This window comes from Triturus cristatus, chromosome 1_1 (assembly GCF_964204655.1).
Source record: "Triturus cristatus chromosome 1_1, aTriCri1.1, whole genome shotgun sequence".
Classification (NCBI taxonomy): Eukaryota; Metazoa; Chordata; class Amphibia; order Caudata; family Salamandridae; genus Triturus; species Triturus cristatus.
Window position 1 is genome coordinate 1,048,938,263 of NC_140579.1, and position 72,089 is coordinate 1,049,010,351.

A 72,089-nucleotide genomic window follows, 5' to 3' on the forward strand; every position below is an offset into this window, starting at 1 on the left:
ACCCGCACACGTACAACAGTACCGGGGCGCGACCATAGACACTCTGGCAGCCACAGCTCAGCCAAATTTAGTGAGGATCAACAGCATGCAACTGCTGATCTCAAAGTTCAAACCGCAACACTCCCTTCCTGCGAGAGTGTTCATGCAGTTGATAGGCATGATGGCCTCCTGCGTGCGGGACTATGAAAATGCGAGACTACATATGCGCCCGCTTCAGGAGTGCTTAGCACGTCAATGGAATCAGGCTCACGGGCAATTAAAAGACCTAGTGTTGGTGAGCGGTCGGGCATACAACTCTCTGCATTGGTGGAATCCACAAAACCTTTGCAAGGGCCGACCGTTCCAAGAGCCTGTTCCACAAATAATACTGACGGCGGACGCGTCTCTCCAGGGATGGGGAGCTCATGTACTCAATTACACAGTGCAGGGACTATGGACAACACGGCAAAAGAAGATGCACATCAACCTTCTGGAACTAATGGCAATCTTCCTGGCAATGAAGGCATTCAAAGTACACTTGTGCAACAAAGTCTTGTTGATCCGGACGGACAACATGACTGCCATGTACTACATACAGAAGCAGGGAGGAACAAACTCTCCACAGTTGTCTCATCTGGCTCGGAGCATGTGGAAGTGGGCCATTCAGAGGAACATATTCCTCATGGCGGAACACCTCCCGTGCAAGGACAACCAGATGGCGGATCTGCTCAGCTGACACAGCCACCAGATGCACGAGTGGGAGCTACACCCATCAGTACTCCAACCGTACTTCCAACAGTGGGGTCATCCAGAGATAGACCTATTCGCCACAAACGAAAATGCAAAATGCCAAAGCTTTGCCGCCAGGTTCCCACATCCACAGTCGCAGGGCAATGCGATATGGATGAACTGGTCCGGCAGATTTGCGTACGCTTTTCCCCCAGTGCCATTAATACCGCTGGTGGCACGCAAACTGCGATAGCACTCACTGACGCTCCTCCTAGTTGCTCCAACATGGGCGCGCCAGCCATGGTACACCACTTTTCTGGAACTTTCCGTGGTGCCGCATCAAAGGCTGCGGATAAAACCTGCACTCCTAACGCAGAGCCATGGCGAAATTCAGCACCCAGATCCGCAACAGCTGAACCTGGCAATCTGGCTCCTGAAGTCTTAGAGTTTGGCTACCTAAACCTGCCACCTGACTGTATGGAGATCATCAAGGAGGCCAGGAGACCCACTACCAGAGCTTGCTATGCAGCTAAATGGAAGAGGTTTGTCATTTACTGCACCCACAATGACATCAACCCGCTAGACGCATCCATTCAAAACATAATCTGTTACCTCTTCCACCTATACCAATGCAATCTGGCATACACCTCAATACGCATCCATTTAACCGCAATAGCAGCCTATCTCCAGAACGGCAGCACCTCTCTTTATTCAGAGTGCCTGCCATCAAAGCTTTCTTGGAGGGACTTAAACGAGTAATTCCCCCAAGACACCCACCAGCACCAGTGTGGAACCTCAACTTGGTCCTCACCAGACTAATGGGTCCACCCTTCGAACCTCTCCACTCATGTGAGATTCAATTCCTCACCTGGAAAGTAGCTTTCCTAGTAGCAATCACTTCGTTAAGAAGAGTTAGTGAACTCCAGGCACTAACCATTCAAGAGCCATTCATACAGGTTCACGCAAACGGGGTCGTACTGCGTACCAACCCCAAATTCATGCCTAAAGTAATATCGCAGTTCCACATGAATCAAACTATTGAACTGCCTGTTTTCTTTCAGAATCCACAAAATGTCGCTGAAAGAATGCTCCATACACTAGATGTAAAAAGGGCCCTCATGTACTATATTGACAGAACTAAAGACTTTAGGAAGACAAAACAACTTTTCGTTGCCTTTTCTCCACAACACAAAGGCAACGCCATCTCCAAAGCAGGTATAGCCAGATGGATCGTTAAATGTATTCAAATTTGCTATCAAAAGGCTAAACGCACATTAACGATTCCCCCACGAGCCCACTCAACACGTAAGTTAGGGGCATCCATGGCTTTCCTGGGAAACATTCCTTTACAGGAAATATGTAGAGCAGCCACATGGTCCACTGTACATACATTTACCAAACACTACTGTGTAGATGTACACTCAAAACAGCAGGCAGCTGTAGGACAGGCTGTTCTCAAAACTCTTTTTCAGACTGCTGCAGCTGGCACTGGTAGCCGCCGCTAATAGGAGGTACTGCTATGTATTCTATGCACAGATATGAATTCAGCAGCCCACATGCCTCGAACTGAATATGCTACTTACCAGTATGCATCTGTTCTTGGCATGTAGGGCTGCTGACATTCATATCGCCCACCCTCCTCCCCGGCGCCTGTAGCAGCTGCAGCTCTCAGAATTACTGTATAGCATGGTCATCACTTCCTGTATCTACTCCATCACTGCCACAATGGCGAAAAACAATCTAAGGATGGAGAGGATGCCCATGCGCACTGTGGTCCAGGGGAGGAGTCACCTATCTCAGGATACTTCGAAGACTCTTCCAGGACAACAACGTGCAAACATCCGGACCCAACACTAGGCGGCGATCTATGCACAGATATGAATGTCAGCAGCCCTACATGCCAAGAACAGATGCATACTGGTAAGTAGCATATTCACTACACTCTCCTGAGCCACTGAACTGCCCCATGGGGAGCCCTTCTCCTCACCTGTGGACCCGTCTGTGCAGCATCTAACCTTAACTTGCTCACAGATGCATCCCAATGGGCATACAGTTCCACCATGGCCAACAAAGTGATGTAGTCCATTCCCCCTCTTCGTTCAGACTTCTGCCCCCAATGCAAGGAAATCTCTGCCCATAAGGACAGCAACCAACTGAGGCCACTGACACTCGTCAGTGTCCAGAGCCAGGCCCAAGGCTATCCAGGTTTCTCTGATATATAAGGTTTCTCAGAGTGGGGGACAACAGTCCCCTGTGTTGGGCATCCTTCTTCCACTCCTTCCCACCAGTCCAGAGGTGGTAGCCTGTGCTTTCTTGCCATCGAATTGTACAGTGCTTGGTAATTCTTTACTTCACTGCCTTTCATCCAACCATCCAGGGCCTCGAAAAAAGATTCCACACAAGCCACCAGGTACTGATGGGGCAGCTTCTAGCAGTTCCAAACTTCTGCCTGTACTTTTCTGGGGTGAGGCCATACTTTCTGGTAAGGGTGCTCTTCATGGGGCGTACCTCATCCCGTCTACCTGGGCCAGCAGGGTATCCCTCCCATCAGTAGGTATGTGCCTTCAGAGACTGCCCCCCCCCCAATCCTCTTCAGAGACCATATGCATCTCCAGAGCAACCTCATAAGCTTCAAACTACTTATCAGTGTCCTCCCTCGCAATAAAGTAAGGCCCTGGATCCTTGGAATGTGGACCATCTTGTCTCCCGAGGGAACTGTGGGTATGCTGCCACCATTATGGCCGGCCTCTGATGTCCAGCTCTCTGAAGCTTCTTTTATGAGCCAGTCGATCAAAAGCAAGTTTGTCCTCCATGGCCAGTTTCTTTTCAGCTGAGGCTATCTCAGACTCAGCCTTAGCCTTTTTCTCCCCTGTCTCCAATTTGAGCTTGACCAGCTGCAACTTGAGCTCTCTCTCATCCTTTCTGTCCCCCAGCTTCAATGAGGACAGACCGGTTGACAATATACGGCTTCCTGGCTTGGAAGGGTGCACCACGCTTGTGGTCATGTTATCCCCCTCTTCTGGGTGCTGCAACTCAAGATGTGACTAGGTTCTCCTCATGCCTCTCCCCATCATCCTCCCCCCCTCATGGTCCTCTGCTGTTGCCAGTGATTGATGAACTTCCTTCCGGGCCCTCAGAGCCTTCTGCATCTCAATCTTTCTGGAGTTCCTATTGGCTGGTAGTACCCGCTCCTTACACAGTGTAGTTCTCCAGATTGAGGAGCTCAAATTCCAACTTTGCTGGTGTAGCCACTGATACAGACAGCCAGGTAGATTGAGGGTGAATTCGGAAAAAAGCAAAAGAGCCAATCACGTAGAAGTTATTTTAAAAACTCTCATAATGGTACCAAATTATTTATCTGGGTGCTAGTGTTACACAAAATCACTATATGGCACTGAATAAGCACAAATACTGACTCTCACCAATGTAGGAGTGACTGGTTGATGGAGGGTGAACCCTACTCCAGCAGCAATCACAATTCTTGCATGGGTGAAATACAAGCAAACCCCAAATTACCCTGAGTGTAACCCTGTGGTAGCTTGGCACAAAAGCAGTGACCCTTAATTTAGAAGCAATGTGTAAAGTATTTATGTAGCACACAAACAGTAATAAAGAGAAAACACAACACAAGAAAAATACCACACCAATTTAGAAAAATAGAGTACAATGTAATAAATCATTTGACACCAAAATTACATAAATCCAATTAGGAAAACCAGAGATATGCAATTTTTGATACAGATAGTGCTTAAAAGCACAGAGTGCCAATTGAGGTTATCTGATCGTGCAGGTCTGGGGCAAAGCCCAATTTCAAGCCAACCACGATGGAGCGTGAGCCACGTATAGGGGCCAAGTTAGGCCCACTGGTGATTGTACCTTAAATTCGAGATGCAGAGCATTGTGCTTGCAGCTGCGGTTTCAAGGAGCAATGCAAGGTGCGTGTCGAGGATGCATCACACAGCAGCAGTGTCAATATGCTGTGAGGGTTGCGATGCAGGCTTGCGTTGAGGTTGAGTCACACTGCATCAGTTCCGATGAAAAGATGCGAAGGCTGCAGTGCGGGCTTGCATCAAGGCTGAGTCGCTTTCGATTGAGGAGCAGCGAGTCTGCATCAAGTTTGTGTAATGCTGCATCAGTTCTGGTGAAGTCCACAGCTGAGCTGGCAGAGCACCTTTAGTCCCTCTCCCAAGGATCTAGGACTGAAGGGGCACCACATGAGGGGATTAGGACTCACCGCAGAGAGAATCTAAGTGCAGAGTTTAGGATCATTGGAGTCTTTTCTGTCCCTGCGGCTCTGATCAGAAGGCCAGCCAACTAGCCTTTGGAGTTACTCTGGTGGCCCTGGGTTCACTGTGCAGGTCAAGTCCTCCTCACTCAGGCAGCAGGGCAGCAAAGGAGCAGGGCAGAGGAGCAGCAGGGTAATAGGCCGGTCATTCTTGCAGCAGAGCAGTCCTTTCTCTGAGTCTTCCACAGGTCCAGAAGTGATATGAAGAGTTGGGTCTTATACATGGTGCCAACTTTGAAGTGAGAGAAGCTTCTAGAGTCTTCTCCCTACAGAGGTGTCTGGAATTTCCTTCCTCCCTGCCATGGCCCCAGTTTGTCTAGGGGCACAAAAGACACTTTTATCCTATGGAAGGGGTAGGCATCACTGTAGAGAAAAAGGAATTTTAGAGTTTTTCACTACCAGAACATGTAAAACTTAAAAGTACATGTCCAACTTTTATAATGCAAAGCACCTTGCCCTAGGGGTTGTTTAGGGCCCTATCCTATGAGCGACTTATATGTATTGAAATGGAATGTTTAGGCCTGGTAAACGTTTTATTTTGCCAGGTTAAAACAGAAGTTTAAAACTGCATACACAGGCTGCCTTGGCATGCCTGAGACATGTTTAAAAGGCTACTTAAGTGGGTGGCTCAATTAGTGCAGGAGGCCCACTAGCAGCATTTAATTTGCAGACCTTTGGTATATGCAGTACCACTTACAAGAGACTTACAAGTCAATTAAGAGTGCCAATTGGGTGTGAGCCAATTTTACCATTCTTAAAGGAGAGAGCAAAAGCACTTTAGCACTGGTTAACAGTGGTGAAGTGCACAAGTCCTAAAAGCCAGCAAAAACAGGTTCATAAAACAGGAGGGTGTAGGCAAAATAGTTTGGGGAACTTTGCAGTGAGGGTCAGGTCCAACAGTGACCTTCAGCCACCCTTCATCATAGTCCTTTTTAGTGGATAATGAGATTGCATTGGCAACTTACCACAGAAAGTCATTCCTCTCTTTGTTATGTAAAAGACTTTCTAGTACAATCTGAGGGAATGCTTCTTCGGTAGATGGCCCACTGTGTAGAGGCATCAGCACTTTCCAGGGCAACCTCAGCTGATGGACTACAGGTAATATGTTGTGGACTGGCGGTCACAGAACACACTGTAATTGCTGAAGTAATATGGATCGCCAGCAGTGAGAAGCAGGGGGTAGCTGACATCAAGGGACCCTAAACAGGTGAGATTGCCAGTGCAGTAAATGGAAGGGAAGAATGAGACAAATGCAAAGAGAAGTTCACAGGCTGACTCCATATTGGAGATTAAGTTACACACTGTATTCCCCTTATCAAAGAAAGAATTAGAGGTTGGAGTATAGTTGAAATGGCAAACTACTTGATGCTCAGTGACAAAGACACTTCCCATCTTGGGATTGACTTATTGGTACAAGTCAATTTTCCATTTGCGGCTTTGCATTCATATTCATCCAGCTTCTTTGTTCCAAAGCTACTTCAATTAGCAATAATGACGCCGTCATTAATCTTTACCCAACTTTCACCATTGTTACTTTCTGATACTATTGTTGGGAGCTAACATAAAAGACTGTTTTGGCTTGTCTGATCTAACACCTTATGATTCTAGTACTGTCACAAATTGGGTAATGCTCAAATGATTCAATAATACCCGGAAACACAAGCTCATTAATGTTGAGGTGTGAAAGGGTGTTGGACTTGGCCCTTTTTCCCGAAAGTTTTCGCTTTTCGGGGAAACTAAATGATATATGAATGCTGTATGAATGTGTGCAGACTGAGTTTCCCCATTTTAAAAATATAACTTAAAATGGATGCCAAAGCTGTGTGGTTGCGCCGTTTGACTGAGCTAGGTTGACAGTCTAGGTGTTATTTCCCAGCAGCCCCAGCTTTTGGAGGGAAGCCTGGCACCCAGGGTGCTCTACCCCTCCCCCTAGGCCAGTTAGAGCCAGTTTCCCCAGACGCTTCTAGAAGCTTCTGGCACTGTCTGGAAGGTGGGGTGAGGGGCGTCTAAAGGGCGGAGCTGGGTTGCCATGCAGTCAGTCAGAGGGTGGACCAGGGAGAGAGGGGACCTGCTGCTAGGGGTTACCGCCCCATAGGCCTGTGTGCTGGGCCCTGACCCTACCTACCCCCCCCCTCCTCCCCCCCCCCCCCCCCCCCCCCCCCTACTGTCCACAGGGAGAGGGAAAGATATAGTTGTGGCAACACAGACCTGGAGAAGCCTTCGCAGGAGTTAAGGCGGTAGGATTAGTCAGGGACCTATGCCTCTGAAAGTGACGGGGCTTAGGTGCTGCCTTTCAAGTGAGTGAGGGATCCTGAACTACCCACTGATCTGGCCCGGTGAGAGGAGAATCCAGGGACGACAGGCAGAGACTAATTAGTCCGCCGTCAGCCACCAACGCAATTTCCCCCCCCCCCCCTCTCAAGAAACCCTCAGGCAAGGGGCAGGAACCAGAGAGCTCTATTTACAAGCTGCCCCTGGAAGGAGAGCGCTATTTACAAAGGAGAGCGCTATTTCCAAGCTATCCCTGGAAGGAGAGCGCTATTTACAAAGGAGAGTGCTATTTCCAAGCTGCCCCTGGAAGGACAGCGCTATTTACAAAGGAGAGCGCTATTTCCAAGCTGCCCCTGGAAGGAGAGCGCTATTTACAAAGGAGAGCGCTATTTCCAAACTGCCCCTGGAAGGAGAGCGCTATTTACAAAGGAGAGCGCTATTTACAAGCTGCCCCTGGAAGGAGAGCGCTAAATCTGGTGAGCGCTACACTGGAACTGACTGTGCTCTGCCGGTGAGCTGCCTGATGCCCCTGGAGCTGAGGAGGCTGCCTAGCGCCTGGGAAGCACCCTTTCTATGGCCCCAGTAGCACTGTTTTGAGGGAAGGATTGGTTCATGTGGAAGCGCCGCATGAGGGCCACCTCGGAGCGTCTACAAAGCCAGCGGGAGGCCACCCCGTGACTCGGGCACATTTGAACTTGTGTAAAGCGGAGCGGGAGCCCACCCCGCGTGTGTGCCGCCTGTGAACGTTGAAACTTACAGCGGGTGCCCACCCCGCATATTGCCGCCGTACAACGGAGAAAGAATCCCCGCCGTCGGACCCGGAGGGCTGCGCGGGCTCCCCCGTGACGTCAGGGGAGCCTCGCAGCGATTGGTGCTGGCTGGCGTGCCCCCAGGAAGTCCCGCCTCGTGTTTGGAGCGTCGCAGCCGCCGCGGTGCCAGGCGGGAGCCAGCAAATCTTGAAGAAGGGATCAAAGCAACATTCATTACCTGAGGACAAGGCCACCCTAAGCAGACGGGCACATGCATGGATGGTCTTGCAATCCTATGTAAAACTGCAAACGGCGGCATATTTGGATCAGCCATTTTCTTACCATCTAAAATATAAATTTATAGCGATACGATTTGGTAAATTGTTATCAAATGCAGACCAGCTAAGTTGCAAATATCAGGGCCCAAAATCTTGTCTCTGTGGAGCACCAACGCAGGATTTTATTCACTTAGTCTGTATTTGCCCAGTGTTAGGCGAGGATCGCCGGAAATTGTTAAGAGGACCACTCAATACAAGAAGCGTACTCTCTTGCAGAACTGCAATATTAAAATGCCTAGATCCGGAAGATCCACAGCTTAACTGTTGTTTAATCAAACTCCTAATTAAACATGAGGAAATATCAAATAAAGACTAGTGGCAAGGTTAAATGGTTATAAGATGTGACACTGGAGATTATGCTAAGTGAACCACTTACTTTTGAGGAACTGATTTATTAAAATGCTCCTGTGCAGCCTAGTCGACCCTTGATTAGCCTCCGAATCTAGTAAAAGGATCATTCAAAACAAGGCCAGCGGCCTGGTAAAATGGTTGTTTGATGTGATACTTGAGATTGTTTTAATTGGGTAATTTTATCAAATGTTTTGTTTACATTATACAGGAAGAAGTGTAAATATCATGATAAGAAATAGTTTTATGTTTAGAGAACACAAAAAAGGGATACACCCTGTTATTTTTATTTTTATATATATATATATATTTGTTTTAATGTTGCTATTGTTGTGGTTTTAATTAACTGAACAATAAATGTATTTTATATTTGTACTCCACATTGGTTATTGTTCCATAGTCTGAGGGATACTAATGCCTTTTCTACTCTTCTTTAAATTGTGTTGTTTTAATGACACAAAATTAAGTTTTCAGTGAAACCTCTTCCACCAATCAAAACTTGTGAGTTTATGTTGAGTGTATATGGACTTTTGGGTTGCAGAAGAATCTGCATTACCTTTTGTGGGGCAAATTTACATAGACTCTATGGAGTCAAAATTTTGTATTTGTTTTAATCTCATTTGTTGCCCAGCATAAACATTGTGTGAATGTTCATATTTTCTTTCTGTCTTAATAATAGAATGAACAAACCTTGTGGTGGTAGACCTCAGTAGTATTACCATAATCTGTCAACATTTCCTCCATATATGTTATTTAATTTTCGAGTGGCTTGCATCAACAAATTTCAGGTCATGACTTCCCATGGTGCCAGGCTAGGTGTTTCAGGACAAGATATTATCCAGTTATCAATTCATTATTTAATGTAGCTGCATAAATGTTGCCAAGGAACTGATTGATTCTCTTTGGCTTATTGATGTTTAATACATTTGAATGCCTTTAATCTCTCATTACGGTTTAGCACAATATCCATGCATAAGTAATTTAATGTAAGGGACTAATGTTTCTAATCTAAAGACCACTAGAATATTGTTTGTTAAAATCTCTGTGTTCACTCTAACGATGCTTGGCAGTGAATTCAAAGTGTCTTATATACAGTGTGAGTGCAGTTGTTCCACTAAAGATCTGCCTCTTGTTTCAATAATCCCTCAGCATTATTTTCACAAATCACCGACAATTCAAATCTATGTTATATGTGTAACCAGGCGCGTATAACAGGGCTGTGTGCTGGCTCCCACTTTATTTTGTTTGTACATTAATGGATTGGTGGATACTTTGACTGAGGTCAGTGATAACGATGCTCCTAAGATTTATTCCATGAAAATTCCAGACCTATTGTATGCCGATGGTACCCTCCTCTTATCAAAATCCCCTATGGGGATTCAAAGGATACTCGATGGGTTCAATTCCTTTTGTATCGGACGGAGCCTTGAGGTTGATGTTGCCAAGATTAAATATATGGTTTTTAATTCTGTGCATTCCACCAGAACCAACCCCATGTTGAATGAAATTCCACTGGAGAGGGTCGCTATTTTTGAGTACTTGGAGATCACTCTCAATGAGCACATGGATTGAGCCTTTCACATTGGGAAACAGAGGTTGAAATCAGCACAGAGTATAGGTGGCCTGGCTAAGGTTCATAGGTGTTCCGTTTCTAAGCCTCTTAGCCCCCTGATGGAAATATACAAGACCCAGTCCCTTGGAGCCATTACTTATGGGGCAGAGCTATGGGGACTGTTCAAGATAATATATTGGTAGAAAACAATTCATTAGGGATTTAGTAAATCTCTTTTAAGAAACAAAATGGACAAATTCTTTTGACAAGGAATCTTCAGGCACACCATGTTTTGCCGTTACCTTATGTGGAAGTGAGAAGTAGAGTAAACAACTGTTGTAAAAAAACCCTCACCCACCTACCTAGTAGGTGGCATGCTCCATCATTGGGGCCCAACTGGATTACCTAATGTAATCCAGCTGTGCTACAACGCCTGAGTTACAGCGGAGCAGGTTGTTTGGTGAGAGGGAAGTGGCGTGCTATGTGTAAAGTGATTATGAGTTAAAAATGTCTCTTAGGAATGCCCTTTTGAAAATTTATAATAGAAGGGTCCTAGGACATGAGTAAAAACAAGATCGGGATCATTACAAGGGTGGGATATGTACCCTAGTATCCCTGATATTTAGGTCTACTAGTTTCAGCCTTTAAGATGGTTCTTTAGGCTTTCTTCAGGACCAAAAGTAAATGCGTGGCCTAAAAATAGGTGGAGGCCACGTGGGGTGCAAGTATCGGCACACACCCTAAAGTGTGATGTGAGTGTAGTGGGTTGTGATTGTTACTCACAAGACCTCTGATCGGAGTACATTGACTCTGAGTAAGTTATGCCTCTGAGATCCGATCGGTCTGCAGTATCCCAAGCTGACCATTTGGCAGGGGAAAATAGGGCGTGTTCACCTATGCAGCCGATCGGGTCCGGCTGCATAGGTGAACACGCCCTATGCCAAACAGGTAGGTGGGTGAGGGTTTTTTTTACAACAGTTGTTTACTCTCCTTCTCACTTCCACATAAGGTAACGGCAAAAAATTGTGTGCCTGAAGATGCCTTGTCAAAAGAATTTGTCCATTTTGTTTCTTAAATACTTGCTGGGGAAGAGGACAAGTTACTCTTTTTTCCTCGCTCTCTTCTTGAATATATATATTTAGTAAATCTCCCCTCTAGTACCCCCCTGATTCCGCTCCGATCAGTCTAGGGCTGAGCCCCATTTCAGAGGTTATCGCTTAAGACCTCGCCTCTTTTAGAGGAGAATTTAGTCGACCCCCCCCCCCCCCGAGGTGATCTCATATAGACACGCACTAGAAGAACTTCTGGGGATACCAGGAGCCAAAAGCTTACCTTGGTTTTTTCTTCTCAGGGCCACTCAGACTGACCTCTTTATGGGAAGACCCTTTAGCAACCTCTCCGGTAACTTTCAGGAAGAAACTTGTGGATTGTTAAATAGCTTCTATACTTTCCTCTCTTGAGATGGGTCCAACTGTGGGTAACTTAACTGGGAATTTTACACAGATTAAAGACGTTTATAGATATGAGACTGTTTTAGACGATATCCAGCCAATATTAGCCAGGAAGTTGTACTTGCAGTTCAGGCACGGTTCGACCCCCCCCCCCCCCCCCCCCCCCCCCTGCACACCTTCATTAGTGCATGGTCGAGGGAAATTGATCGGAAATGTCCCTTCCGTGGAGCAGCAGAAGAAACTGAAGCACATGCACTCTGATTTTTTGTAGGAACCTAGGGATCCCTTGAGGCCCTCAGCATACTGGGATAAGTTTCCCATCACAAGATAGTGTTTGCAGTATCCAGATTTCTTTTTTCCATATGTTGTGGTAGAAAATGGTTCATAGGATAAGGGATGGATAAAATATATGGATTAGAAACTAGGATTTTTTGGTGATGAAAGCTAGGCTTTATGCTTTCATGGCACCTGATTCTGATGCAATGTGCAGGGGGCTAAGAAAGTAACATCTTATTCTAAGATTTTTTTTTTTTTAAATATATAATTTTTTTTATTTAATATTGTTCTTAATGGGCACATATCCGACATGTGTTTTTAATGTTTTAATCAGCTTTTATGGTTTTTAAAAGCCAAAATAAAGATTAAATGCTAATGATGATATATGTTTAGTAATTTATTAATAGGATCACCATCTTGTGAGAAGGAAAATAAAAGGAGGTGCAACAAATGGTTCTAATTAGTTCAGTGTAACTCCTAATTGCTGCATTTAGAATCTGGCTGATTAAATGAAATATGCGGGCCAGCATCATTAGCATTTAAAATTCATGCACTTTATTTGACTGATTACTGAGGGTCAGATCTTGCCAGTCTCAATGCACAACCTTGATGTGTTATTGTTGTAACATGAACCTGTACTATTGCAGACCCAGATTCCAATACCAGCATATGTTTTGACAAGCAGGGAGTGAGGTCTGCCACCCCAGTCTTCATCAGGACAAACATACAAATAGACAATTTGAAAAGTATAACAGTGTGGACTTCATGGCATCAGACTGATCTGGGAAGTATTCCTGAGAGTTTATGGGAGAACCTGAAAAGGCACATTAGACTTAATTAAGTATTTATTTTACCCACCCAAATTGTCTTTTGTATTCTGTTGACAATACCATAATGGTGTACTCACTTATTTCCCTACATCAAGAAAAATGAAGATAATCCCATCCTTGTATGTGCGGAGTTTCCGCCACAAGTGCAGAGACTTTGCAGTCATAAAGATACTACTCATAAAATTTGTTTGTGAATAGCAAAAAATCATGAACCTACCCAAAATCACCTCCATATACATCGACTCTCAACCGTCCCCCCTCATCCCAACTCAACTTCCCATCATGGCCAAAGAACAAACCCTGATCGTGTGGCCCGCCCTCACCACGGTCAAAATCGCTGCATCCACTTGAGGGCCCTATCTGACCCTTACCCTTACCACACATTCACCAAAGGACTCCTACCAATAAGTGAAGCAGTTAACACCCACCTTCGGTGTTTTCCTGGACCTCCCTGCAGCATGCAAGGCCTCCTTTTGCCTCTACCTCATTTTCCACCCTCCATGTCTTTTGTCATCTCCTAAGGCCTTCAGTATGAGCCATTCCTGTCCTATGCAGCATCTCAGGTCCCTGGCTCGTCCTGGCTCGGTCTTCCTCGCTGGCTATGAACCGGACTACTCCTTTCACTGCTTTTAGCTTTCCTTTGATTGATTAATCCAGTGCTGGTTGACCCAAGATTTACAACCCAACCCGGATCCACTATGATCAAAAGCCTAGCCTAAACCACAGTCAACTGTGGTTGACTGTGGAAAAATAATACTCTGTTTGTCAATGGCAAGAATGGGGCGCCTCATATCTCAGTGACTGTGTTGTGATCTCTAAGGTCCCCAAACCATGGCAAAGAGAATGCGCTCCTGAAGGGAGAACTTTGTGCTTCTGGTCTCCTGGTGAGCTTGTATATAATTTACTACATTGTTGCACTAACCGTTTTCTCGTCAAGTGGGTAGATTATCAATGTGGTTTCTTTTATTGCATGCATGATGTATTAGTTTGATTTGTCCTATATACCCAGTGCCGTTCGTTTTTTGCCAAGTGTGTACTACACCACACGCTCGTCTTTCCTTTCAGGCGCCTGTCCAATTTCTTCGCCCACATATTCATCCCTCTGTAAAAACATTATATTTGCCTATGAGACACTCTCTTCTCTCATTAAACTCCAGGAGATATTCTTTCTGTTTCTTCAAGAGTCCCCATTTCCCCAGTAGGAAAACGTGACTGAGACTCCTCTTTGCTTCTGAAAATGTAGAAGGAGATTGCTAGTATGACTCAACCTCTGCTGCAGTTATGGCACAGCTTTGTGACGTGGTGTGATATGGTGTTCAGTTGTTTCTTTCTACAGCTGCATTGTTGAGGTAAGTTTTCAGGTCGACATGCAGTCGGTTGATGCTGGTTTCTTGATACCACACATGAATGCACATTTGTCGGTACATCTGTGTCACCTCCGTACTTAGGGTGTGTACCGTTTGTATGTATTGCTCATTTCCCCTCTTTTCGTGTACGTATTGACCACTTGTTCCGTTTTCTCACTGCTTGTTCCATTATCTCTTACAGCTTCAGCCTTTGATACAAAAGTTGCTAATTCTGACCCCACAGCTGTTTCAGGAAGTGGTCAAGCAATATGCATTTATTACGGTGAGAAGTGTGTGCTTCCACAGCACCCAGGGATAGGGCCTTAACTGTAGCTGGGAGAGACAGTGAGAAAGCAGTCACTAATCAGGCCTGACTCGCCTCTCTCCTGTGACAGGAAGAGATGATGTGAGTAGGCCAGCCTCTGACCTGTGCTTCACCTGCTGAAGGGAGAGAAGGCCTTCCTCAGATCTGTGCTTCTCCTGCTGATGGGAGAGAAGTAGGGAGAGCAGGCTTACCTCAGAGCTGTACTTCACGTGTGTGGGAGCAAAACTGTACTCCAAATTTACCTGAGTTGGTTCTCCCAGAGTTTACTGGATTGGAGATGGTGTTAAACCTCAATTTCATGAGAGCTTTGTGTCCCCGTGTCAGGGCACCTCACCAAACATCAATTTAGCAGTAATGGTGTCCACTCAATAATTGAGTTCTAGATAAATGGAAATTTAAGGTGTTTTATTTTAAAAAGAAATAAGAGGTACAGTGTCAATGCAGGCTCTCAGATGCAAAGTTATACAAAGTATGTAAAATCTGAAATTATTCTAAGTCCCAAATGTGCAGCGAAATCTGAAAGAATTGGGCTGCATCCCTTGTAGAATATGAAAGTCTTCTGACTCGCCCCCAAATCAAGGGGCTCTTATACACAATTCTTGCATAGGAAATTAGAAATACTGCAAACTCATTGTGGTGTAGGCAAAAGTATAATATTTAGCAAATCATACCACAAGAATAATAATTGTCATTACCTTAACACTTAAGCACCATCCCAACTCTTCGAATAATTATTCTACACTATCAATGCTAATGTCATCCAGAGGTGTCTGAGCAAATATGAAACATTTAATAATAAGACTTTCTCTCAGTGAGTAGGTCAAAGTGAAGGGATGAAAGACATAGATACTCGTCGCATCTACAATCCACACCATATGGTGAGGGAGATAAGTAGGGAGAGAAGGCCTACCTCAGAGCTGTTTTCACCTGCTGAAGGGAGAGATGGCGGAGGAGTAGGTCTTCCTCAGGCCTGTGCATTATCAACTGCAGGGAGAGCAGCCACTTCTCCGCCATGTCCTCTCAGCACTGTGGTGTTTTCAAAATATTCTAACATTTCTCAAGAGCTAAAAATGTATTTAAAATGTGTGATTAGATACTTTATATATTTTTAAAAAACAGGTGTGCAGATAATGACTTGTAATTTTCTTTTTAAAGCATTAGAGACACAATATACATATCAATATTCTTAATTTTATAACCTGTGCTTAATGTTATTGTAATGTTTGCTTTTGTTTTTTATTAATGTCGCAAAGAATAAAAAATATAAACAGTTAACTCTTATTTCCTCCCTCCCCAACGGACTATATAGGAGAATGAGGTAATGAGAGGAACAGAGGAAAGGGATACACAGCAGAGTAACCTGTCACATTTGAATGTATGTCTGTATGAATGTGTGTCATATTTGTACAGTGCGAACCTTGACTAAAACTGTGATTTCGGAACAGAAAAGAAGTGTTCAATTGTTTCATTCATTATTAGTTGCTTGGAGGCTCACAGATAAACAGTTTAAAAGTATCTATGCTGTTATCAGGAAATTCACAATTTATGGTTAGAACCGCAATCCTTAACTATGCAAACCATGACTCATACACCACATGCAATGCTCATGACCACAAGTGGCCTCAGGGTTTGACTTTGAGTCATTCAATGTGCTGTGTGCTCTGCGTGATTCATTATTTTTAACGAACATTTGTGTCAGAACTAGAATCTTAAACTTTTTATTTTACTCGCTGCTATTCATGTGATTACTTGCTGCTATCTATGTGATCTTTTTCTCATACCCGCACCTTAAAAAGATTTTATGCTATTTTGCACATTTTCTCCTTACCTTATTTTATCTTTGGGACGCCGTCTTCGGCGAGGGTTGGAGGGACTTCCGGGTTCTGTGGGCGCCATCTTTACGACTGCTGGTCAGCGCTCTAGTCGTTCTTGACTTCAGGGGGCATTTAATGCGCACCGAGCGGACGCGCGCAGCGGGCGCGATGCTGGGGCACTGAAGGCGCGCCTAAGGCAAGTCTCTCCCGCCCGTGGCGCCGGTGTCATACTCCGGTGCGGCGCTTAGGGCTCTGGACCCGACTGCCTGTCGCAATCTTCACTCTCTAGATGCGGCTGAGAGGCACTTGGGATCCTGTAGCTTTTTTGTGGATTTCGTTTAGGGGCAGGGTCCCCCTCCACTATTTCCACGGGTCACACCGAGCGGTTTAAGCCCGCCACGTTTTCTGCTGCTCTGATCAACGTTCGTTCCTTGAAGAAACATCATACGTACGTCTTTGAGCTGCTTGAGGACGGCACCTTAGATTTGTTGTTCCTTACGGAGACGTGGCTGGATCCATTCTCCGCTCCCATTGTGGCGATGGCGACCCCGGTGGGTTATAAGATTCGGAGGGTTGATCGTCAGGGTTCCAGGAGAGGTGGCGTTGCTGTCATCTACAAGGACCGGTGGGACCTGCATTTAGGCGATTCAGGGGACTGGGTAGGCTGTGAAGTACTTGATTTTAGCGCCCGTTTGTCTGCCCACTTTACTCTTGGGGTTTCCCTGATTTACCGGCCCGCTGGCCCTTTTCTTCAGGCTTGTGGCGATGCTCTTACTTCTAGAGCAGCTAGGTTTTCTCACTATTTGGTCCTTGGCGATCTGAATTTTCATCTGGATATGTCAGGGGCCAGAGAGGCCTCTGCTTTGCTGGACATTCTGCATACTGCCCAACTGGCCCAACATGTCATCCTCCCCACCCATCGGGCTGGCCACTTATTGGACCCGATTTGCTCCAATTTTCCTATCATGGTTCAAGAGCCCCTCCCTGTGCCATGGTCTGATCATTTTCTTTCTTACTTCTCCTGGTCTGTCTCTAGGGCTGAGGTTCTGGCTCCTGTCTTCCTGAAACCTGCGCTGGGGAGAGTAGACCCTCTGGATCTGGCCCATGCCCTTGACATTTCCAGACCTTCGTTGTCCGGGGGTCTTGAGGATTGTATGTCTGGGTTTACGGGCTGGGTGTCTGGAGCTGTGAATTCCATCACTTCTTTGCGTCCTATAAGACCGGCCAGAATTACTCCCTCGAAACCCTGGTTTACTCCCGCCCTCAAGGTTCTCAAACAGAAGTGTAAAATCCTGGAGTGTGACTGGCGTAGGAGCAAGTATTGCCCGGCGGCCAAAAGCCGGCTCAGAATTGCCCAGAGATCTTACTATGCCGCCATTTCGGAGGCGAAAGGTCTCTTCTTCACCTCCCGCATCGAGGCGGCCAGGAACAACTTTAAGGAAATTTTTTTCTATAGTCCAGAGCTTTACCTCCCCGGCGGCCCAGACTAGTGTCGCTCCCTCCTCTTTTGACTGGTGCAACACTCTGTCTGGTGCCTTCAGTGACAAAATATTGGCTATTCAGGCATCTTTCCCCCCCCACTCATGTGCTTTGCCAGGCCTGTTGCCTGTGAGGCTGGCCCCATCTACCATGCTGTCAGCTTTTTCCCCAGTTCACCCTTTGGATAGTCTGAAAATCCTTAGAGGTCTTAAGTCGGGGTCTCCGGCTGATGCTTGTCCGGCCGACTTCTTGCAGCTGTTGCAGAAAATATTTATTTGGTAGTCCATCTGATTGTTAATCTTTCCCTTCAGACTATGGCGGTCCCTCAAGTCTGGAAGGAGGCTATGATTTTGCCACTGCTTAAAAAACTGCTTAAAAAACCTACTTTGGACCCGCTTGAGCCTGCCAACTACCGTCCCATCTCCCTCTTGCCAGCCTTGGCTAAGATTTGTGAGAAGGTGGTGCTTAAACAACTGTCGGATTTTGTGGAGGCTGAGGATCTCCTTCACCCATCGCAATCTGGGTTCCGCGCGGGCCATTGCACTGAGACAGTCCTTGTCGAGGTCGTGGAGGCCATCTGGATGTGCCTTGATGCTGGGGGTAGGGCCGCCCTGATTTTATTAGATCTCTCGGCGGCCTTCGATACGGTCCCACACGATCTTTTGCTGATTCGTCTCGCTGAGATCGGGGTGTCAGGGGCCGTACGGGGCTGGCTCAGGTCCTTCTTGGAGGAAAGGGTCGAGCAGCTCTGGCTCCCTCCCTGCTATTCCTCCCCCCGCTTGGTTACTACGGGTGTCCCGCAGGGCTCCTCCCTGAGCCCTTTGCTCTTTAATATATATGTTACGCCTCTGATCCATCTGGCTGAAGCACTCTGTGCTAAGGTGATGGCTTATGCCGATGACACCCAGCTGCTTTTCACCTGGGATAAGGCCTCTAGCTCAGCTCTGGATGCTCAACAGTGTCTTCATTCCATCTTCACTTGGCTGGCAGGGGCTCAGCTCAAGTGCAACGACCAAAAATCGGAAATTTTGCTTTTTGGCACCTTTCCCTCCGATTTCCGTCATCAGCTTTGGCCTCAGTAGCTTCTTCTCCCCTCGTACGAGGGTCGGCCCACCAAGAACTTGGGCGTCTGGTTTGAGGAGAATCTGCTGTTTTCCACCCAGGTTAAGAAAACTGCTGGCTGCTGCTTTGGACTTATTAGAACTCAGAGTTTTTTCCTCTCCTTCCGCAGGCAGCCAGAGTCACAGTCACCTGCGCGCTGATTCTTTCCCGGTTGGATTACGCCAACTCTCTCTATATTGGCTCTCCGGGATACCTCATCAAGAAATTGCAGGTAGTCCAGAACACGGCAGCCAGGCTACTACTGGGTCTCTCTTCTAGACTGAGTGTTGCCTCCCACCTGATTGCCCTTCACTGGCTACCAGTAGCGGCTAGAATCAAATATAAATCTTTGGTTCTGGCACATCGCGCCTTTCGTGGTCAGGGTCCCTTCTACCTCCAGCAACGCTTCTCTTTCTATGCCCCCGCTCGGGCCTTGCGCTCGGCTTCTCTGGGCCTGGCCCTAGTTCCTAGATTTAGACTTCAGAGGATTGGAGGTTGTTTTCTGGTGGTAAAGGCCAGCAGGGCCTGGAATGCCCTCCCTCTTGATATTTGTCTCAAGCAGGAGCTCGCTGCTTTCAAAAGGAAGCTGAAAACATTTCTCTTTGTCTGATCTACTCTGTCTGCCTCGGGTTTTGCGCCGGGATACTCGTGAGTAGCCGAGCGCGTTAAGTGGAATATAACATAACATAAGATGCAATTACAAATGTCATTAATAATCTTACAGATGGGATTAAATATCATATTACCCTCAACAATTTGAGACATTATGAATTTAGTATTATTTATTGGTTTGGGTATTGGTTCTCATTTAATTATGTTATGCTTGTAGGTGTTGTTACTTATTCATATAAAAATTGCAAGGTCATAAATATTGCATTTGGTATACAAGTTAAGGTTTGCACAACTGTTGTGCAAGTTATGCATTATGGACCTAACAATAACTGCAAATGTCTGAGGTTTTTCAGTTTTCATTCATAACTATAATTCAGTTTTAACTGTGGTTTCTAATTGAATTTGTAAGATTTTGTAATCCTAGTAAATTTCAGTTTTTTTATCGTATACCTTTGCGAACGTATACCTACCTCGCTGTAGATGGTCTTGGGGTGCGTGCAGCGGAAGTTTGCCACAGGGCTGGCCTATGGCCAGGCCCCACATCCAACTTTCTGTGTGCAGCCAACCTTCCTGTGCATTGCCAAAGGCTGTGGATAGCAGGGGTTGGATGAAAGGCCTGCGCCTAACTGGCGCATGACTCAACCCCCCACTGACCACAACATGTGCAGTCGGGGTTGGCTGCCTGCACGGGGGTAGTTAGCTATTCATTTTTAAATACAATTAAATATTATTGTTGTATTCTTTTTAAGACTTGAAAAATAATATATATATATTCATATATATGTAAAATTCTAAATTATTTATATTATCTTGCATTAAGTCCAAGCTTCCATTGTTTATTTTCTATGTTTGTGTGTTGCAGTACCTGTGAGTGTTCATGTGTTTTGCTATAGTTAGTCCAATGTACACTTACTTTAAGGGCTGTTGTGACTTTAGGAGTGTAGTTTGTGAATAGCAATGGTCTTACTCTTTTGTGGGTGGGTGGTTGTACAGGCCTCCTTAGATTTTATCATGGTGAGCTATTTTTAGGGACTACTGGCCTAATCTGGCAGGAGACCCCAGCTGACAAAGAACAGGTGTTCTGGTCATTCAGAAAGTGAATGAACAAAAAGATTCCTTTAAATCTTGTTACATTTGCTGTGTGCTCAAAGACAGAGATCAGATGTCAGCTTATGTCTTCTTACAAATTGCTTCTTATTTTGCTCACAAACCTCTAACTTTGCAGTCAGAGATTAAAGTGAACTGTCTGACAGTGATATGTGAAATTAAAGACTAGGATGTCAGTTTTTATCGAACACACATTTAAATAGCTTGTAAATGAATTGTACAAATATTTTAAAATATATTACAGTAGTTGGGAAACTAGTTTAAAAGCAATTATGAAGTGTGAAGAAAGTAAAGATTTTAATAGGATAAATCAAATTAGAACACAAACCAGATTTTAACATTATCAATTGTACGTTGTATAGTTTTATCAGTAAGACTGCATGTCGTTGGGAAAGTTTGTGGCCATTTCAATGAAAGAGTGCTGTTTGTAAATTACAGTGCACTACTACATCATGCTATAGTAATATATGTATTAGAAGGAAAGTTTTTAAACACGAACTGAGAAACATTCCTGCCCTCGCCTTGATGACAATGCTATCTGTAAACCAAGAGGCAAGTTAGGGGTCATGTGTCCCTATATGTGGGCTATCTTTTTATTATACATGGAGCACAGTCTATTAAATCCAACAAAAGCGTTTTTGTGCAGTAGACCTGCAGAACTCACATATTTGAAGGTGCTCTCATATTTGATAACGAAGAAAAAGGTGACTCGACATAGTGGCTAAACGGCTCATCACAAGGTGTTGGAAATCCAATGAATTAACAACCATAACAGCCTGGTCACATTCAATACTCAATTGGACTAGAGCAGAGGAGTCTTTCTCTGTAGGGAAGACACATTGGGCTTGCGGAAATATACCATTTGATTCAACTGGGACAACATCCTGACTGCCCTTCAAACTGCTTTACACTTTGAGGCGAATTCTAATGACTCTAAGGACCCATTGATCATACCTGACCAGGTGCACTCACACGATCCATAATACTGATATTTGTAACGACCTATTGTGTATGTCGAGATATGTACTAGATGACGTTTGATATTAACTGTATAGTTGGAAATCCACTAAGGATGAGCTGGGAAGGTTGTGAGATGCCGCGAACCCTCCGGATTCCCTTTCACTCCCATCCCTCCCCTAAATCTTTTGTTCATGTTCTCTTTTAGCTAATTGGTTGCTCGCAGTTAATCAAAGCATACATGTTTGATGGCATTGCCAAATAATGTCATGATTATTACGGCCTTGCACAAACTACATATATTGGAGATATCTTCTCTCCCTCTCATTCATTGTGGTGATGATTTATGATAAATTGCGCCAAGCTGTATTTACTAGATGCTCCTAGATCTCTGTGGTGCATACACCTGATCTATTGTAAAGTGATCTTACACATTTCTTATTTCAATGCTAGTTATATTGTAAACGCCCTTATGACTTCCACAATGCTTGATATTGTACTATGTTTATATCACAGAAATGTCAAACAGATCAAAAAGAAAAAGGCCACTCAAAATAAAATATTGCATAGGATCACACACTTTGACACCAGTTTATGGATCAAGCTCATTACAGTTGGGTCAATTAGATTATTCAAGTTACTAGAACTGCAGATATGGTAACATTTGTAATGATTTTTCGAGGCCTGCTGTATTAGCATGCCCTTCCAGAAACCCCTCCTTAAATTTCCCTAAACCCGCCCATTGAGTAGTATTTCTTATTTACCAGCTACTCCTCTGGTCCATCCCACATTTACTACAAATATGTATACCTGTGAGGAGATCTCTGTCACGTTGGCAAAGACTTCCGCCCAGAAGAAAGAGGAGAGGTGGAGGTCTCTGCACGTAGGTTTGTGAATAGCATTTTGTAGTATGTCAGTGGTACTACTGTAGTACTACTCACATACTACAAGATGCTGTTTGTGGATAGGCCTGATTGTGGTTTGTACTATGATTTCAGTATAACATTACTGGGGCAGTGGCAGATCCTAATTTTAAATGCTTCTGTTGCTATAAAATGTTTTCTGTACGGTGTTTTGCTATGCCATCAAATTAACCTCACTCTCTATCAGTTACATAATATAAACTAACCATGAGGTTACAGGTTACAAACACAGACACATAAAGGCAGTCAAAAGATACTTTATTTGGCTAATTGAAGCCATAAAAGCAGCATAAAAACACAATGTTAAAATAGTAAAACATTAAACATTCCATCTACAATTTATCATTTTGAATAAAAGTTTGTCTTCAAAAGAATACTCCAGACACATACATTTGTACAGAATGTGCGTTAACCCATCAAGCTACCTTACTGACATTGGTATCTGTGATTTGTATGTTTCATATACCACTGCAGCAGATGTTCAACATTCTGAGCTGTCTCTATGGGGTAAAGGCCTGTAACCTGCAGGTGACACAATTTTTATGGTTTTTCAATCAACTGCTTATCCCCATACTTTCTCAAGCTCATTTTATATTACCAAGACAGACTCCAATGGTTGTAGGAATATTTTTAACTTTTGAGAATTTTGTCATTTCTATTGGCACTTCTAACACCCCCAACACTAAGAATACCCTCCTGTGCCACCACACCATGCACTGTTCCATATATCCAATCCCTGGTCCACTTGTTGCAACTTTTTAGACGGGTACATAGAGGTGATTATTGGAAAAACTCAGATTCTCCTTCCCCCGCCAATCTCATGGACTACGATACTCTCCTGGAAACATGCTGAAGAATTACACATTGATGTATTTCACACACATTATTTTTCCCTTGGCTACCTGGACACATGTTGTTTTATAAACTACATTGTATTTGTTTAATGCAATAAAAAAGCGCTGTCTACAGTGTTAAAACTACTCAAATAGGGTGCACTAGCACTTTCCAATCTAATTGTGTCAAACTCTTTTTGACATGACTCATCACTCAAATGTGCAACATTTTTTAAGCAAACCTCTCAATACTTAGTCTTATCAGCAAAGTTTGCTACAAACTTGGCATAACATTCAATCACCCCTAAAATGTATTTCAAATCATCCTTGTTATCTGGTATCATGGTGATGACAAGATTATTTACCAATTAATCACGTAGTCGAACACTGTTGGCATCAATAGTATGTCCCAAGTAAGTCACACTATTGAACTTCAACCTGCACTTCCCTTGTTTGGCCACTAGTCCATTGTCCCATAGCCTCAGCAGCGACCCGTGCAGGTAAGAGTGGTGGGCGGTAGGGCCGGGTGGGAGAGTATTTCGACAAAAGACCACGAGGGAAATTAAATAAAGAATTAATATTTCCTTGTGGTTGTCTGGCGAAATCGCTCCCCACCCGGCCCTACCGGGCCACGGCGTAGCCTTTCCAACATACCTTTTAATTTCAAATCATGGCCTTGTTCACCTTTACCACAAATTAAGATATCGTCCTGGAAATAACTTGCACCAGACATGGCTCCAAAAATCCTCTTTATCAGTCTCTGAAAGACCGATGCAGAGGATTGTTGGGATTAGATTTGTTACCAAAGTAAAAATCAAGTTTTCATAGTTTTTGCATATAATAGGGGAGAGGATGTAGCCTTACGGCTAGAGCAGTCGACCTCGATGCTGAGGAACCAGGTTCGAGTCTCAGCAGGGACATCCTGTGATTCTGGGCAAATCACTAAATCTCCCCGCACCTAACAAAAATGAATATGTCCATATGTAACAAAACTGGTGCTCATGTAAAGCATTCTGATACCTTATATGTTCGGGTCAGGTTCACGCTATATAAAATTCTAAAAAAAAATGGCATACTTTCCCCTTTTTCATGAGAGCGAATATCCGGTAAAGTATGATAAATCCTCAATCCTTCTTTACCTAATGAGTGTAACAAAATAAATTGCTTTATCTCATATGCCATCCTTTCATTACCAGCAACCAACATGTATATTTTGAACCCATCAATTCATTCCTCCAACGGAATGGCAGGATGTACCAAATATAAACTTGTACACTGAATATATGCACTCAATAATGCACTCTGCCAATGCCAACAACACAGCGATGGTGTGCCCATCACCATGGATTGTTAATCATACAATGCACACTCTGACCGATTTAATAATCCAGGAATGGTGTGCACATTACAGTTGAATCCAGGAGTGAGCACCATCAAACGGTAATTATAAACAACAGGTGTGTGCATCATAATAGAACAGTGCACTCACATTTACCGCTTTTGACCAAAACCCACTGTCATGATACGAGGAGTGAGCCTGATAGAGCGGAAATTTCACAGTAATTTCCCAATGCAAAACACCATTACCTCTTGTTTCCCGCTCAAGGCGATGAACCGTTACCACCGTGTTATGACCAAAAGGAGACTTTGCATAAACATGAGCAATTCAAATGCAAATAAATATTTAAGGCAATAATGAGAGTTGTGAGTAGTTTTTAAAGGATTTATTTTGTAATCCAATTTAAGGTTCTCTGACTCTTTATTCATTAGTCAGATATCAATCCGGTTACAGAACTGAAAAAAATAGAATTAATACAGAACATAATATAGATTGGGTACAAAGCACTCCATAAAGGAAGAAATCCCTATTTCTAATGGAAAATGAGGCATAAATGTCAGTCAGTACTTTTAAAGAGTTTCAAGAAATATAATGCAAGAGTGAGTTTTGCAAAGCTAAATCAATAACTAATCATTGCAAAATCTCCGATAAAGAGAAATAAATGCATAGGACAAATAAGTCTTTACAAAGCCAGTTAGTCAAAGCATAAAACGTAGGGTTTTAGCATTTAAATCTACCCTCGTTCCCTCAGCTGATTCCCTGTCCTCGCGCTGGTCATCTGTCTGCCTCCCTGTGTCTCCCACAGAAGCTGCACAATGAGCCCCTCCTCACTTCTGTAGAACTCAAGAAAAAAGCTATGTGTTTCTGTAAGCAATCTGCTAAAAAAAAAAGAGCAAAGCCCCCCACACCTCGCAGCTAGCAACCAGTATTTCTAATGAAAACACATGTGACTTGGTCTTCGTAGTTTGTCCAATTGGAGCTTCAGAACACATCGACACCCCATGGGCTGACTAGGCACGTCATCAATCAGGCGAGTTCTTGTAACACATTTGAATCTTGTGCTAAATGACTTCATCTCCTAACATCCTGAAAACAATTACATTTTCTCCAGCAAAAAATGTATTAATTATGCGGAAATAGAGAATACATATTATAAGATAAAATGTTGGCTTTGCAGTTTTCACTCTACGTTATGAAGTGAATAAAGCTTCGTCTAAACAGCATTGAGAAAAAAGTAAGCCACAGTAAATTATAAGAGGATTTTTCATGAAGACGGGAGAAACAGGAAGGAAATTCCATTCTTATCTCAAGGCCAGACAGTGAGCCTTCCAAAGCAAACTAAATCACGAGCTGTGTATTTCAGCTTTTCTTCTTCACTTTAAAATGCGTGTTAATTCAGCACAAATATATACTACTTTGAAAGTTCAAAACACATTTTCCAAATTAAATGTACATTCTATAGTGAGGTCAAATCTAAACTAAACACATTCAGATCAACCATGAATTAATTAATTGAGCATAGTTTTACATGATTCATTAGACTGAAAGCATCTGAGCAGGCCTCATTCATTGTTTTCACTTTTCATGCACCGAAAGTCTGCGTGCCACTTTTAAAATGCAGTTTGTCTGAAACTCAAAGCAGCTTTTCTCATTTAGTAATGCATAAATCTATAGGTGAAATCTGAGCGCCATCAATCCCCACAGTCAGAGTCTTGACAGGTGTGCACATCACCGTACAACAGCGCGTACAAGCTGAAACCCTTGGTCAGTGTGTGCGTCACTGTTGGATAAACAGACTTGACAGCTTCAGCGCCACTGCACGTTGCCAGGCAACCCCAACAAAGAACACTACGTGCTGGCTCCGACACGTGCTGTGGTAATCAGGAACATTGTGATGCAACGTGCCGTAAGCCATGCCCACAAACTCGTAGTGAGCCCGTGATAGTGCTGAGCGGTGCTTGTGAAGCCGCTCCAAAAGAATATCCCGGACACAAATAATGGGATTCTCGATGAACAGCACGGTGCCGAAAAGTATCAAACAGCCCTCCAAAAGGGACTGGTGCATTAGTCCATTGCCAGCCACCAAGAAAATCAATGTCAGCTGTCAAGCCTGGACTCTGTGTAGAATCTTGTGTGCCTCTTCACAATGTGGATTCCCCAAAGAGTCATCCAGCTCGTCGCCAAAAGAATGTAGTAGTGGTTGCCACAAACACGAAAGAACAACCAAGGTAGATTTAAGTCTTTATTAAGACAACTCCCCCAGAGCAGCCTATCTCGCGCCGCTCTCCCTCCAACGTCGCCCACTACATTCTCATTCCATTCTGATTCCCTAACTGCAATCCATCGCATTCTATATTCTACACACGCAAGGGATTGCAGTATGCAAATCACAACACACAGTATGTGTAACAACGTTTTCCAAGTATTACTGTCTATAGAGACAGTACACGTTATTCTTTATGAATGCCAAAGTAGTCTCACCAAGAGCACCCCAAATCTTACAGTACTTGTGAGGGCAGTACCTGGCTTTAAAGGTAGGTTCATCCATTTTTGCACAGTCCTCCATGCCAATATTGGGGAAGAGGTAGGTGGCTTTTAAAACCTGGCAGTGTCCCTTAGCTATCACAGTACCAAAATCAACCAGGACCCACTTTCCACGGCTGCCAGTTAGATTTTCTAAAATCCCCAAGAGGGCAATGCAGGGCAGGCAGTCCGCTGGTCTGCCTAATATTCTGGAAAGAGTAGTAAGTATTGCTGTACAGTATGCAGTGACTTCATGGTATTGTTACACTACATGGAAAAATTGCCTTCAGTAGAGTCACAGAAAAAGCATAATGGCAAAGGAATCCTGCCAGGATGCCAAGATGTGTTGGGAGTAAATTAAGCAGCATGTATATAGTTTAGTTATGTTAACCAGGAAGAGATAACAATCTCATGGGGGGGCATTTTTCCGTCTTTCCATTCACATTTCACTAAGGTGCCCACACAACCCTCCCATCTTTATTTGATGTTGATGAATAAGTCAGGGAATTCGTGATGAGAGTCTTGAACATTCAGGATAAGGATATCCTCCCACTACCCCATGGACCAAGAACCACTTTGCCCCTATTGGGCTATATTCTGGGGGAGATTCAACTAATGCCACTTTATGGGAGACTAGTGCATGGCGGAGTTTGAGATATTTGTTGCATTGCTTCTTGTGCATTTCATAGACTTCCAGTGCCTGGATTGACATAATTTGTCCTGCCAGATGTTTCCCAATTTATTGATCCCAAGGAGGTGGTCAAAGCCGAATAACTTAGTGCTATATTGCAGTCAGTTCCCATGTTGTAAAGGCATTTCGTGAGTCAGTCGATTATACCAGCCAACCCAGCAGAGCGCACTACGCAATGAATGACTACTTCGGTCTCCTCTGGGAGTAAATGTGTAATGGGATTAACTCCCATTAGACCTAGTGTGTTGTAACAGCCAATGAGGGAGATTTTGGTTTGAAATGCCACGTCCTCATACCCTCAATGGAGCCAGTCATTCAGCACCAGAATGTGTGAAGTCCATGAACAAAGGTGGATGTCTTCCATACCCATGCCGCTGTCATATGTGTATTGAACACATTTATCAAATGCGATGCATGGAGCACGACCTGCCCACAAGAAGGCACGCTCCCTGGCCCATAGTTCATCACACCATCCCTGGGGTGGCTCAAGGGAGACGTTTTGCAACACTTACAGAAATTTGGGCTGTACCATAATTCCATCAGGGCTACCGTGCCCAGGATACTAATCAGGAGGTTTGAGGTTTAACCATTCTTTCATTTACCTATGCAATTTGGATACCAGCATGGCGCGATTAAGGCATAGGGCAAGCTTGGACTAAGGAGAATATTTACAATAACTGGTGCATCGATGCATCAGATTTCTTTCGCCTAACGCAAATGTCCTAATGACGCCATGAATGTGCTGTATTTACAATACAGGGCTCCATGGTGCAAGGATTCATGGATGGGTCAGAAATTCTGACGCATCTTTTGTGACGCATTGCTGGAGTTGGTCATAAGCCTGACGCATCTCCAGCAATGTTTCAGAACACAGAGGCGAGTCCCATGTTAAAAGATCTGCATCAATCCTTATGCCTGATTTGAGAAGGCGTAGGGATTTTGGCACAGTCAAGTCGTTGAGTGACGCAGTAAAAAGTTGTAAATTTCACTGTCCGTTCTACATTACTTTTAACGTTGGAACGCCTACCCTAGTGCAGGTATAATTTGAAGCTGGCCTCTACAAATTGATGTATTGGGCCAAACGCGTTTTTAAATAGGGAGCAGTTTGGAGAACTGATTTTGCCGCCGCTGCGTAAAAAGAAATGATGCTGCGCCAGTGCTAGCTCCTTGTAAATATGACCCTAAGTGTGCCGAAAGAGAGTTGAGTCTTCCATTTAACTTCCTCAGATCCATCCCTTACCGGAGCGAGAGTTGATTTAGTCCAAATGACCCTCAGGCTGGAGACCTCTCCGTATAGGTCAAGCATTTTAATCAGGGACCACTTTCCTGAGGATGGCCCATGCAAAGTAGTGCATCATCTAAATAGAGTACTCTTCGGTCCTCGCTAGCTGCTTCCCACTGCAACCCGCTCACCTCGGCATTACGCCTGAGCCAAGTCACCAATGGCTCCATCACAGATCTACAAAAGAAGCAAGAGGGAGCAACCCTGCCTGGTCCCTGGTTGGATTACAACAGGTGGCAGAGATTCCATTTATTTTGACCTGGTCCTGTGGCATAGCATAGAGTACTCTATTGCAAGATAAGAAGCGAGGGCCAAATCGCAAGTACCTCAGCACATTAAAGAGAAAGGTCCAGTCAAAGATATCAAATGCCTTCTCATAGTCTATCAACATGAGTAGAGGAATATCAAAGGGTGTGTGACTGCACCAGGGAAACATGCACTCTACGGATGCAATGTCAAGTTCCATGGTTGGTAATATAGACACCCTGGTCCATTTGGACCAGGCAGAGGACCATCTGCAGCGGGAAACAGCCTCTGCTGTGCAGCCAGAACTACACAGTACCATTACAACGCGGGCAATACAACAAACGTGTTGTTACCACATGTTCCATTACCACGCAAGTCGTTACAACGACTTGCATTAAGGAACGTGTTGTTGGATTTTAAATCCAACGCCTTCCCTACTGTTGCACAGACTGGAGTTGGAATAGTAAAATATACTCGTCCAAAGTCCAGTGCTTCCCTAAGGCAAGTTGTTGTAATGACTTGCATGGTAATGGAACGCGTGGTAAGAAACTGTTTGTTGTATTGCCCACGTTGTGATGGTGTGCGTTGTAAAAGCATGCTTGATTGTGTCATACATCCATCTGCAGCAGCTTCATAGCCATTACTTCAGCAAAGATCTGAGTCTCTGTGTTTATAAGGGAGATCGGGTAGTAAGAGGAGCAGTGCTCCAGTGGCACTCTGATTTAAGAATAGCCACAATTGCCACCAGATCGAGTCAGGCAGCAATGTGACTCCTTACTTTGCTTCATGAGACCTATTCAATAGGTGGGGGGAGAGGAGCAATTTAAATCTAGTATAGTATGCGCACTAGAACTGATCTAGGTCAGGCGTCTTACCTGGGTGCATGTCACCATTGGCGATAGAAATTCCATCCTCTGTGATAGGCTGATCAAATATATCCCTGTCTGTCCTACTCAGGGTCGTAAAGGGAAGGTTGTCAATTAGCAGAGTAGACAGCTCACGATCAGAGAGCTCCCATTTCACATAACCTACTTGGTAATATGAGCCAAAAATGGAATCAACCCACACAGCAATGCTGATCTCACTCCCTTTGGGATCTATTATCCATGGAGCCACCCTGGAGACACTGTCCCTAGTGGCTAACCAGCAGAGCAGTTCCCTAGACTTACTCCTCATTTTATAAACCCGCCTAGTGAAGGTGATCCAGATTTACTTGACTTCTTCTAAATAAATTTGCTGCAGGAATGCTATGTCAGTGTCAAGTTGGCATTGAAGCCCCTCTGGTGTATAATGAGGCATGTTGCAAAGAATAGCCGTGCACAAGAAGTATTCTTCTTAGGTTTATTCTTGACTTAAACCCCCTCTGACAGCCAGGCAATGTAGGCACAACCGCCAGCAAGCAGCTCCATATAATGAATGCCACACCATTCTACAAAGACCTCATACACAAATCTAGAACACTCAACAGAGAGAGTGGCTCGAGCACACGCTCAAGCCCAACACAACACTTCCCCCTTTCTTCAAAACAAAAACAAAAGAAAACTAAAATGAAATAAAAAAAACTACATACTAATGAACAATAGAAAAAACAATCCGGAATTGCATAAAATCTTGGTGAAGTAGAAATACTAATCACAACTAAGCAAATGGAGCACAAGTTATACAAATCCCAAAATTAGTTGTAAATATGTGTAATATAATCATCAATTTTTTTAGGTTTGGTACACACACGTTTAGCCCGAGAAATTTCCCCCCCACCAATACCTTTGGATTAACTTTGGACGAAACATTCGGGTCTAACATCAGTACTATGAGCATTAGATGATTGGATAGGAATGTTAATAGTAACATTAGGTGAATACAATTCATTTACATCATCATCAATCCAGTCATACCTGTGCGGTTGCACTTGATTGTCTTTATTGAAGGCTTCCTCAATATGTCCTTTGTATAAAGCAATTCTATAGGCATTCCATACTTTTCCATCAAGTGCTGAGTTACAAAAGATTGTAATTACTTTAAGGGGAGCAGAGTATTTGCTTTCACCCTTGTGTACAAGCCTCCCTTTCTTTACTTTCACTGTATCTCCAACTTGTAACTTGACTTTAATTCCTTTACATGCGTCAGCAAGTTTTTCTGCCAATTTTTTTTGTTTATTCTCTAGGGACTGTTTGACATCCTTAACTGACCGTGAAATAATCCTGGTGCACTTCAACGAACCCATGTTGTCTTTTGTACGAAGAGATCTCCCCCTCATGATTTCAAAAGGAGAGTGGTTAGTCGATACACATTTTGTGATTCTATATGCACTCACCATTTTCCCTAACTCATCTTCCCAATATTTATCATTGCTGTGTGCTAATTCTATGATGTCTTGAAATGCTCGCCAACAAATTGCCCACCATTGTCGGAAACTAAGTCTTTAGGAAGTCCTTCTCCTAAAAATGTTAATACATTTTCAGAATCTGCCTTCTCCACAATTTGATACTCAGGCCATTTGGAGAACTGATCCATTATGACAAAAATGTACTTTAGTATACCATCATTGGTTTTAACAGGACCAAAAATGTCTACTCCAATCCTTTCCCATGGCATACTGGGAACCACATTGGGGTGTAAAGTGGGTTTAAAAGTGATCAAACTTTTATCTGAGTTAATGCACTCTACGCAATCACGCACTACTCTTTCAATGTCTCTGTCAACACCAGGCCACCAATACGATTGCTTGATCCTACACTTTGTCTTAACGATCCCAAGGTGACCTTCATGACACAGGTTGATGACCTTATCACGGAAAATGTTAAGGGGGTACTAGCTCACCACCCCTAAGCAGTAGTTTTTCTTCAAGTGAGAGTTCATTTCGAACCTCCCAAAATGGTAGCAACTCACAGGATAAACTCTCCTTTTCAGGCCAACCCTTAAGGATGTAATCGCTCACCACACGTAAAGCCTCATCACTGGAAACAATACTAATCCAGTCTTCATGCTTAAAAAGGACCTAACCTCTTCTTTATTCTGGGGTGCAGGGGCATTTTTGATAGCGTCTACTAAAACAGATTTTGGGCGAAGACCACAAGCGCTAATTTCATGTCCTAGGTAAGTAACACTTCTCTTAGCAATTTTGAATTTGGATTTTTCTGCAGTTAGGCCTTTGCTGTCCAACACGTACATGACTTTGAACAAGACTCTATCATGTTCCGCTCGATCTTTTCCCAGGACAAGAATGTCATCCAGGAAAAACAGAACATTCTTAACATCCTTAAAAATTTGATGCATCACGCGTTGGAACATAGCAGCTGCCGATGCTAAACCGAAAGGAACCAGTTTGAATTTAAACATACCAATCGGAGTGATAAAAGCAGTAAGGTGTTTACTTTTTTTATGGAGAGGCACTTGGTGATAAGCAGACGTTAAGTCTATGGTGGAAAACCGCTCCATATTCTTAGTAGCAGAAAGTAACTCAGATATTTTTGGAAGGGGAAACGCGTCCATAAAAATATTTTTGTCAAGTTCTCTCAAGTCTACACATAGACGGACCCGGCCATTGGCCTTGCGGGCCACAACAAGGGGGGCGACCCAGTCAGAAGACTCCACACGATCAATAATACTATTATCAACTAGTTTCTGAATTTCATTTATAACTTCATCCTTGATACCAAGTGGAATATTTCTAACTTTGTGGATGCACGTACAAGCATCTTCTTTTAAAATTATTTAGTGTGAAAAACCCTTGAGTTCACCAACACTCCCGGAGAAAACCCTGGGAAATTTGGATGTTAATTCCTCACTTGCATCGTTACCTTCCATCTTGACACTCAAAACAAGATCAGCACAATTGGGGTCCAACCGTATTCCTAGTTCGTCTTGCTCCCACCATCCTAAAACGCAGGGACCAAAGAGAGATACATATAGGTTGCACACAGCTTGTCTTCCTTTGAATTCAAACATAAGTTTGCGAAAGCCTAGAAGCTCAATGGGTTCGCCTGTATAACTTACTGGATGTATATCTGGGCTCTCCAAATCAGGACCTATTACTGAGCAGAAAAAACTTTCCCATTTGTCTTTGTTTACAATAGAATAAGGAGAACCAGAGTCCGCCATAAGAGTAACCTGTGCTCCTCCAGCCAAGATCTCTCAAACTGGTTTCTTCCTATGCTTACTACCAGCCTCATCGTTCTTTTCATGTAAACAACATATTATGTTCTCATCATTATCTGAGTCACAATTCTGCTCCTCTTGTTCACACTCCTCAATGACACACTTCACAGACTTCGATTTGCAGCACATGCGTACAAAATGACCAGACATTTTACAATATGTGCATCTTTGGCCTAAAGTTGGGCATTTTCTATCATTTGCTAAATCGGAGGAACTGCCACAAAGGTAACACTTACCTTTAACCTCAATAGGTTTTTCCATAACTTTTTCTTTACCCATTGTTTTTTCAGTCTTCTTTTTCAATTTGTCATTGGGACGTGACACATTAGCTTTAACAACTTTTACAATGTCCTCACTGTTATCAATTTTACTCTTGGCAATCACAGTTTTAGCACATCTAGGAGTTAGTTCGGCCTTGCTGATGATGGCACTGATTTCTCTTAAGCTGGCATCACCATTAATGTAGAAGGATTTTCTTTTCCCTCTCCGGTGGTAGTGCTTTACTTTCAAAAGTGTCTAAATAGTTAATGAGGTAATCTCTCCTTTCCTCCCATCTTTGGCTAGATACCTCACAATCTTTCACCATAAATTGTTGTGGAGCCAGTAGACTAATGAAATAGCATGCAATGTACTTTAAATGATACATGGTGCGCTTATCACTAATTAATCCAACACTACTGGGCAACCTGAGGAAACCAAAAAAAACCGCTAAAAGCAATAAAGTATCACCAAGAATATCTAAAAATGGAGAACACGCTTTGGATACATGGTGTGTGTGTATCACCGGGTGAGCAAGCTGTGGTGGAAGAAAGACACACACAAATCCACATGTATTGCTAGCATGAAATGTTCCTTGATTGATATGCGGTGTGCGTATCACTGATTAGTCCAAAATGCTGGCCACGTTGTGGATACATGGTGTGTGTATCACCGTAGGTGATTTATATTAAAAAAGAAATACTTCCAGCTATGAAGAATGCGACTCGCACAATCAAAGTGCATTCATTTCTGAGGAAATGTGGGCTGACCGACGACGTCCCCGCAGGGGACCCTCCTAAGAGGGCGGCCCCTTTAGTGCCACAGGATGGCACACTGGACAGCCTAGTGTCTGGGGACCCCTTCGGGGTCACGCTCGTCACTTCCGGCCAAGGTGGGGGAAGGGGAGAGGTATAAGTTCCTCCCCCGCCCCCCTGGCGGCCTCTTTGTCCCTCACCCTGACGCCGTTTGGCTGTGTGCCCAGGAGCTGCTGCATTGCATTTCTTGAGCCTCCCCCCCTAAACCCCCCCGCCCGATCTTCCATATGGGGTGGATCATGGGCAGGGCGGCCCTCCCAGGGCTGTAGGCCGCCTGGGGGGGGGAGGCAGCAGCATCCCTCGAGCATGCCGTGACTGGGGGTTGTTTCGTGCACCGGGGTTGAGGTGTGGGGCTGGGCCTTAGGGGGTCCCGCATCCAGACACGGCTAATGCAGTCCGCGGCCTTGTGCGAAAAGTTCTCCCCGCCAGCACGGCCCCTCTGCCGGTCCCCAGCAGCATTTCACTCGCGGTGAGGGACGGAGGGCAGGGAACTAGGGAGCCGGCTCTGGCAAGGGTGTGCTCCGGCACCACCAGGCCACGTGGGGCTTCTATGCGAGTTTCTGTGCAGGATCTGTTTGGGGGGGGGGGTTCACTTCGGGGGTTTGAGCAGTCCGTTGTGTGTCGCACGCTCCACGGGGCCCGCACAGCATGCGGAGGCTGCTCTGAGGCCTCCAACTTAAAATGCACCCCCGGCGAGGTGACCCGCTCCCCCATCGGTGCATGTACCGCCTCCCTCCCTACCTTCGGCTCCTGACTGATATCCGAGTCCATGGGGAAGCGGGGTGGGGCTCGGCCGACTCCGGGGAGGCCTACGAAACCCACCCAGTCTTAGCTGGTTGGCTTGGTGAGTTTTGCCCTCTCCGTGAAGTAAATATGCGTTTCAACTAAGGTGCCGTAGTGCTGAAATTCCACCTATATATTATTACTCCGAGGCTGCCTCTGGACCACCCTCTCGGCCAGTGTTACAATCCCTAAAGCTCCCCTTTTGCCTTTGACCATGTTCATCGCACCTCTGCCTTTTGACCAGATTTGTGCAACGCAAATTCCATATACAGAACAGCATATTTCTGTCTCCCCCAGATGTGCCATACAGTCTGTACATCCTTCTGCTAATAGTGGAGCAGATGTCAGGAAATGCATTGGAAAATTCAAGGATATTTTACTACTCTAATCAGTGTAGGAATATGTGGACAAAGTGCAATTTGGCTGTCCTTGCAATAATTTAGCCTATAGAATACAAACTTTTGCAAGGCGATAGGTCTCGCTAGGGAGGTCGTAGATAAATCGAGAGCAATGGGGTTTGCAAATGAGAATATTGAGGTTTTGCGCACAAGGTCTTGCATTGTGATGCTGGTGTGGGGGGGCTTCTTGGCAGGTGCGTGCTGGGCCCTTCAACACAGGCTCTCCTCCCATTTGGCCCCCCTCTGTGCCTCTGAATCGTCCGGTCAGCGCATGGTCTGCGGGCCATGGGGGGGGGGGGCGGTTTCGGGGAAGTCTTGCATGAGTCAGCGTGGCCTAGTGTGCAAGGTCTCGGACTCCTATCCCAACTGTTTGTGTTTATTTCCTGGGTCTCAATGGTTGTGATTTTGGGGTGGCACATGCAGTAGGACTGGGACCGGCCCACTTACTGGACATTCGGTCGTTGGTTTAAACGCTTCAACACACATTACATGCCTCATCGTGACTTTAGCAATAATTTCCGTTTGGCTGGGTTGGGCCACTTACGCAGCACGGGGGCGGGAATGTGGATTAATGCTTTTACTTTCTGTTGATCTGTGCAGGCAAGGGCCAGCAGTGCATTTCCACTCTTCCTTCGGCTACGCCCAGACAAGCATCATCAGGTACTGGGGGGAAGAGTCACTATGGGCAACGCCACAGTGGCTCGGCTAGGGTAGCGGGGGAAGAAAGTGTCCACCTTAAGTTACTTTGTCCACTTGCAGGGGCACGGTCTCTCCCCTCGGTCCAGGAGCGAATGTTATTGGTCTTTTCCAAGGCGTATTGGTCTTTAAAGGCTTGGGGGCAGATGATTATTGCAAGTGTTTTTATTGTTCTATATGTTCAGTATGCAAGCTGCTGAACTTGTGGTGTTGCAGTTTTCCCATGAAGCAAATCTGTGCGTTCCCGCGTTTGGACAGTGTTACTCGCACTGATGGGGTCACAGAGCGGAGAAAATAAGTGTCTGGTACAATTTTTGCGCAAATTTTGTGCTCCCAGCCACCAACTTCGGCCTACAAGTCGCCGCCAACATACGTTGCTGCCTCAGTTGCTACTTATTTCCTTATGCAACTAACACTGTCGAAGTCAACAACCCAGAAATATCGGGGATGAGCTTGCTGCGTCATAAGCAAAACTGTCATGTGTCAGCGCGCTTCAAGTGAAAGTTTCCAATCTTATTTACAAGCCCAGTTGCTGCCTTTTGTCTTTTGCAACTAACTACCTTGACAAAGCCATCAACCCTGACATGTAGGGTATGATGTTCTTGCATCATATATCTGGATGCAATACAGCAAAATACTAGTCGGGCGGCACACCATGCTACGCACAGAATTTTGATTGCACAAATTAAGCCATACCCCTAATTACGTTAGCCACGCCAGCCCTTGTTGTATAAACCTAGGTTGGAGCATATGTACATATGACATACAAACTGCTTCCATTCAGGCAGCATAGAGATTTCATGTGGTGTAGCCATATGTCACGGTATTGAAGCGAGGGATTAAGAGGGTGCACTTTGTTAAATTGTGGTGCATGCTCGTTTTTCTCTCCCTTAGTACACTCAACAAATACAGGGCATCAGTGACTCATTTGCTTTCGGGTACCCGGCTGGGCTGCCTTGAGACGTGTGAAGTACAAAAAGTATTAACGGGCTGTGTACGAGGACACATCAGCCTAATACAAGACCTACCTGCCTTCCTCTGGCATCACCCTGATTGAGGAAATGTATTGCCAATTTCCCTCTTTCGTACTGACTGCTTGGGTTTTAATTCAGTAATGCAAGGCATTCATTTTAGTTGCCAGGGCACTCGTCAAGTGCCATTGACGGTACCCGTGGGTAAGTGCGCCGACTCAGGCTTTTCGAGCCCCCCTCATTATACAAACAGTGCCATCATGGCCAGCAATCACATGTCTCATTTATTTCCAATTATTTTCGGTAGGGGGCAGGGTGTATTGAGCAATCGGTGTATTGTGCTGTGAGAAGTATATTGGCTAAACTATAAGGGGGTGACAGACGATGCCCCGTGGGCTTGGTATCGGCGGGTGGGCACGCTGGTCTCTTGGAGGACGTGATGTGGTTTGGCCGTCTGGGGCAGAGCCTGCACAGACTTAAAACTGGAGATCAGTCCAGGCTTCCCACACGACCCAACTGTGTCATCACAGGCACATTTGCTTTCAACTTGCTTCCTTGTGTTCTCCACACATGGGAGTGCTCTCATGCAAGTCAATGTGTAGTCTGTAAATAACCCTCTTGTGTTTGATTTAGCAGACTGCAATGTCGCTCTAGGCCTCGTGTAGGATACAGATGCAATTAAAAGGTCTCTTACTTCACTGGTAGGATGTTCAGTAATACTGAGGTCCACAACACTACAGAAATGTAATACAGCGGATGATGCAAATGCCCACAATTCAAGGAACAAGGCAACATCGCTGAATACCACATTTACAGAGTGGGACGGGTTACTGGGTATGCCTTGCCAGGACAGTGACACACACTTTACACGAACTGGAGCCTCTGTAAGGGTATGATGTAAATGCAAACTGGTACGTGGGACTCTCCCCTCCAACATGCTGCTGGGCATCATGTTGCCAGGGTCTGTGACTGACAGGCAAGGGCATCATGGGGCTGTATTAAGCAGCAGGGTCAGTTGCAGGGGGAACTGCATAAGTTGTCACTCCGCGAAAGAGTGCGGTGGCGCCACAGTGGGCACAATTCATATAATTTAAAACCAGGTCAGGAGTGCATACTCGTGCACAACAGCACATGCGGTAGTATTACCAGTTGCCCTTGGTAGAAACTTACTTGGGGGCCCCTGTTTGGAACAGCTTTGAACTTTATACAGTCCTGCTCTTTCATGCCCACTTTGGGAAGAGTTACTGACGGTGCACGGGCATACTCTTCAATTTCTAAATGTGTTTCCATACAATATTCGGGGATAGTGACGTGTATGCAATATGGTAACACAGCAGCAGCTCACTAATAGTAATGAAAATAATAGGTGACTCTACCAACTAGCATATAGGAGGTTCTGTTTAGATCTAAAAGAAAACTGTTAGTGATGTTGTAAGGGTGGAACACATGGCCCAAGCGGCGCATGGTGAAGCTTTGCAGGGAGGCATACTGGGCTCGGTAATCTGAGCGCTGTGGGTCGGTAGGGCGACCGTTGGTGTTAGTTTTGCTCTCACAGGTTGAGAAGAATAAAAAGAGACTTTTACTTGGCTGGCGCCAATTTGATAAGGGACTGTGTTCTTCGCAAGCACATGCGCCACCTGTCCAGAATCGTTGCATTTTCAGTATACTACTACACCAAAGCCATATTGGGGCTGATCACCTGGTTGGTGTCCTGTGCTCGAGAGGGGCAGATTCGGGCCTCCCGTCCCCGGGTAGATGAGGGGAGTGCTCTCTCTAGCTGCAGCTGCTGCTTGGGGGGCCTTTGGGGTGCAGCTTGATGATGGCACCCTGGGTCAGCGAGTGGCGTGCTCAGTATGAGGCGAAGCCGGTACGAGTCGGTTCCCCCCTCAGCGCAAGTTGTGTGTACATCGCGCAAGGCTTGTAGTTTGCATGCGCCAATCTCCCGTATTTACTGTGCCAGGCTGTTCAGACTGACTGTGTATATTTGTGATACTCTGCTCCATATGTGCTACCTCAGTCTCATACCATACCAGGCACTTTGACTTCCAAAGTATCGTATATATGTTACTGTCTCACACATGCACACTCCAAGCACGGGAACATCTCACAAAAGCAGCCTTAAACCTTGGTCTTATTAGAGTTTCTTGTTGGTCAAATGGGCGTAATTACTGATATCGGTATGTCTCCCTCATCTTCATTGTTTGATTGCTAGCAAGAAAGCGTCATTCATAGTCTTTTAAATGTCACTCTTAGCGCACTGAAATGATGGAAATGTCACACATAGCAGTTGAAACCTGGGCAGCCATGGATGGGGGCGGCTAGCTCTCAGTTGGCTATGCAAGAAAGCTATAATTGTGGCTTATTTATCTTATGCAACTAAAGCATTGACTAAGCGAACAGATCGGCTTGTTGTAGGTGTAGTGCTCCTTTTGTAGTAAATATAGGGAGGCAATGACATTGCGGCTAAATACCAGGCAATATGCAGCACATTGCCTGAGCGAGCTGGGTAGCCCTGCAGATTAGTTGGGCCTGTATAAGCCACACATATACCGCCTACATTCTGGCCCACGCTGAGACATTTACATAAGTTGTATCACAGCATCGCCAGTTTCTTATACTCTGGCCTGTTGGCACTTTGGTGATGCATTATCAATTTGCACAGATTTTGGGCCTGCATTAGCCACACATACCTCCTCCAGTCTGACCTCACTAAGACAATTGAGCTCTGGCTCCACTTCGGGTCTGGCTGACACAATAAAGCCTCTAACTGGTTTAATCTCATTGGACACATGTTGGCACGTTAATGGCCATGTAGGCGATTGGTTGGCTAGTTTTACTTGAAGGGTCAGGATGTGGGCAGGCAAAATCAACAGTCAAACTCAACAACAGGGGTTGACACGCAGTGGAGGGCCCTTGGCTAGGTGCACTGGTAAGCTTTTACCTAGACAGAATTTATTTAGTGGTTATTCAGGTACTAAAGTCGGGATACCTTTTGCAGTATTTACATGCCGGGAAGTACGTAGTGAGGAAGTAATAGTTCCCCTAGCTGCGCAACATGTATATACATTTGTATAGGGTGCTAGTTAAGCTTCCTTGGGTCCAACGAGTGCCAGGCAAACGGGGACGACTTTTAAAAGAGATAAACATGAGTAGTTACTCAACACGGTGTGTTAGAAGGGATGTTGCCTAAGCAGAACTCAAACTGGCCTTAAACACATGATGGAGACAATTAGTGACATGCCTAAAGAGGAAAAACCTGTGTTAAAGGGAGGGTATGCCAAGGGAGATAGCTTACATATTTCACGGAATTCCGTCAATCCAACATGCCTAAGTAAGCGAGGAATGCCCAAGTGGGGGATTGGACCTGTTATTAATTTTATTAAACACACCAAGTACTGCGAAGTAGTGACATTTGAACTCATATCAATGGAACTTCCAGGACACATCTCCTTCAGTACACACACCGCCAGACAGGGCTGCTCTCCCCTGGAGCAAAGGGAAGCTAAACACCATAGACTGCATAACACCAACGTTGGCAACATTAGCTAAGCTTGTGGCCAGGCAGTGGGCTTGTCCAACTAATGTGATAATGTAAAGGGTTGCAAGCATGCACCAAGAGATGGATCCTCGAGACCATCCAGGACAGAAAAAAAGACCCGCCCTATAGCCAGGGAGCTAGGCATTTGCGGAAGCTGCCAGCTAACTTGTGGGTTGCAGTCCAATAAGCTGAGGGGAACATGGGGTCAGAGCATATTTGGCTACAATGATTGAAGAAGGATTGTTTTGCCGTTCCCACTGGTCAAGAAGGGGCAAGTATTTGTTCATGTTGTTCCCCTTCTTACACGGCAGGTACACGAGGACACCCTTGCTTATGTCACATATCCCAAGGCAGGATAGTCCCCAAAAGGGGGAAATGGCCATTGACATGCCTTGCCAGGACAGGGATAGCCACTCACACTAACTGGCGCCTCTAGGAAGATAAATGTTAGAAACACAGACTGGGTGTACTGGGCCCAAAACCCTTCACCAAAGCTGCGGGGGGGCATCAGGCTGTCAGGTGACTTTGAGGGACGGGCAAGGGCATTAAAGGGCCGTAGTGCGTGACACAGCATTTGCAGGGATACAGAAGGGTCCCAGCGGATCCACCAAAGGGTCTACAGTGAAACATGTGACACAGAATCTGGTAGTCCGACACCATTACTGGTGTAAGTATCAAGGGTCACAGGTGGATAGCAGGGACCGGGCATCTGTGACCAGCCGAAGGTTCAGCAAGCAGAGTAGGCTGCATAAGTTGTCACTTCACAAAAGGGTGCAGTGTAATAACGGGCACCATACACTTATTCCCTCAAACCTGTTGTGACACCATTACTATGTTCGCCAGGGATCAATCGAAAAGAACTATGAAATTGTCTGGTCAATGTGGCGAAGTAATGCACCCTAGAATAAGACCACAAGGTGCCTATTAGCAATCAGTTGGGGACAGGTGAACTTTAGTGGTCTGAATTCACCCCCCTGCTCCCGGGGCATGGAGCTCGGTCGGGGGAGGCGATGGAGCCTGCACACAAGAGGTTCATCTGCGCTATGCGTAAAATCACTGAGCAGTGGGGATTTGGCTTCATTAGACATGGGTGCTACACGCCAAATTCACAGGGTGCTTTGAGGACGATGGAGTAAATCTGTCCAGTATAAGCATGGACCTGTTCTTGCTGGATAGGGGAGAGGCCCTAGAAATAGCAGGATGTAAGTAGGAATGCCGGCCTTGTTGGGGGGGGGGGGCCCTGGCTGCGATGGTCGCCACACCCAGGGCTGTGGCGGAGTTACAGGGAGATCCAGAGGCGGAAAAGTATTCAGGGGTACCCTCTTCAGGAGGACAAAGGGTGCTGAGGCCTAATATCCCCAGGAAGTCTTTGCGGTGGACCCTGAGGTGCGACGGCGCCCCGTCTGTCCTACGGGCGGTTGGAAACCTTTACAACCAGGGGTCGCTTGAATGCTCTGCCCCTCGTAGGGGGGGGCGTGAGTAAGGAGGTGGACCGACGGTTCACCGGAAGTGGGAGGGGCTATCCCCTCACCACAACCGCTAAGCACCGATTGGCTAAGGCCACAATGCAAGTTAGCCCATCAGGTGGTAGGTTGCGAGGGGCGGCTTGCCTTTGGATCGCCTGTAAGATAACCCACCATGTTGGCATATTTGGTATGCTATTAAACCTGCAGCAATTTTTCCCACCAAAAAGTTGTCTTGTCAGCTTATTTATGTTACATGTATGTTGCTGCGGTAGGGCTGGTGAGTGTGGCCGATATTGGTACTATGTGGGCTGACCGTCGACATCCCCGCAGGGGACCATCATAAGAGGGCGGCCCCTTTAGTGCCACAGGATGGCACACTGGACAGCCTAGTGTCCGGAGATCCCTTCGGGGTCACGCTCGTCACTTCCAGCTGAGGTGGGGGAAGGGGAGAGGTATAAGTTCCTCCCCCGCCCACCTGGCAGTCTCTTTGTCCCTCACCCTGATGCCGTTTCCCTCCCTACCGCTTACCCGGCGTACTCAGGGTGGGGGGGGGAAGGATTTTCGAATCTTTTTTTATTTGTGTTGCAGGCGGAGTTACAGGGCGATCCAGAGGCAGAAAGGTACTCAGGGGTACCCTCTTCAGGAGCACAAAGGGTGCTGAGGCCTAATATCCCCAGGAAGTCTTTGCGATGGACCCTGGGGTGCGACGGCGCCCCGTCTGTCCTACGAGCGGTTGGAAACCTGTACAACCGGGGTCGCTTGAGTGCGCCGCCCCTCGTAGGGAGGGGGCGTGAGTAAGGAGGTGGACCGACGGTTCACCGGAAGTGGGAGGGGCTATCCCCTCACCACAACCGCTAAGCACCGATTGGCTAAGGCCACGATACAAGTTGGCCCATCAGGTGGTAGGCCGCGAGGGGCGGCTTGCCTTTGGATCGCCTGTAAGATAACCCACCATGTTGGTATATTTGATATGCTAATAAACCTGCAGCTATTTTTTTCCACCAAAAAGTTGTCTGCTTATTTATGTTACATGTATGTTGCTGCGGGAGGGCTGGTGAGTGTGGCCGATATTGGCACTATAGACAAATCTAAATGGTTGCACGCAAGGTCAATCAACGTGACCTCGCGTGTTGACGTCTTGAGGCTAAGCGACTTAATCTCCTCTGGTAGCCTTCACGCTAAGCGTAGTCACCAGGTTACCAGGATGAGCCGGCAACAATCCACACGCTAAATGTAGTCACCAGGTTACCAGGATACGCCGGCAACAATCCGTAGCACGGGCACAGAACAATGCCGTGAATTGAAATATGCAGCCGATGACGGTTTTTCCAACAGCTCCGGTACAGCATGCATTAAAGATGGAATAAGGTACAAAGTTTCACATTGGTTCATGATCACAATTTTACATCAAAGTAAATCCATGGATGTAGTAGAATATATTTTCCTCTTTGAAGTAGAAGTTCGCAAAAATCACCTTGAGCTGTCTGGTGATGGAGCAGGTAGAATGAAATTTTGTATACCTCCTCTATTTTTGCATGAAAAGACTAACCATATAACTTACTGATTATAGTTTTACTAACAGTGTGGTGTGTTATCCTAACCCAACCTTTGCATACACAAATTACACGTGGAAAATTGCTATTTGCATGGCAAAATAACTCGAATGATTAAAATATGTACGCATATTAATAGTAATACATGTGGTAATAGATATCGCATGATTTATGTTGCTTATGTGATGTTTGCATTCCTGAGTGGATCCAAAAGGTGAATATTATCGCTTTAAATGTCGCTATATGCTAGGAAAACACTAATATAAAAAGGGATTAGTGAGGGTTTAACATTAGAATCATTATTTCTTTGCATTAATTATTCCTTTGTGTTTGTTTCGCTTAAATTAGCATTTGGGCCTACCACAAAATGGAGTCGAAAATTGACTTCAGAAGTGGCCACCGTCTTGAAGATATGTTTCAATCCCTATTGACGGTGTCTGGGGATATTGTGATGGCGGGTGACTTTAATGTCTTGATGGATCCCAAATTGGACTCATCGTTCCAATCCAAAAAACAACTCAAACCTAAAGTTTTCCAAACTATTTCCAATTATAAAAGACTATTGGATCTCTGATCATTGGCGTCTAGATAATCCCTCCAAAAAAGAATATACTTGCTGGTCGAGTAGATTTAAGTCTTCATCCCGCATTGATTTTTTCCTTGCCTCACGCAATCTCAGGTTAGGTTATCATAATACGGTGCATAATGTATTTTCCGACCATGCTATGCTTATTCGGGAGTTTATTTTTAGGGATAGTAGAAGGTCTCCTAAATGATGGGTCTTTAATAAATCATATCTAAACGACGAAATATGGGTCTCTGAATTCAAAATCATAATTAGAGAATTAATAATTCGCAATACTGGTACCGCCCCTTTTAGTATTATTTGGGATGCCCTAAAGGCGTTTATTCGTGGAATTATTATTGGGAAAGATGCTGCCACATCTATTGCCGTTAGGGCCATAAACTCCTTTGAACATCGTATACAGGTTCTTAGTGCTTTAAGACAACAAAATCCCTCTAGGAATATTAAAGATCAACTGAATGAAGCTAAACGTGCATTTAGTACATATTTATTTGAGCAAGGAGAGGCGTTTTTTCGTAGTCCATATCAAAGTCTACGAAGAAAGTAATTTTACGGGTAGATTTCTGGCTTGGCAGGCTAAAGAGCAAGTTGCCTCCAATCTAATTCGGGGTTTGATTTGTCCCATTACCAATCAATATATAACTGACTCGGATGGGATAGGTAAGATAATGCATTCCCACTATAAAAAAAATATATAGCCATCAGTATGAAATAGATCAGCTAAAACTAAATGCTTTTCTGAGAAGGGATGCGATCCCTTCCCTCTCCGAATCCGAGCAATTAAATATGGTAAGTGAATTCTCCTTAGAAGAGGTACAATCGGTAGTGCAAGAACTTCCATCAGGGAAAGCCTCCGGCCCAGATGGATTACCCGCGGAATTTTTTTAAGTTTTTTTTTTTTTTTTTCTGCCTTTTCTGATATTTTTTTACAACTTCTCAACTCCATGCTCATTGGAGCCCCCATCCCTGACTCATTTCGCGAGGGCACTGTGGTTAGCTTTCTGAAGAAGGGGAAGGACGCTAGGGATCCCAATTCATATCGTCCCATTACCCTTTTAAACTCTGACTATAAGATTGTTACTAAATTACTAGCTATTCGATTTAATCACATCGCTCCAGATTTGATTCATGAAGATCAAAACGGCTTTATTGCCGGCAGACAACTGATGACTAATACCCATTATCTTTTGGAAGCCCTGGATTACTTTCACACCCTGAGGATCCCAGCTTTAATTTTGTTATTTGATGCAGAAAAAGCTTTTGATTTGGTGGTCTGGGAGACACTTTTTATTATTTTGCAATATTTTCATATTCCATTAATCATTATTAATTTCATTTGTAATCTTTACACGGGTGCCAAAGCAAATATTATTATTAATTCACTAACAGTAGGATCAGTATTAGTCAATCGGGGTACACGTCAGGGCTGTCCCTTATCACCCATTCTTTTTGCTTTTTTTTATCGAACCCCTTGCAATCGCAATTCGGCAGTGTGCAGAGATTTCGCCCCCGATTCCATTAATGTCAAAGATAAAACTATACGCTGATGATATTATGCTTCTTATTAAATCAGATTTGCAGTCACAAGTTCGTGTATTCCAGCTTTTTGAGGAATTTGAGACTTTCGGAGGCTATCGTATTAATAAAACAAAAACAGAAATATTGGTCTGTGGCAATCTTAAACCCGAATTACATCCGGATTTACGGGGCTGTATTAATAATAAACCCAAAAGATATCTCAGGGTTTTTTTTACAGCTTCAGTTCAAGATCTCTACAGTCTTAATTTTGATCCCCTCCTTCGGAAAGTCGGTTCAATGCTCACCCGCTGGAATAAATTACCACTTTCAATCATGGGCAGAGTTGCTTTGATTAAAATGTCAATTTTACCATTGTTCAATTTTTTGTTTTCAACGATTCCCTGTTTTCTTCCGGGTATTTTTTTTACTCAAATTGAATCCATGTTTTCGCGCTTTTTGTGGGCACATAAAACGCCTCGTATTGCGCTGAATATTTTTTATGAGGAATTAGATAATGGAGGACTTGCACTACCGAATATTAGAGATTATTACAATGCTTACTTTGCTCAGTATCTGACTCGATTTAAATCTCCAACATCAAATTCTAACGCATTTATTAGTTTTTTCTTTGATTTATTTTTTTCGGAAAGTCACATTTCTCCCCCCCTTCAAGTTCCTAAACCTCCCAAGCTGGTTAGGTATAAGATAATTGCCTGGTTCTTTAGGAAGCGTACGGCTATGCTTAGAAGATATTCTCTTTCTCTGTTTAATTCTTCCTCTTTATTGATTAATTTATTCTCATTTTATGGGCATGGGTTTGGCTCTGATTTAATGGGTCATTGGACAAATGCTGGATTTAGTAAAGTGGGTGATTTTCTGGACCATACAAGGCGGATAACTCCGCCGGAGATGCGATTACTAATTGCAAGAAATTTTTTGTTAGCAGGGTCGTACATTTACATTTATCAATTCCTGCTACAACATGCTCCCATTTAGTTTACTCAGATTTCTACTCTTAACAACGATCTTTTTTTTAATAATACTTTGATAAGGAAACCCGGAGAGTGGAAGCGTTGCCTTGCTCAGTCCAGACAAATGGATCTGGGCGCTAAAGTCATAAAAAAATGGTGGGAACAAGAAAATCATGTATTGACATTGTCCACGTGGCGAACCATTAATAAGTTTAATTTTTCCACATTACGGGGAGCTAACTGGCGCAGAATGTTATTTTTTGGAAAATGGCTTTTGTATCGTACTCCGGCGGTAATAGCCAAAATGTATAGCACCCATCTTCTGAATTGTTTTCGATGCTTAAATTTCGCCCCTGCTAATTGGACTCATGTAATAGCCGATTGTTGTATGGTAAAAGCATTCTGGGATGACATTTCTTTTTTTTGAGTACTAATTTTCATATTCAGATATCTTTAAATGTCAAATTGATGCTCTATGGCTTCGATCCGCACCTCAATTTATCTGAATCCTTTGCTAAATTAGTTTATATTTGCATGGCTGTTGCCAGATCGTTGTTACTTCAAAACTGGCGTACAAATCCGACTTCATCTATGTATGAATGGTTATTTAAAATGAGTAGAGTAAAGATAAGTGAGCAAAGTTATGCCTTGAGGACTGGGGGGGGGAGAAAATGTGAAAAATTGTGGGGGGCTTTCTTTGATTAATATGTAAACATCTTGTCGAAAGTGGGGTATATTATATGAGAAAGTACTTAATGGTTTGTTTTTCTGTATTCTGTATATGTATGACACCATTTAATTTCAATAAAAAAAAAAAAGTGGCCACCGTCTCATGAGCGCGATACCTACTGCGCAGACTCGGATGGCTCCGTGAACTTCCTAACGAACCATGTCCTCCGTCAAGGATAGGATCTTGGTGGGCTGCCAAAGGCATGGATAGTAAAAACCGGTTTAAACTGAACAATCGGGGGGGCGTGGCTAAGATGGCGACGGAGTGAGACGCGTTTCTCTGTCTCTCCCGCGCCGCCCGATCATCGCTTTCACTATCAGGCCCCCTGATGCCCATCCGAGCCTGCCGTGGTGCCCTACTGTGAGTGCCACTTACCTGATGCCTCCAGCGGTCCCCTTTCTGGGGAGCGGCGATTATCTGTGAGCTTTGTGGAATCGTCCGGCCCCGGCCTGGTGGCCCTGCTTATTTGGATTCACGGCCGCGTTCGGCGACGTGTAGTGCCAGTGGGAGTACCAGAGGTGCCCGAAGGTGGGCTAGAGGCAGAGGCGGCGCTGATTGGGGCTCGCCCCCTTGGGTGGGCTGGAGTAGACGTGGAGAAGGCGGTGCGACCTGCTACGTGGCCGCCATTTGCATTCCTGGCGGTCCTGGCCCGGCGTCCTCCGGCCCTGCGGCCCTTTAGCGGAGTTTTGCGCCCTTTGCGTAACCCAGTGCCGTCGGCGGTCTGCTGTCCTGGGGAAAGGTGCCGCTCCATGAGTTTGGCAGGGCCATCCGGTCCCGGCCTAGCTGCGCCCGGCGGCCCTACTGACCTGAGCTAACAGCCGCGTTGGGCGACGTGGAGAGGCGATGGAAATAGCGAGGGTTCCCTGAGGCGGACTGGAGACGGCGGCGGCGCTGACTGGGGCTTCCCTTGGATGCCTTGGAGTCAACACGAGGAGAGCGGTGTGGCCTGCTTTCTGGGCGCTATTTGCATTGCTGGAGGACCCGGCCCGGTAGCTCCCGGCCCTGCGGCCTCTTGGCGGAGACCCGTGCCCGTTCTGACCCCAACGGCTGGCGAACTGGCGGTGAGTGCTGTTGTGGAGGGGAGTGCTCGCTACCGGAGGGTGGTGCTCGCTACCGGAGGGTGTTGCTCGGTCCGCACCTCGGCAGACGGTGAGGTGCGCGCTTGTGGGGCGCGCGTGAAGCCTTGCTGCAGGGCCCTGGGGCCTGCCACTGTGTAGGTTGATCTGCGCTCCCCATCGACCTCGGGCGACACCGCCGGGGTGCGCGCTGTGGATGTGTGCTCCCCCTTACCTCTGCCAAGACATTACCAGGCCTGACTTCTAACTGTGGGCCTGAGGGGCCGGCGACTTTGGCCCCGGAGGCCAGCTTTCGGCCTGCGGGCGACGCCTCCTTGCCTGAGCCGTGCTGTGGGGGGCCGGTGGTAAGGTCTTCTGGGGCCTGCAGTGCGGGGGCATATCGCTCCTGCTGCAGGGGTGTTGCGCTCCACTCCGCAGCTGTGGGGGGACAGCTGGCCTTGTGAGGGAGGTGCTCGGGCCGTGTGTTGACGGCCAGCGTGGCGCTGGTGGCCCTACTGTGTGCGAGCTTCGGAGGTGCTGTAGCGCTGTCCCCGTCCCTTTGGGTTCGTGGGCCTTGCTGGTCTGGTAACTTTGTGGGGGGCTCATTTTGCTGACATGTCAACCACCAAAAATAGGAGGGACAAGACCCTGAAAGACGCTATGCAGAAGTCTGCGGGTCCATCCTCTTCCCAATTGGCTCCACACTCCCCGCCGCCTGAGGATAGTGACTAGCCAGCCACTAAGGCGTTTATGCTCGACTTATTCTCCGCCATTAAGGAGGATATTCTGGAACTCCGCTCTCAGCTCTCCTCTGACCTCCGTGAAGTGCGGCGCGACGTGGACGCCCTTGGGGAGCGCATTGCTACTATGGAAGAGCACGATTTGGGGTGTGAGGACGATCTGCATCAGCTCCAACAGGATGTAATCCGTCTCACGGAGCAAAATCTTGATCTGCAAGCCCACGTCGAGGACCTCGAAAATCGTTCTCGACGGAATAACATCAGAATCCGGGCTGTGCCATGGAAAGGAGAAGGGGACTATGTTCTCCAGCTCTTCCAGCAGATTTTGGGGTAGGGGGCAGAGCGGGAAATTCAGCTGGACCATGTGCAGCGTGTTGGCTTGCCAAGGGGTGCGAAGGCTCCCCCACCGGACATACTGGTTTGCGTGCACGACTTCCAACTCAAGGAGCAAATCCTTTGAAAGGCCTGTGATCTCAACCCAGTGCAGTTTCGGGGCCACCAACCGACCCTCTATCAGGACTTAGCTGCTTCCACCCTGGTGAAACATAGAGAGTTTAAGCCCATCACTAATCATCTTCGTGAGAATAACATCCCATATTTGTGGGGTCACCCATTCTGACTTATCTTTAAATATCAGGGCAAACTACTCCAGCTTCGTTCCCTGGCTACCGCTTAAGAAGTCCTGGGGTTGGACTGGCCCTCTTCTCCGGCTGGGGTAGCTGGCGCTCCCTCACGGCGGCGCAGACGCTCGGATGGCTGGCAGCGCGTTGGGCGATCCCCCTCAGTCCTTGAGACCTGACGTGTCCACTAGTCTTATAGAGAGAGAGGCGGCTGTCACGTCAGTGGCACAGGTGACGGGCAACAGCGTTCCCTGAGCCATGTATGCCAGGCATCAGGTGAGCTCTTTCAAGGTGCCGGAGGGGAGAGGACCTTGGTTGAGTGTTCTTACCATCAACCACCCTTTGGGGGTTCGATGTATATCCCCTTCAGTGACGAGGTCTCATTTTTCATGGTGCCATGTTCCCCACATCGTTTAATCTACGTGACAGACTGTTGTCCTTTCCCAGGGCTCTGGTGTCCTGTGTTTTGCATTGTCTTTTCCATGTTTGTTGTGTTCTTTGGGCTTGGGGGTGAGGGGTGGGGATGGGGGACGGGGTTGTTTTTGGAGAATGTGTTGGGGCTCCGCATCAGTTCTCTCTTGGGTTTGGGAGATGCATGTCCTAGGGGGCTGCCCTTCGGCCCACCTCATCGCTCTGGTGTGCTGTGCTTAGGCCCTGGCTCTTCCCCCCCCTCCCCCCCCCCCCCCCCAGTGGTGATAAAGGGGGGCATCTGTTGGCCCATAGGCTGCGTGCGAGCGTACAGCGGTACAGTCCATTAGGGACTCCCACACGGTGGAGCATACCACCGACACCCTTATTGTGGATTCTTTCCGCCACTTTTATCAGCGCTTGTATACTAGGGAGGAGACCGGGTCAGAGGGGAGGGAGGCTTACCTGGCATCCTGTGGCATTACGCCATTGTTTGCATCCTCGGCTGACGCGTTGGAGTCCGCCATCCGCATTGAGGAAGTCATATCTGCAATAGCCCGTCTCAAGATCGCCAAATCGCCTGGGCCGGATGGTTTTTCCGCTTTGTTTTTTAAAACCTTTTGCGTTGAGCTGGCTCCGCTTTTAACACGTGGAGGTAACTCCCTTTATGTCGGAAACTCCCTTTATGTCGGAAGTCGCGATTACGGTCATACTTAAGCCTGGAAAGGATCCGAGGGATTGTGGCTCGTATCGGCCAATCTCCCTCTTAAATATAGACGTCAAGTTATTTGCGAGTATTCTGGCGGCGCGCCTCAGCCCTCTGATGGACAGCATCATAGACCCCGATCAATCGGGCTTTATTCCTACGAGCCAGAGTGGGGACAACACTAAGCGTATTCTCCATCTCATTGACCTGGTTCACCGGTCTCGGGCGCAGGCTTGTCTACTTTCCATCAATGCCAAGAAGGCCTTTGATCGAGTAGTCTGGGACTATCTGTTTGTTGTTTTTGCGCACTTTTGGTTTCGGTGAGAACTTTATCCGCTGGGTGCAATGTCTTTACGCAGCCCCTAGGGCATCGGTGAGAGTGAACGGGTGTCGGTCTTCCCTCTTCCCCATCTCCAGGGGGATGAGGCAGGGTTGCCCCCTATTTCCGCTATTGTTCGCGATCTATATGGAGCCCTTTGCCCAGCGTATATGCTCTAACTCGGATGTTGAGGGCATTAGGTTTGGCGCTGACGCACATAAAATTAGTCTCTTTGCGGATGATTTTATTCTCTCCCTTACTCACCCGCGCACCAGTCTGCGGTATTTAGCGAGGGAGCTTCAGGATTTTGGATTAGTAGCAGGGTTTATAGTCAATTTTTCAAAATCGCAGGTGCTTAATCTCTCTATCCCGGAGGATGAGGTTAGCGACTTGCAGCGTGACTTTGCCTTCCAATGGGTGCATTCTGACATTTCATACTTGGGTATTCGGTTGACCCCTTCCATTGCTAAAATTGTCCTCCCCAATTCCAAGCTGTTGGTGGAGCAAACTGCTAGGCCGCTATCCGATTGGTCTCACCTTAACCTGGCCTGGTATGGGAGGCTCGCGGCGATAAAAATTACTGTGCTGCCGCGTGTCCGTTATCTGTTTCAGATGCTCCCAGCGCAACCGCCGCCGGGTACTCTCCGGAGGTTGCCGGAGCTTCTTAATACGTTTTTGTGGCATAATAAGAGGCCGAGACTCGTCTTATATCTCGTTACCTCGCCGAAGGCCACGGGGGGGCTGGGCTTTCCGCTTTTTAGTGCGTATTACCAAGCCTGTTGCCTACGGTATATCAGGGAGTGGAATCGACCATTGTCCAGCAAGCCCTGGAATTTTATGGACGAGACGGTTGCTGGATGTAATATATGGCGTGAGCTCTGGCTTCCGCGGAAGCATAGGGCATGGGGCCTCTACTCGTCACCGGTGACTTCCCCGACTCTCAAAGCGCGGAATCAGTTGGTTGGCCCTAGGGGGTGGACCACGTTCCCATCCCCAATGACACCGATCGTGGATAACCCTGACTTTCCGCCGGGATGTGTGTCTCCTGTTTTTCAGCGATGGCGAGAGGAGGGATGTAAGAGGGTGGGCTCCCTCTTTGATTCGGATGGTGTGATCCCCTTCGCCCAACTGCGCAAAGACTATTTTGACCTACCGAAAGCTGACGCCTTCCATTACTCGCAACTTGCACATTGGGTGACCCTACCCTCTAACTTCGCCTTGATATCCCGTCCATTGACCACTTTTGGGCGCTGGTTGGTTTGTAAGAAGGATGACCGGAAACTCATATCGGAACTGTACGCAATGATAATGGCGCGTCCTAAGCAGCAGCGATAGAAGGCACAGGTTAGGTGGGAGACTGAGTTGGGGCGCCCTCTAACGCGCAAGGAGTGGGAGCATGTTTTCTACTGCGCCCATCACACTGCGTGAGCGGAAGGTGATGGCATACTGGTACTATACTCCGGCGCGCATTCAGTCTTGGGACCCTACTAAATCAGGCCTTTGCTGGCGGGGTGTGGTCACTCTGGCAACTTCGTTCATTTGTTGTGGCACTGCCCGAAACTGGTGCGGTATTGGGCGATCCTGGATGATCTTGATGAGTCGTTTCAGAATACGCTGCCGCGGGAGCCTGCGCACACGCTGTTGGGTCTCCCTCACCCCAAGTCCTTGCCCTTGCGCACGCTGCGGGGCAGACAACTTGCGTTGGCGTGGCTTGCGGCGCGGCAGGTTCTTTTGGCGCAGTGGGGCTCTCCGGCTGCGCCAGACCCGAGGGACTGGCTACGGAGACTATGGCACCTTCTTGGGATGGAGCGCCTCTCGCTCAGAGTTGATCGGAAGGGATTGGAATACGCTAAGCTTTGGAGTCGTTTCTTGCAACTTCTGTCAAAGGAGTTGAGGGAAGTCATGTGCCCCAAATATTTGCAAATTCTTCAACTTATTCCTTTGGAACCGGTAGGGGCCACTGGGGTAGGTTGACATATCTTTGATTAGGACTGTTGACCCCCGGGGATTTCGGTGTGGAGGATAGAGACTGATGCGAAGAGGGTGGGATTTTGGGGGGGTTGAGGGCTGGGGGTTTGTTTATTTGTCTTGTTATTAAATTTTCTTATAAAAGTGATACATGAGCAATTGCCTTGCAGATCTGTCCTACACTAAATCATCTTCTTGCGGGGTCGCCCTCCGGGCTGTAGACCTGTGCGCTGTGTACTGCCCAATCCGTTTCACTCTGCCGGCCGATGGTTGTAGGCAGTTGAGCTGTGTACTTTGGATGCGTATCACATAATAAAAATGATTGATTCTAAAATGAACAATCGAATCATACAAGTAAAACCAAGACTTTGTAACATAAGGACTATGTCATCTCCGAGAGTGAAACAGCAATATCCATGAGAAACCATAATGAACAAAAATCGGACGTTTTTGATCAGCCAATCAGACTTTCACCGCCTAAAATTGTTTCACATTATCCTGAAATTTATTATAAAAAGAGTAGCAGAATATGGAGGGGTAGTTGCGGTGGATGCGTTGGGTGCGGTCTATGCTGGTGATGACTTATGCTTGCATGATTTCTGGTCCTATGAAGATCTTTGGGACTGTAACGTGCTGAGCAAAGAACTTTCGGACTTTAAGCTTTGATCTGCTTTATTTGGACAATTTAATGGCTAATTCGGTTAAGCAGAGCCAATGAATTTAGAGAAAATCCAGATAGCAAGAATAAGTAAATATAATGTCCGGAGATTTAATTAATTGATCTAGAAAATTCTAAAACGTTGATGAAACAAATGCTAATATTAATTGCAATGAAATTATAGATAAACAAATATTGATTAACAGAAATTATGAGTTTGTGGTTTTTCGTTAATCACCATTAACCAATCCAACTAATTGGTCCGTTGACCAAGTGGGTGGAGTGCCTTGATGTTTGGGATTAGGAATCTATAGGTGACGAACGATAATGTATATTCTGTAAAATAACTTTTCCTTCCCTATAGGTTATCAGGTACCCCCCACATGTCCAGCGCGATATCATCCCTCCTGTGTGCATGAGTGGAGACGTGTGAGTGTTGGTGTTATGGGCCCCACCAATGACTGCATGTGTGAATGAGCTAGTGTGAAGTTGGGTCTGCGACGCAGGGAGGAGTTATGATTTCCTTCTTTTTCTCTCTCCGGTCTCGCGCTGGATCAGTTTTTCTGGTAGCAGGATGATGGTTTTATTGCATTAGGTTTGGTGATTATTGCTTATAGATTTGATTATTGCTTATTGATTTTCCTATTTCGAATATTGATTATTAATTGTGGATGTTGGATAAGTATTGGTTTATGTATTAACACTCTGTTGAGTCGCGTCGGTTTCTATGTTGTTTGACGACTTCTGGGATGTAGGAAGTCAGAAGTTTGTAATGATTCCGTAGTAGGGCAGATTGTTCGCTGCTCTCGGGAAAGACGGAATTATTGTTCCCTGTAGGTACACGGGGAAAACGTGTGACGATTGAAGTTGCACGACGCATTGTCTGGGAGGGGTCAGCAGAAGCAGGAGTAGTGAGAAAAGCTGACGTCAGAAAGGCCGTGCTGGGATTGGCCAGTTAGTAAGAAACTTAGCTGCTCCTGATTGGTGTGTTGGTGTGCGCCGCGCTGGGAGTGGAGAATTACAGGGTGACGTAGAAGCCCCGGATTGGTGCGTTAGTGAGAGTCGCGCTACGATTGGATAAAACAAACAAAATAGTCGTAGAAGAAATCTAGTGATTATAGAAAAGAGAAAATTATGTATTACGACCCACCAGAAAAAGAGAAAAAGTCCTGGCTCGGTAATATCAAGAACTTATTTAAAAAGGACAAACAGATTGTGACTAGAGAGGGACAGTTGCTTCCTCCAGCGAAATCACCTGCATCCTTTATGGTTGTGAAATATGGATATCATACATGTATATGGTTAGACAATTGGGCAAAGTATACAAAAGATGATGGAGTTTTGGCCTTTCCAGAACATGGTTCATTTAATTTAGGGGTTTTTAGAAATTTGAGAAAAAGAATGATGAAATTAGAACCGAGATCTAGACCTACACAGTTTGAAGCATTGACAGAATGGGAAGATAAGATGTATGACAGAGAACGGCAACGGAGTGGTGGAAGGTACAGAGCTATGTTTGGCAGATCATATGGACAAGAGAATTATGATTATAGAATGAAGAGATGGCGAAGTGCAAATATGACTGATGGGTTGTTTCCTATGAGAAATGTTGAAGAGACTACTAGTAGAAAATGTACAGAAAAAAAGAAAATAATACAGGACTAGAAGGTTGTAAGTATGGTGTGCATGAGTCGGAGGATGATGTTCTGGAAGACATGTTTTATAAAAATCCACCCCTGTATCAACCAAATTCCACATTATTGACACCAAGTGCCCCGGTAAAAGAATCACCACAGAATATAAAATTTGAAACAGTACCACATGAGGTAGGAAGAAATAATCCTTTCAGAGAAACAGACAATACTCAACCCAGTAAAATGGCAAATGAAAATTCAGCAGAATTAGCCAGAACCACTTTAGAGTTAACTGAGAAGATTAGGGAATTGACTAAAAATATGGAAGCTGTAACTGTTCCTGTAACAATAGGACCTGTAATGCTGATTTTTGACAAACAAAAGGATAGTGAGCATTGTCTGACGATTCCTTATAACGGTAACAGAGCAAATGAAATACAAAGCAGAGATACAAGAGAAAATTCATGGGGACAAACGGTAGGGATTTCCAAACAAAGTACTACTAAAAATTTGACAGTAAATCAAAGTCTAACAAATAGAGCAATAATGACGACGGACCAGGATCACCAAAAGGTTTAGAACAGACACGAAATTAAATGATTCCCGTAGGTCCTACTTCTGATGAATTAAGTGAATGGCTAAGAAGTTTACAGCAAAAAGATGCTGAGCCTAGACCATTAGATGTGTCCAAATTAAAAATAGTGTTAGAAGAATTAATAGTAGGGACTATTCCTACGGAAAAGTTAAAAACCTATCAGGATGAAGAATTAATGTTCTTATGCAAAAGTATAATGTGGAGAGCGAGAAATTTACATGAAAGATTAGCAAATGAAATGGGTATTGACTTTGAAAAGGTAAAGTCATTGCAAAAACCATACAGAGTAGATTTTTCTGAAAAGGACATTGAAAATTTGAATACTACAGGACGAACAACTCAGATTAAAGATTTAATTATTTTACTGAGAAAATGGGGCGATGTAGACAAATGGAAAAGTAGATGGTTTTGAAAACGAGAGGATGCAACAGATAAAACGTTTACAGCTTACCCGGTAAGAGAATAGGAAAAGGTAGTAACTGAGTGTCCCATGAGAGAGATTCCAGGTGGAGGCTATGTACATGTCCCTTGGACCAGACAAGATATTTTGTCATTTACCAATGATTTTCCCCGACTGCGCGAGAAGCCAGTCGAGTGGTATAGGCAGGTAGACAGGTTTGTAAAATTATCGAAAGTGCTATGGATTGATTTGAATAGCCTATTTGACATAATTGTCCCAGCAGATTTATGGGCAGAATGTAAAATAAGATAAGCTGGCCTCCACAAGAATACCCCAGAGATCCCAAAACAGGTGCCCCTGATCCAGAAGTAATGAGAAAATATGAACAAGTGATTACCTTTTTGAAAAATAAAGTACCTCCTAAAGAAACTGATTGGGTAAAGATTGATAGAACTCATCAAGATGCGAAGGAATCCGTACATGCTTATTACGAAAGGTTGGTTCTTGCCTTTAAACAGTTTAGTGGTGATGAAAATTTGAGTGAGAAAGATCTGAGTCATCTTGTATATCGATTTGTCTATGGGTTACGACCTGAAGTAAGTGAAATGATTAAACAACATACAGTAGATTGGCAAAATAAAAAGATAGATGAAGTACTGAGACATGCAAAATATTTTAGTGATGAGATTGAAGCCAAACAGTGTAAGTTAAACGAAAAAGCTATGTGGGCTCAAGTAAAAGTGGCAGAGAGACCGGAAGCTCAATTGATTGAACAAGCAAATAATACGGGCATGAGACAAAAACCTAGCATTGGAAAAGGGAAAGGACAAATTAATTTAGATGAAGCCAAAAAGAAATGGCTATGTCATAATTGCGGAAGAATAGGGCATTAGAAAACAGAGTGTAAATTCCCCCCAAGTGCTAATGGTGATAATGCATCATTGAATCCACAGGTGCAGAATGAGGTGAGTTGTCAACCGCAGCGACAGCAGCAGGTTGTTGCCCAACAGAATCAGGCACCAAAACCGCCTTTTCCACAGAGCGTAAATCCTCAGAAATACAGTAATGGACAGGATTCTACAACGAAGAACAGGTAACTAAACTCCTGTGTGCTAGTGCGGTTTCGCAGTATTAGCTACAACGCGATGAGAGTGAGTCAGAAGAAAGTTATTGACGGTGCCGAGGGGAGGAAGAGGAGTGCGTACTTGGCGCAACTCTAGAAGTAGACCAGATAGGCCCATTTGTGGATGGAAAGGTAAATGACAAACATTACTTTCCTAGTAGATACTGGTGCTACTCGTTCAACTGTTAGGTCAGCTGATGTTAAAAATCTTCCTCTCTCGGATGAAACAATCCAAGTAGTTGGAGTATCCAATAGACAGATAAAAACGTATCTCACTGAACCAGTTAAAGTTAACATAGGGAAATTTTCCGAAATGCACGGTTTTGTCGTTTGCGATTCAAGCCCTGTTAATTTGTTAGGGAGAGATTTACTGTGCAAGATGAATTGCACAATCTTTTGTACTCCAGATGGTATAGCATTTGAGACTCCAGATGAGGATGTACTATATAAAATGACTAAGGCTAATATGGAACCTGAGAGTACTGAAGAATTTGCTGTGTTTAATCCCGAGGAGCTGCCTCAAGAATTGAAAAAGACAGTAAAAACAGAGGTATGGGATTTCACAGGGGAAGATGTGAGATTAATGAAAAATGTAGATCCCGTAAAAATTGCTGTAAAAGAATGAGTAAGTTACCCAAATATTTCACAGTACAAATTGACACCCGAGATAATTACAGGAGTTACTCCCATAATAGACAGGATGATTAAGCAAGGTATTCTGAGAGAAATAATGAGCAGAAAAAGCCTAACGGAACATTTAGAATAGTGCAAGACCTGAGAAAAATAAATAAAATCGTTGTATCATGTTGTCCCATTGTACCAAATCCATCTGTGATTTTGTATCCGATTCCTCACGATGCGGAATGGTATACAGTGATTGATTTGTGTCATGCGTTCTGTTCCATTCCATTGTACCCTGACAGCCAACAGATTTTTGCATTCCGGTTTGGCGAACATATTTTGGCATGGTGCCGAATCCCACAGGGGTATACAGAGTCCCTCAATATTCAATCAGATATTGAAAAAGTCCTTAGAAGATTTAAAAATGCCTGAAAGTTCAGTTCTGGTCCAATATATAGACGACTTGCTCGTGGCATCAAGAACTCGAGAAGCTTGTGTCGTGGATACCATTGCATTACTGAATCATTTGGCAGATGGAGGACTTAAAGTATCCCCATCGAAATTGCAATTCTGTAACTGCAGATAGAATCAAGATAATAAAAGGAACGAGAGCCCCAATGACGCAAAGAGACGTGAGAATGTTTCTTGGAATGGTTGTATATTGTCGTCAGTGGATAAGTAACTTTTCCCTGATTACAAAACCTTTGGTACGCTTGACGAGAAGTGATGTAAAAGACCCCATTGAATTAAATAAAGAAGAGTTAACAGCCTTTAAACAATTGAGAGACAGTTTGTGTGAAGCACCAGCACTTGGCATGCCCGACTATGAGAAAGAGTTTGAACTCTATTGCAGCGAAATAAATGGATGTGCACTTTCTGTATTAATACAGAAACATGGAAAACTGAGGAGACCAATTGCATGTTTCTCAGCTAAATTAGACCCAGTAGCTGTAGCATTGCCTGGTTGTTTGAAAGCTGTAGCAGTCGCTTGTAAAAGCTTGGAACAGAGTGAAGGAATCATGATGGGATATCCTGTGCGAGTGTTTGTACCTCATGATGTGGCAATCCTTTTAACAAGGAGCCGCACTCAGTTCATGACGCATAGTCGTCTGACTAAATATGAGAAAGTCATCCTAGGTGCTACGAATGTGAGCCTTGTAAGATGTCTGAATGTGAATCCTTCAACGTTATTGCCTGACGCTGAGAATGTGGAAGTCAGAGACGACATGGATCATGACTGTTTGGAAGTGCTTGATTTCTGTACCAAACCACGTCCCGATATAAAAGATGTACCCTTAACAGAAAGTGACTGTGATGTTCGTGGATGGATCATGATTGAGAACGGATGAGGGAATTCTGAGTGCAGCATATGCAGTATGTACAGTAGCAGCTGTATTGGAAGCATCTTGCCTAAAAGGAGTAAAATCAGCCCAGGTTGCTGAACTTTTTGCGTTAACAAGAGCATGCAAGTTGGGAAAAAATGTGACTGTGATAACCAATAGTCAATATGGCTTCGGTGTAGTGCATGACTTTGGGCAAATTTGGTCCCAAAGAGGGTTTTTGACATCTAGCAGAACTCCTAAAAGGAATGCTGAAGTGGTTGGAAAATTGCTTGAGGCGATACAGCTACCTAAGCAGTTAGCTGCTGTGAAATGTGCAGCTCACTCAAAGTCAAACGACTATATTTCAGCTGGCAATCACTTAGCCAATGATATGGCTCAATATTGCGCACGTAATCAGAACTCTGTGAATCGGGAAAGAGAAATGAATTCATGTCCCTTGTTATTTACTAACACTGTGAATACATGGGAAGAAGTGAGGCAGTTGCAGGAAGAAGCAGGAGATGAGGAAATGAGACAGTGGGTAAAAGCCGGATGTACACCACAGGAAACAGATCATGTGTGGGTTTATCGGGATGGAAGACCAGTTATGCCTGATGGCATGGTTTCTGCCATGGCACGGATGTATCATGGACAAGCACATGTAGGTAGAGATGCTATGATCAGACTCTTCAAACAGACATGGTATAATGCAAAATTTAGACTTGTAGCCGAAAGCCTTTGTCAAAGATGTCTTATATGTCAGCAATTCAATCCTGGAAGAAAAACAGTGGTAAGTCTGGGAACAATAGGACGAGAAGGAGGGCCTTTCACCAGAATGCAGATTGACTTCATTGAAATGCCCCCCCTGTAACAGGTTTAGGTATGTTTTAGTGATGGTTTGTCTGTTCTCCCGATGGGTGGAAGCATATCCAACAAGAAGAAGTGATGGAATTACAGTAGCCAAGCTATTATTGAGAGAGTTTATTCCTAGGTTTGGTTTTCCAGTTACGATCGAGTCAGATAGAGAAAAACATTTTCATAATGAAATCATGAAATTAATTTGTGAAGCATTGAATGTACAACAGAAACTACATTGTGCCTATCGCCCAGGGGCTTCTGGTGTGGTGGAACAAGTAAATGGCACCATTAAAAATAGACTGGGAAAAATGTGTTTAGCCACAGGTTTGAAATGGCCTGATGTATTGCATCTGGTACTCATGACTATTAGATCTATTCCAGATAGGAATACAGGTTTGAGTCCCCATGAAATTGTCATGGGAAGAGCAATGCGACATGTTTTCATACCAGTCAACAAGCTATTGCCTATATCTGATGACTTGGTGTTGGATTATTGCAAGGGGTTGGCTGATTCCGTTCATTCTGTGTTCCATCAGGTTGGATCGGATGCCACCACTCTCGAAAAGAAGCCAGCTCATGATTTGAGCCCAGGAGACTGGGTGAGAATAAAAGTGCACAGAAGACGAAACTGTTTGGTTCCACGTTGGGGAAAACCATGTCAGGTGATTTTGACCACAACAACCGCTGTAAAATGTGCAGGAGTAAAGAACTGGATTCATGCTAGTCACACCTTGTGAATTCCAAACCCAGTGGATAACAAGGAAGGAGAATACTTTGAAGAATCAGATACAAGTTCTGAATCAGATACCGAAGAAATAAGAACAAGACAAACTCCTAAAAGGGGGGAGTTAGAACCAAGTCCAGTTATTGCACTAGAGAATCTTCCTCTAAGGAGAAAATTACAGATTTCCGACACCAGCTCAGAGTCAGACACTGAACCAGTACAAGCACACAAGAGTGGGAATATAAACAGTGAAGAGACTGTCAAAGAAATCCTTGATAAAGAAGTACGGAGTGAAAATTCGAGAGAAATTCCACCTGAAATAACAAAATTAGATGGTAGGTACCAGATACAGAGAGTGAGGGAAAGATTTTTGCGGAAGACCCCCGAAGAGTTGTAGGGAAATCACACATCCAGGTAGAAGGACAGTTAGCAGGAAGATTGTGTGGAAGAACCACGAGGAGGGACAGAAGTAGGTAATAAAAAGGAAGTGGTGGAAAGAAAGACTACTGAAGGTAAAGGTCAAGTTGGGACTGAATCAGAGGACAGTGATGAAGAAATACCAGAAGGTCGAGTCCTGAGAAAAAGAGCAAGGAGAACTGAGAAAAATGAAAAAGGAAGTAAGTTGAAAAGGCCAGCAAGGGATGAAATTGGCCTAACCAGATAGAGATTAAGATACAGATTGACACAAGTAAATTAATCTAGAGCGGAACAGGTGAATGAGGTGTCTAGCCAAGAGAAAACAGAAGACGTGAAACAAACAACAGTAGAAGAAAGTAAGAGAACAAGAAAACCCAACCAGAAGTATAAGTCAACGGAATGGTCATATGTGGCACTGCCTGAAGCAAAAGAAGAGGCAGACAGCCAAGGCGATCTAGAGGTGACTGTACCAAGAGTGGTTGAGGAAGACGAAGAATCGGAAATCCTGAGTTTTCTTGTCCGACATCGGAGAAGAGACGGATGTTCAGGAAATTCTGCATCAAGATTACGAAAGAAAAGTGAAAGACGATCAAATGCCAAACTGATGAGACCAAAAGTGTTCTTAAGGAAGAAACAATAATTTACCAGAAAAGACATAATCTGAAAGAACCAAGTAGGTGCTTAGAGCCTTGGGTTAGACAAAACTAGTTGTGAAGTAGAAGAGGCTAATTCAGCCACGGCCCGTATAGGGCGTGTTAGCGGGGCGGGGGAGGGGCAGGGTGGGGGGTTGTAAAATACGGCATATGGCCGATTTCAGGTAAGTTATGAAAAAAAAAAATTGTTGCGCGTGCTGCATCGCATTTGGCGATGTTGCACGCGCTGCATCGCATTTGGCGAAGTAGCGCGCGCAACGAAATTCATTTTTTCTTTTTTTTTTTCGTATCTTACCTGAAATCGGCCGTATGCCGCATTTTACAATACCCCACCCTGCCCCTCCCCCGCCCCGCTAACACGCCATATACGGGCCGTGGCTGGGCTAAGTCAAAAGACACTGGTCATTTTCCGAAATGGCAAACACAGAAAATAGAAAATCTAAATGTGTGTTCCATAGAAGATGGTTCAAAATGTGTTGTTGTTGTACAGGATTACTAATGCTTCTGTGGAGTGCGTTAGCTTTGATGGTTTCATTTAAGGCTACATTAGAAACAATAGAAGGTCATAGCGAAAATGAGACTAATGAAGAAAAGATTCAAAAGATTTACCCGACTAAAATAGATAGAAATTATTTACATAAAGATAGGTCCATAACTGATTTTTCTAACGATGTTTTTTCAAAATTATTATATGAATATGTGAAGACGATGGATGTGAGATTGTTACGTCTGCATGCAGTTGCCTCTATCAGTGTCTGAGAGAGTGACATATCATCATCCCCCTGTGACATATGGAATAACCTGTAGTGTATTAGCAAGTTTGTTTTATAAAATAGGGAAACTAGAATATTATTTTTCTGATGTAGATAACATATTTTCACAAATACCTGTAGTTAACAAGCTGAATAAAGTAAAACCTGCTAAAGTGTTAGGTGATTTTTTTCTTAGAAACGAAAGAATTAACATTAGAGTCAATATTTAGAAACAATCTAACTTGTAGTTTAAAGAAGGAGGAGAACGCTTTTTTAGACATGGTAGAAGAAAGAAGATTGAAGATGCAAAAGAAGGTACCTGAGGGAAAAGATGAAAAGACAGTCTGGGATGTTGAAAGAGAGAAATATTTGAAAGGAGAAGCTAGTCCAACAATGGCTTTAGATTGGCCTCAGAAAGGGAAGTTGTGTATTAGAAGGAATCAAACTGCATATGATAATTATTTTGCAGGCACAAGTGATTGCCATGATACTTATAGAATCATGGGAGGATGGGTATTTAAAGGAGAAAATGATCCATTTTTTTTCTGGATTATATTTTATCTGCGGGAACAAAGCATATCGATTGCCAGAACGCTGGTATGGCACATGTTATCTAGGCCTGGTTTTCCCAAAGATATTCCATGTGGGGAAAAGAGGAAAAGATGGTGCACTTGAGATAGGTAGACAACTAACACGTGGAAGGAGAGAATCTTGGTCAGAAATTGTAGGAGACATTTTTGGAGCACTGATACCAGCAGTGGGAATATCTCTGAATGCCCATAAAATTAGAAAATTATCAACAGTAGTGGATCGCTTGTCAACAAACACTGCTGGAGGGTTTTTATTGGTAAACACTGAAATGGTTGCCATGCGAGCCATGGTAATGCAAAATCGACTTGCCCTTGATATAATTTTGGCAAAAGAGGGTGAAGTTTGTGGAATGCTGAAGGTTCAACATTGTTGTACTTACATTCCTGACGAAAGTCAAGATCTGAAGACGTATATTAAAAATATAACTGACTTGCATGAGGAGATTGTTCCACTGGAGGCTGAAGGTATTTTGGAAAAGATTGGGAAAAAGTTTTCTACTATTAAGAACTTTTTATTAAAATTAGGTAGTACCTTTATTAGTAAAATTCTATTCCCAGTAACGTGTGATTATTTTAGTATTCATTTTAAGATTAGGATGTCTATGTAGCAAAAGAAGAAAATTACTAAATAACATAAAGAGAAACTGTAAAGAAAAGAGAGAAAAAGAGTTTGAAGAAGTAGAATTAGAAGAGTGGAAAGAGAACATGTATAGAAAAACAAGAGAAGAGGAGACAGGTGAAACAGTAATGTGAACTAACAAAATGTTAAGAGAACTGAATTCATTTCCATTTACTAAATTTTTCCAAATATAAAGGTAATGTGGTGATGTTAAAAATCACCAAAGGGGGGATTGATGGAGCAGGTAGAACGAAATTGTGTATACCTCCTCTATTTTTGCATGAAAAGACTAACCATATAACAAAGTACACGTGGGAAATTGCTATTTGCATGGCAAAATAACTCGAATGATTAAAATATGTGCGTATATTATTAGTAGTACATGTGGTAATAGATATCGCATGATTTATGTTGCTTATGTGATGTTTGCATTCCTGAGCGGATCCAAAAGGTGAATATTATCGCTTTAAATGTCGCTATATGCTAGGAAAACACTAATATAAAAAGGGATTAGTGAGGGTATAACATTAGAATCCTTATTTCTTTGTATTAATTATTCCTTTGTGTTTGTTTCGCTTAAATTAAAATTTGGTCCTATCTCAAAATGGAGTCGAAAATCGAGTTCAGAAGTGGCCACCGTCTCATGAGCGCGATACCTACTGCGCAGACTCGGATGGCTCTGTGAACTTGAATGAATGAATGAATGAATTCGGATTTCTAAAGCGCGGGTAGCTGCCCTGAGGCGTCCAAGCGCTAAGCATATCTCTGAAGTTTGAGTAAGGAGGAAGGCAGATTCAGTACCATGGTTATGTGGTGAACAGGAGCGTTTTCAGCTGTTTGCGAAAAGAGAGAATGTCGGGGTTTGATCTGAGATGCTGGGGTAGGGCGTTCCACTTTTTAGCCACATTGAAGGAGAAAGAGCGGCCTCCGGATCTTGATTTCTTTGTTTGCGGTACAATGGCTAGATTTGCAGAAGTGGAGCGCAACTGTCTGGTGGGTATATAGGGTGTGATGAGAGGGAGGTTGATGGTCGGGCCTTGCGACCAGAAAGTCTGGTGTGCGATGCAGAGTGATTTGAAGTCTACTCTTTCCTTTACAGGGAGCCAGTGCAGTTTCCTCAGTCCGGACTTTACTGAGGATCTGCGAGGGATTTGTAAGAGTGTTCTGGCTGCGCAGTTCTGTATTAATTGTAGTTTGCGCAAGGTGAAGTCGGGAGCTCCGAGATATAATGCGTTTCCATAGTCCAGCCGCGATTGGATCAGGCCCAGGACTACGGTTTTTCTTGCTTCAAAGGGGAGTAGAGGCAAAATCTTCCTAATGACTCTCAGGATACCAAAACAGGTGGCAGAAAGTTTTGTAGCCTGTTGGTCAAAGGACAGGGACCTGTCGAGCCAGACACCAAGGCTCTTAATGGCGTCTTTGGGTGTTGGGGCCGGACCTAGGCTGGTGGGCCAGAGATTGTCTATGGTCGATGGTAGAATGTGACCCAGGAGCATGAGCTCTGTCTTGTCTCCATTAAGTTTGAGACAAGACTTGGTCATCCAGCATTTGACCGTATCCAGGCAGCCTGCAAGATCTACATTTGCCGACGTACCGCCCGCCTGTGCCAGGGAGACCACCAGCTGGGTATCGTCCGCGTAGGTAATGATCTTGATACCGAACGGACGGACGATCTCAGCCAGTGGCCTCATGTAGACGTTAAATAACGTCGGGCTCAATGAAGATCCCTGTGGGACCCCACATCCCAGAGGCTTCCTAACAAACCCTGTACACCATGTCCTCGGTCAAGGATAGGATCTTGGTGGGCTGCCAAAGGCATGGATAGTAAAAACCGGTTTAAAATGGACAATCGAATCATACAAGTAAAACCAAGACTTTGTAACATAAGGACTATGTCATCTCTGGGAGTGAAACCGCAAAATCCATGAGAAACAATAATGAACAAAAATCGGACGTTTTCGATCAGCCAATCACAGACTTTCTCTGGCTAAAATTGTTTCACATTATCTTGAAATTTATTATAAAAAGAGTAGTAGAATAGGGAGGGGTAGTTGCGGTGGATGCTGTCTATGCTGGCGATGACTTATGCTTGCAGGATTTCTGGTCCTATGGAGATCTTGGGGACTGTAACGTGCTAAGCAAAGAACTTTCGGACTTTGAGCTTTGACCTGCTTTATTTGGACAATTTAATGGCTAAATATCGGTTAAGCAGAGCCAATGAATTAGAGAAAATCCAGATAGCAAGAATAAGTAAATCTAATGTCCGGCGATTTAATTAATTGATCTAGAAAATTCTAAAACTTTGATGAAACAAATGCTAATATTAATTGCAATGAAATTATAGATAAACAAATATTGATTAACAGAAATTATGAGTTTGTGGTTTTTCGTTAAAGAGAATAAAGGATTCTGAGTCTTAAAATGTGTTTTAGCTGGTTCTAAATCACCATCAACCAATCCAACTAATTGGTCCGTCGACCAAGTAGGTGGAGTGCCTTGATGTTTGGGATTAAGAATCTATAGGTGACGAACGATAATGTAAATTCTGTAAAATAACTTTTCCTTCCCTATAGGTTATAAGGTACCCCCCCCACATGTCCAGCTCGATATCATCATCCCTTCTGTGTGCAGACTCGTGAGTCAGAGACGTGTGAGTGTTGGTGTTATGGGCCCCACCAATGACTGCATGTGTGAATGAGCTAGTGTGAAGTTGGGTCTGCGACGCAGGGAGGATAGTTATATGATTTCCTTCTTTTTCTCTCTCCGGTCTCGCGCTGGATCACTGGTATTGGCGTGGGTTCGTGGGGTTTAAGTCCATCGTCGCCATTGTTGCAAAGAATAGACGTACACAAGAAATATTCTTAGGTTTATTCTTGACTTAAACCCCTTCTGACAGCTAGGCAATGTGGGCACAACGGCCAGCAAGCAGCTCCATATAACGAATGCCACACCATTCTACAAAGACCTCATGCACAAATCTAGAACACTCAACAGAGAGATTAGCTCGAGCACACGCTCGAGCCCAACACAACAAGGCGCTCATGCTCCAGTCTGAGCACTGTTGTTTCCATGTCATAAATACTAAATTGAACTTTGTAGAAAACTGACCGTTAACACAGCTCTTGAACACCCTTAAAAGTTTTTTCAGTTTTTATTTGCTGTTTAAAGTAAGTACAGATAAGGGCTAAAATGCCGGTGGTGGCGGTAGAAACCGTCCAGGTGGCAACCCTAGTTAGAGAGAGTCTCTTATTTTTTTCCCCTCTCCCTTCCTCCCTCCCGGAATGCTTTGGCTCTGCCATGGAGGGTGGCTTTGCCATCCACCCAGAGTGTTCCCGGTGAGTTCACCTAGCCATAGTTTAACTCAAAATAGGATTTCTCCACATTACATCCTCCTATGTGTGCTGCTTCCTGCAGCAAACATATGAAGAGAAAATTGGCTCAGTGGATTGTTTTTGTGCTGGAAGGTGTCCCTTCCTGTACAAAAACAATCCTGCTTACAATGCAGGCAACCTTGCATCATGATGCAAGGGTGCCTGTGTTGGTACTGAGCAGTACATTGTGCGCCAGCACTGGGAAAAGGCAGGAATATTATGTTAAACACGGTGCATCCTTGTCCTTTCCGTGTTGCGCAGTGCAGCGAAGCAAAGTGACTTTCTGTGCTGCATGACTTTTTGTTTAATATGCCCTATAGTTTCATTGTGACCACCAGTGTTAATTATTGTATTTTATTCATCAGACAGCATTTTATGTGTCATAGATCACTGCATCACTCAGCACTCCTCATTGGTGAGAAGGACATAATGGCCTATGTGTACGTCTCATCATTCCGGTTCTGCTGGCTGTTTTAAGGGGTTAAGAGACAATGTTTGCTCATTTTGCCAACAGGGATTTTGAAGATAGACTGGGCCTTAATCAGACTGGAGGACATTCTGATTCCCCCAACAAGTTCCCCAAGGCTGTATTCTGTATGCATGTTGACTGTTGGGGGTGCAAATCTTGTGCAGTAACCCTCATCTTCTATTCTTGTAGTAGAATCAGTTATATAGTAACTGTGAATACGTGAATTGAATGTTGTGGTTATGTGTTATTACCACCAACTGGAGAATACCCGCGTTGCTTTATTGGCCAAAAACGAACAAGCTCCCTGAAACGGACCTTGAGAAGCTAGAAAGTATAGTTTCCTTATTCTGAGACAAGAGGCACAGTTAACATCTGCAGCTGACTGTTATGCTCTCATGTAAGATGGAGTGTGACGCCAGAAACATTGTGTCAAGAATGGGAAAGGTCAAAGTTTGCCAGGCAACTCATTCTCCCTGGCAAATGTGTGCTTTGCTGTTTTTTGCTATTGCTCTTGTTCATCACTCCACCTTCCTGTCCCACACTATTATTTTGTTTCCCCTTATTGATTCCCTTGGCTCTTTTCCTCCTTGCTTGGAATAGACGTTTGTTGTTGTCCGCTGTCTCCAGATCCAGCTTCTGCGGATCCTGGTGCTCGTATCAGTGTTTTCACCTGGTTGTTTGGAGGGTCTCCTAGTCTTCTGCAGTGATCATGAGAGCCTCATTGGTGGAAGAACTGGCAAAAGAATATTTAACGATGAACCTTTATTGCTATCTTCATTAACCTTTTCTGGTACGGGCTATTTCCCAGTGTTGATTTAACATCTTGAATACCATCAACCACAAGAGAGAACCCTGAATAGACACTACACTTTTACCTCCAGAATGCCACCAACCACGAGGGAGAGGTTTCCGTATACCATCACCTGAACAGATGGTGGAGCAGCTGTGTCTCTGTCTCCATCTTTTTCTCTCTCTTCTCGAGTAGCCCCGTGCTGTCCTCAGTGGTGTAGACATATTGCGACAACACTTATGACAGTAAAGGTAGAGTTGGATTTACGTTGGATTTGAGAATTTGGCCCCTGACTCGCAGTTACTGCAAGTAAGATTTCCACCAGCAAGTATTGAAATAGTAGGTACAGTTGTAATATTTGTAATACATCAAGGACAGTTTCACTCGTCAGCTAGTAAAGTGTTACTAAATGCATTGCAATGCCAGTGGCGGCTCATCTACTAAAGTGGAGGAGCGCTGCCCCACGGCTCTTTGAGCACTGGAAAAATAAAATGATAACACTATCTTATTATCATTTGAGTTTTTCATTGTGAGGCAGGTTTACTGGGTGGGGCGGGGCTGGGCTGTTGTCACAGCCAGCAAGGGAGGAGTGGTTGGGGCACTTAAGTGTGCATGACGGTTCGGCCAGCCGTCTTGGGCCTGCCAAACAGCAATGCGCACTTTGCATGTTCTTCACCGGCTGTATTGTACAATCTGGGTGGAGAACATGCACAGTCTCATAGTTCCAGTCTGAGCGCCGAACCACGGCGCACAGCCAATAACGACACTGCTGTACTGGTGACAGTAGCTTCATGATCGGCTTAAGGGAGCCTGTGTGTGCTTCCTGCTTCGGGCTGGAACAGAAAAGGACGAAGGCGAGGCGGTGGCCAGCAGCAAGGTAAGTCACTTTTAATTTATTTTTCTAAACCCCCCCCCCCCCCCCCCCCCTCACCCATATTACTCGGTGGCAGCCTCCACTGTGCATTGCACTATTTAACCAGTGTCAAGAGCTTTAGGATACTAAAGATCCAACACGATCTCTGGCGCAGTAAGTTTGTTAAACATAGTAATTTTATTGATGCTACAGTTCATAAGAAAATTAATTCAAATATGATAGCAGTTTAAAACCTAGATGCCTTAAGTGTGCTTGAGTATGAACTGAGAAAAGATGAAGAATAAATGGGTTACAATACTGACCCAATGGAGGGCTTGAACTGAGAACCTGCAGCAGAATACTCATATTAATAAAGTAGAAACAGGGGAATAACCTAACGCACCTGAACATTTTTGTCCGAGAGTTGTTGAAAAAATAACAATGTATGCAAGCCTGCACCCAGAACATAGCTCGGTGCTCAATGATTCACAGGTGAACAACACAAAGAATTGCTTGGTCTGAAACACCGGATAACTTGTAACCACATTGCTCAAAGAACTGATGCTTTTAAAAAGGTGAGTACATCTAAAAGGTGAACAGCCATTACAAAGCGGCTGTTTCACCGCAAGTCATTACATCGCATGCGTTGCAATGCATACGATGTAACAACGCAACCATTACTACGCATACCATTACATCGCATGCACTTTTACAACGCATGCGATGTAATGGTATCCAGGTCGTTGTGAGGAAACTGAGGCTCTTCCGCTTCCTCACAATGACGTGCACTGCCCCTCAGACAACGTTGGAACCAGGAGAGAGGAACCACGAGGAGAGAGAGGTAAGGGGGATTGGGGGTAGGGGGAGGATCGTGCTGGGGGTAGTGTTTCAGTGTGGGAACCGGACTGGGGGTCGGGGAGGGACGTGCTGGGGGTATTGTTTTAGGTAGTGTTGTGGTGTTTGTGTAATGTAGGGTAGTGTTTTAGGGTTTAGGGTAGTGTTGGGGGGTCGTGCAGGATAGTTTGAGTGTAGGGACCGGATTTGGGGGCAGGGGAGGGACGTGCTGGGGGTAGTGTTTTAGGATTTAGGGTATTGTTGTGGTGTTTGTGTAGTGTTTTAGGGTTTAGGGTAGTTTCGGGGGTCGTGCAGGGTAGTGTTTCAGTGTAGGGACCGGACTGGGGGGCGGGTAAGGGTCATGCTGGGGGTAGTGGTTTAGGGTTTAGGGTAGTGTTGCGGTGTTTGTGTAGGGTAGTGTTTTAGGGTTTAGGGTAGTGTTGGGGGGTCGTGCGTGATAGTGTTTCAGTGTAGGGACCAAACTGGGGGTCAGGGGGAGGGATGTGCTGGGGGTAGTGTTTTAGGGTTTAGGGTAGTGTAGGGTAGTGTTTTAGGGTTTAGGGTAGTGTCTGGGGGGTTGTGCAGGGTAGTGTGAATGTAGGGAGAGGACTGGGGGTCGTCGGAGGGTCGTGCAGGGGTACTAAATTAGGGTTTAGGGTAGGGCAGGATAGAGTCACTTACCTTTGTAAGTTTTACCATGAATATACCTTTACCACGCATGCCTTTGTGTTGTAATGGCATGCGTGGTAAAGGTATAGTTGTGGTAAAAGTTTGTGATGTACTGGTATGTCGTTGTCATTGACATCGCGCGGTAATACCCACATTGTAATGGCATGCGTGGTATTGGTATACGTTGTAATGAGTCATATTCCATCAAGTTTTCTTTACACTATACATAGATTAGTAAACATTAAAAATATTTTGTTATGCGTTAATTTGCATACTAGATGGGGGTATAAAATTGTCCATGCAACAATTAGTGCTCAAGGTAGGAGAGTTATATGTGAGTAGGCCTTTTGCACTTTTAAATATATTTGACAGTGCTACATATGTTACCTGCCATTGCATATTAACATCGCCTTGGTTTGTGCACTGAAAGGATTTGAGTGTGTGAATTAGTGTAAACAGATGTGATAGGCCTTTTCTGGGTTTGTCCATCAATT